General features: G+C 34.3%; 1 protein-coding gene across 1 annotated transcript; it reads right to left on the bottom strand.

Annotated features, from left to right (window-relative positions):
• Nucleotides 1-38,242: 38,242 nt before the first annotated feature.
• Nucleotides 38,243-38,754, bottom strand: LOC101901284 (shematrin-like protein 2). The gene has a single exon (XM_005192054.3). It carries the CDS (start codon nucleotides 38,633-38,635, stop codon nucleotides 38,333-38,335), a length of 303 nt encoding a protein of 100 aa, XP_005192111.1. The 5' UTR covers nucleotides 38,636-38,754; the 3' UTR covers nucleotides 38,243-38,332.
• Nucleotides 38,755-72,089: the final 33,335 nt, after the last annotated feature.

The following is a 72,089-nucleotide window of genomic DNA, read 5'->3' as shown; positions in this document are numbered from 1 at the left end:
CCTCGAAATACTCATGTCAGACCCAACAAAGTATATATATTCTTAATCAGCATAAAATTCTAAGACGATTTAGCCATGTCCGTCTGTCTGTCTGTTGTAATCACGATATCTTTCGAACAAATTAAGATAGAAGGCTAATATTTTGCACATATTTATATTTTGCCAGCAGGCAGGTTAAGTTCGTAAATGGGCCATGTAGGTCCAAGTTATCATATAGCCCCCATATAACGGTACCTCCCGATATTCGGTATTTTGATGATTTTAACGACATTATTCACCGGAATTGTTTCAAATTTGGCATTTGAAGTTCGTAATAGATACTACAGCCTAAGACAGAAAATTATCTGTCCAGGTCCACGTTTTCATATAGCCCCCATATAACAGTACCCCCCGATATTCGGTATTTTGATGATTTTAGCGGCATTATTTAACGGCATTATTAAACGGAATTTGGTATTTGAAGTTCATAATAGATACTTCAGCCCATGCCAGAAAATTGTCTGTGCAGGTCCAGGTCTTCGTACAGCCCCCATATGACACATTATAAACAGATTTTTCTTCAAATTTCGCATTTAAATATTGTAATAACTTATGACAAAACTTGCTTATGCAGGTCCATGTCGTCGTATAAGCATTCGGTATTTTTAAGATTTTAACAGAATTTTTAACGGATTGTTTTTTTTTTTTTTTTTTTTTTTGGAAATTGCCAAATTTGTACCAAGTGGTGGAGGGTATTAAAAGTTCGGCCCGGCCGAACTTACTGCTTTTTTACTTGTTTATTTTTTCATATTTTTTATCGCATGCGATTTTTTCAATTTGACTTATAATATTGAAGTGTATACTTTAAATTATTTTTTCTCATTACAACACAGGTTGGGGTTATTATTTATATACAATTTGCAATTATCGCTCGATCACGAAATTTTTCACAAGGGTAAGGTTAGGCTATTGTTTTCAAAGATGTCCGCAATATATTTAGGGGTTGAAATGGACCAGCAACTCAAAATGTGCCTGATTTTGCAGCCGTTATAAAGGTCACAAATAGAAACCAAAGGACACGAAAACTCGCATGAAGATAGAGTTTAGAACAGAACAGCGGGTAGAATGGACCACTACCTTTGTGTGAAAAAATACCAACATTACTTACAGGCGATATCCGAAATACACAGTAGGCGAACTTCTGGCTTTTTTAAGCTGATTTCATTGACGAATATAGTCAAATATCCTAGACAAGCAAATCATATAGATGAGTCTAAATTTGGAGACACAGATGGGCCTCTTGCTTTTGGAGATGATCGGAAAATATTTTGGAGTTCAAATGAACCAAAAACAGAAAAAAATTCCTGATCACACAATTGAAGCCATTCGACACGCCTGAGAAGATAGTTATGCACAAAGAAGAATTCTGACATTTTGGATGACCATAGGATTATATTTAGCCGTAAAATGGACCACAGAAACTAACAGCACGACGGAGTGCATAAATATTAGGGAAAATGTCCCTGGTCAAAATGCTAAGGGTAATTTCTGGGCAGTGCTCCGTGACATAATTTCAAAAGGGAAATTTTCCAACATGGATTTTTACATCAGGGGTTTCTAACATATTGTAGTGTTGTAGGGTATCACATGGTCGGGCCCGCACGACTATAGCCTTTGCTTACTTGTTTTTTGTATACTATTCGCAAAAAAATTAATATCTGATGAATACATAAATCCCCAAATATTGCCTCTTTTGGTTGTTATTTATCAACGAAAAAACCTATAACACAAATTTTTCATTGCAAATAAAACATAAATATTTTCAGTTTATTTTTGGTTGTGTGTCGAAATAAATAAAGCGAATCTGACTACAGGTTAACATTTTTTTTAGTTAGTAAAAACGAGTAAAATTAATTTGAAATCAAATAAAGATATATATGGGAGGTATATCCAAATCTGAACCGATCTCGATAAAATTTGGAAAAAAGATATTTCTGAGCTGTATTTGATATATTTCCCTGAATATCGTTGTTACGGAGGGCATATTACGGCTGTGGGTAACAAATAAAACAAATTGGATGAACAATATATATGGGAGCTATAGCTATATCTGAACCGATCTTAACCAAATTTGGCATACTAGCTTCTAGACTCAATTTGGTCGTATGTGCCAAATTCCATTCCATTTGGACAAATATTAGACTATTGGTGCACAATAAAATGTAAATCATACGATGTTATATATGGGAGCTTTATCCAAATCTGAACTGATCTCGATGAAATTTAGCAAAGGTATTTCTGAGCTGCATTTGATATATTTCTCCAAATATTGTTGTTACAGAGTGCATATTACGGCTGCGGAGGACAAAAATAACAAATCGGATGAACAATATATATTGGAGCTATAGCTATATCTGAACCGAGTTCGATCAAATTTGGCATACTTATTTTCAGGCAAAATTCCATACTATTCGGAGTGAAATTACGTTTGGTGCACAATAAAAGGCAAATCGGACGAAGATATATATGGGAGCTATATCTAAATTTTTACCGATTATCTCCAATTTCAATAGGGTTCGTCCTTGGGCCAAACAAATGATTTGTGCAAAATTTCATCTTAATCGGATAATAAATGCGACCTACATTTTGTTCACAAGAATACATGGACAGACGGACGGACGGACGCACAGACAGACTTATGTGCATAAATCAACTCAGAAACTGATTCTATGGAGATCCTCAAAAGTAACTATGGGTCTATCTCGCTTCCTTCTCCATGTTACAAACAAATGCACAAAGACATAATACCCTGACCACCTTGTGGTGTACTAAACGAGTGGTATGCATCATATCTGTTATTGGGTACATGTATGTATCCAAAATATAGTAAATCGTTGACTTACATAGAAATTGTTCTGCAACGTGAGAGGAGTCCATTACACAATACTAATACTGAATTTTGAGTAATTCCGTTTGAAAATACGGCTAAAATCGTCCAAATGGGTGCTGGGTGCTATTGAAAAACGTGGACATAATAATAATGATCTGCCACACGATGTAGAACCCGTTACAAAATCTAAATACCAAATAATTAATTATTTCATTAGAAAATGTATCTAAATTAAATTTTGCATAGATCAAATCAAGATGGACTATATTGTTCCACGATATCGTATAGTCCCTCTGAAATGAAGAGAACTGTCTAAATAGGTCCTCAGTATTGTATATTCCACCATATAACGGTATGTAGCATTTAAATGATTTTGACTACATATTTTAATGTAATTAACTGGAAATCGACGTGAAAAGTCCATCATAAGAACTCATCGCTCGGACAAAAATCAATTTAATTTAAATAGATTCACTATTGCACTTAGGCCATATAACGGTATATTCAGATGATTATAGTCTGAAATTGTAGGATCACGGTATAGCCCATTTCTAGATAATAGTACACCCTCGAATTAAATTTAGTCATATTTATACCCTACACCACAAAGTGGTCACGGTATTATGTCTTTGTGCATTTGTTTGTAACATGGAGAAGGATGCGAGATAGATCCATAGTTACTTTTGAGGATCTCCATGGAATCAGTTTGTGAGTTGATTTATGCATGTCAGTCTGTCCATGTATTCTTGTGAACAAAATCCAGGTCGCATTTATTATCCGATTAAGATGAAATTTTGCACAAATCATTTGTTTGGGCCAACCCTATTGAAATTTGAGATAATCGGTAAAAATTTAGATATAGCTCCCATATTGTGCACCAAACGTGTAATATCAGCCCGAATAGTATGGAATTTTGCACATACAACCAAATTAGGCCTGAAAATAAGTATGCCAAATTTGATCGAAATCGGTTCATATATGGCTATAGCTCCCATATATACTGTTCATCCGATTTGTTATTTTTGTCCTCCGCAGCCGTAATATGCACTCTGTAACAACAATATTTGGGGAAATATATCAAATGCAGCTCAGAAATACCTTTGCTAAATTTTATCGAGATCGGTTCAGATTTGGATATAGCTCCCATATATAACTTCGTCCGATTTTCCATTTATTGTGCACCAATAGTCTAATATTTGTCCAAATGGAATGGAATTTGGCACATACGACCAAATTGAGTCTAGAAGGTAGTATGCCAAATTTGGTGAAGATCGGTTCAGATATAGCTATAGCTCCCATATATATTGTTCATCCGATTTGTTGTATTTCTTACCCACAGCCATAATAGGCACTCCGTAACAACGATATTCAGGGAAATATATCAAATACAGCTCAGAAATATCTTTGCCAAATTTTATTGAGATCGGTTCAGATTTGGATATAGTTCCCATATATATTTTTATCCGATTTCAAATTAATTTCGCACCAAATGGGCAATACAAGTCCGAATTTAAAAGATACAAATGCTTCGGCACATTTAGCCCTTTGAACTTTAAATTATAATTATACTCATGGCGTGTATGATTAAATTCTCCCATAAAAAGTTTTAATTGTTATGTGGAGCTCTACTAAATTAGCAAAGTGATGTTGGGTATCATAAAGTATCAATTTTTAGATAATTCCTGAAAATAAGTGTGTCAAATTTGATCGAAATCGGTTCAGATATGGCTATAGCTCCCATATATATTGTCCATCCGATTTTTATTTTTGTCCTCCGCAGCCGTAATATACACTCTGTAACAACAATATATGTTGAAATATATTAAATGCAGATCAGAAATACCTTTGCCAAATTTTATCGTGATCGGTTCAGATTTGGATATAGCTCCTATATATAACTTCGTCGCATAACTTCGTTCACAAAATGTTAAATAGAATTTTCTGGAAATCCACGCAAAAAGTTCCACGATCTCGAATGCCTCCATAGATATTCGGTATATTGATGATTTTAGCGACAGTATTCACCTAATTTTTTCAAATTTCGTATTTGAAGCTCGTAATGGCTATGACGGAAATCTATGCTAATCTACTTCTTTGTACAACCTACACATAACAGTTTTCATTTGAGCGCCGTTTTTTTCAAGTTCCTTCTCAATGGCGGATGGTAAAAAAGTTCGGCCCGGCCGAACTTAGCCCCTTTTGTTCTCTTTCTGTTTTAAATGCCAACACTTACATTGAGTTTAAGGGTTCAATGATGTGGTCAAAAGTTCCATGCGAGATATGCTGTGCATTTGGAAGAATTGTTCTGGGAGGCATACTACATTTTTATACCCTACACCACAAGGTGGTCAGGGTATTATGTCTTTGTGCATTTGTTTGTAACAGGCAAAAGGAAACGAGATAGACCCATAGTTCCTTTTGATGATCTGCATAGAATCACTTTCTGAGTTGATTTATGCATGTCAGCCCGTCTGTCCGTCCGTCCGTCTGTCCATGTATTCTTGTGAACAAAATGCAGGTCGCATTTATTATCCGATTGAGATGAAATTTTGCAAACAACATTTGTTTGGCCCAAGTTTGTTTGGAGATAATCGGTAAAAATTTAGATATAGCTCCCATAAACATCTTCGTCCGATTTGCCTTTTATTGTGCCCCAAACGTGTAATATCAGCCCGAATAGTATGGAATTTTGCACATACAACCAAATTAGGCCTGAAAATTAGTATGCCAAATTTTATCGAAATCGGTTCAGATATAGCTATAGCTCCCATATATACTGTTCATCCGATTTGTTATTTTTGTCCTCCGCAGCCGTAATATGCACTTTGTAACAACAATATTTGGGGAAATATGTCAAATGCAGCTCAGAAATACCTTTGCTAAATTTTATCGAGATCGGTTCAGATTTGGATATAGTTCCCATATATATTTTTATCCGATTTCAAATTAATTTCGCACCAAATGGGCAATACAAGTCCGAATTTAAAAGATACAAATGCTTCGGCATATTTAGTCCTTTAAATTTTAAATTATAATTATAATCATAGCGTGTATGATTGAATTCTCCCATAAAAACTTTTAATTATTAAGTGGAGCTCAACTAAATTAGCAAAGTGGTGTAGGGTATCATAAAATCGGTCCCGCCCGACTTTAGGACTTTCTTTACTGGTTTATGATGCCAAAGGCCCCTTTGGTGATTCGCTTTATGGTTAAAATTGTCTTCCAAAGTAATCAGTGTATTGTTATTAGAAATATTGCGGAAGGCACTATATACCTTAAATACACGGAATTCAAAGAATCATTATCGTAAATATTTCAGAAAATATAGAAGATGGTTACTCCCTTTTCCATTGTATTTTTCTTGTAATTATTAAAATAAAATTTAATTTCTTAATAGTTTAAAATTTCTTGTTCATTGATAAGATCTTTATGACTTAATTTGTTGTGTGTTTCGGCATCAAATGCATTTTTGAAGCCCAATAATGAAAATCTGTTTGCTTTTAAAAAAATAAATTCAATGCGAAACTCATTTTATAATCTCATTTAATAGAAAAAAAATATAACATAAGAACACTTATACAAAAGAAAAAATATGTCTTCTTATTCTTCACTGGCAAAACTCATCGTAGCATATCCTCAACCATAGAGGACACGTGGATAGCCGTAATAATATGGAAAACCAAAACTCCATGTTTTATAGAATGTCGTGTAATAATTCGAATAGTAAGGATAGTAGCCATTATTATTGTACAGGTTGGGATCGTAATATGGATATGTGTAGAAAAATGAACGTGCCACACGACGTTTGCCGCCTTCCACTTCTGTCATCTCATCAGTCAGGCCATCTGGTCTGGCCATTAATGATGCTGGCGAAACGATGGCCTCAATACCATCAGCACCGGCACCTCCACTGCCAACTTTAGCTGCATTCGTCTCCTCTTCAATGGCAAATAAATCCGTTGGTTTGCTAGCTACGGCTGCTGCTACTCCACCATTACCAGACATTGTGGTTGGAGGTTCAGCGATGCCGCCAGTGGCCGTGATGGTAACGGTTTGTTTCTCGTCTGCCATTTGGATTGGCGATAAATCACTGGCACTTGCACTGATTCCTGAATGATGTGTTAAAGCGAAAATGCACACGAAGACAACACCGGCTGATATTTTATACATTTCTACTGCTGCTTCTGCTTGGCCAGACCTGCTCCTGCTATCACTGCTCTCTAGAATAAACGTTTTTCCAATAAAACACCAGAAACAACAAAATTGAAACTATCCTCCGACAAACGGTATTCACGAACAACACGACAACGTCGAATGACAGATTTACAGGTATTAGGTGGTTATTTGGTATGTCAATTTGATGGCTCGTCGGCTGTAGCTGTTATTCTGTCTCTCCGCCTGATTGTGGATAATTTTGGCAAAAACTCTAAATTGATACTGTTACCATCAGCATTGAAAATGTGTGTTATTTATACAGTTCCACTCGGTTGAAAATTTAGATTTGGAACAGAAATTTAATATTAAATTCTAACCCTAGGTGGATGCAGCAAAAAAACGTAATTAAATTGAGGTAGTTTATATATTTGTGGTAGTTGTACTTAAACAACAACATATATTTGATTGAAACATTACATTTAATAATTCACTTAGACATATGAGAATTTTTTTCTGCTATTTTTTGGATTGTTTTCGATAAAGATGTATACAATCATGTGTCTAAAAGAACAACAAGCTTTGGAATAATTAACGAAAATATAGTTTAGCACAGTGACAGAATAATGAATAATTGAATGAACTCTTAAGAGGCATATACCAGAGTTGCGTGGTCGGAAAATAAACATTTTGCTAGAATCGGAGTCTTCAGATAACTCTACTTTATTGGAAATAATATTGGTTAAACCAGAAAACCAGTCAATGTCTTAATAAAAAATCAGTTTTTTCTTTGTTTTTTAATAAAATTTAACACAAAAACAAAAAGTTGTTTTTGGAAAAATTGAAAATATTATTAACATATGCCCACTGTATTAATCAACAGTAAATATAACACAAAAATGAAATAAGTTAGACAACTTTGTTATCCAACTCTACGCTAATCACCTCAGAAATTACGTCAAATAAATGACCGAAAGTCATGATGGAGTGTCATTTAATTTTTTTGGTCAATTTATAATTTCAATATTTCGGAAATACCACTTACAGAGCGCTAATTTGATAATTATAAACAGAGAACATTCGATAAGGGTCACCCACAGCGGCTTTGAACTTTTGATGATAATTTTATCCGCAATGAAATGCTCGGTTTGAGAATTGTCTGTGGAACAATGACAATAACCTTAAGTTAGATCAAGGGGTAACATCACATGCGACTGGTATAAATTAAACATAGATCGACTATTTCGTTAAAATGTAGATAAGTGAACTATTTCAACAACATTTAAAAACTTTTTTAGGAAACTCTACATCGTCGATGTGCTAGACCGACACCCCTTGAAATTTATATGAAAATCCCTGCTAAATAATAAGTTTGGATTTCTAAAAACCTCCTGAACAAATGTTTAACGACTTTTAAAGGGAATTTTTAGCAGGCATCTTCAGGTCAAGCATCCTGGATTTTGATCACGAAACGTGATTTTTTAATAATATTTGGAGGGACACCCTTTAATATTTCTACGTTCCTCCTATAAATGAATCATGGCCATGAACATTCTTCGTTGATTTTATTAAATCATGGAAAACCTCACCAAGGATCGTGTATTTTAAAAATATGTTTCAAGGACATAATAATCAACATTAGATTTTTAATGATACAACACACAGACGGACAGACAATCAGACGGACAGACAATCAGACGGAACGACAAAGCTAATATACCCTCCATAGAATTGTGAAGGTTAAAAAAATCAACGACAACATATTTTGAAAGGACTTCCTGATCAATAATCGTGGGTTTTGTGTAATATTTTGAAAGAACCCCCTATCCAATAATCGTAGATTTTTAAAATGTTCTTTGAGTTCATACTGGCTATTGTTCGTCAGTGAATTTCCAAAAACATTTATGAGGACTTCTTGACAATAATCTTTGATTTACAAATATTTTTCAAGGACCAACTTTCCAACAGTCGTGGATTTTTAACAATATTTTTCAAAGGCATTCTGACCAACAGTCCTGCATTTTTAAAACTATTTTTAAGGGCATTGTGACCAACATAATTGGATTTTTAAACATATTTGTTCAAGAACCTACTGACCAACAGTCATGGATTTTTAAAAATATTTTTCAAGAACATACCGACCAACAGTCGTGAAATTATACAAATATTTTTCAAGGACATACAGAAACGAAACAATTTTTCAAGGAACTTCTGACCAAGAATAGTAGCTTAAAAAATACAGTTTTGAAGGATGTATATTGGAGACCTCCTTCCCAGAAACGATTTTTCAAGGAACTTCTAAACAAATGTTTCAAGGAAAAATATTGGACTTCTTAGAAAAAATTTTCAAAGACCTTGAACAAATACTTTGTCAAAAAAAAAAACACTGGCTAGGATTCGAATTCTTCTTAATTTTTTGTAATTTTAAAATAAATTTAAAGGATTTCCCGATATAGAACCAAGTATTATTTCAAATAGTTTTCTGACCAAAATATTTTTCAAGGAAACCGTAAACCGAATCGTGAATTTTTAGAAATTATTTTCAAAGGCATCCTGACCTATCGCCAATTTTTTAATGATTGAGGATTTTAAAAAATATTTACAAAAGGCTTCCTAAGAATAGTGGTTTTCTAAAAATATTTTCAAAGGTCCTCCTGACAAAGAATTGTAGGTCATCCGATCAAAAATTGCGGATCTTTAATAATTAATCTCAAGAACGTCAAGTTCAAAATTCGTGGTCTTTTAACCATATTTTTAATAATTAATCTCAAGAACGTCCAGTTCAAAAATCGCGATCTTTTAACCATATTTTTCAAATATTTTTTAGGAATCGCGGATTTTCAAAAATATTTTCAAGCACATTTCAAAGATCGACATTTTTACAAAAAAAAATCAAAAATAAGTTTTTTAAGGACCTCTTAAACCAGAATCGTAGAATCTATAATTAAAAAAAATAGTAAAATAATTTTCAAAAATTTCCTGGCAATAAATCATAAAGTGTATAAAACTCTCGGATGTTTTAAGCATATTGTTCAAATGAATTTATCAAAAATATTGTTCAGGCCAAAATAATGAATTTTTAAAGACATACCAATAAAAACAAGAATTTCGAGGTCCGAAAATTGAGTATTTTTCCCAGTAAACCATATATGGATCATCCTATCTCGCCAATCTGAGTCGATCTAGCTATGTATGTCCGTCCGTCCCTCTGTCCATGTTAATTTTGTAATCAAGCTACAGGTCGCAATTATGGTCCGATCTTCACGATATTGAAAATGGAGCTGGTGTTAAGGTCAGAATTTAAGCCTATTGTTTTTGGAGATGATCGCAAAATATTTAGGGCTTGAAATGAACCAAAAACAGAAACATTTCCTTGGTTAGGGTCAGAATTAAAGCCTATTATTTTTGAGGCTGTACATATAGAGTTTCAAATGGACAAACAAAAATTTAGAATTTTCCTTATTTTACAGTCGCTTTACAGGTCATAATTGAAAACCAATCGACACGGAATTGTGCATGAGGAGGGGTTAAGGACAGGGAAGACGTCGACCATTTTGGATGACCATTGGATTATATTTAGTTGTAATTTGGCCCACAACTTTCGCGTGAAATTGTTTTGAATACATGACGACACGATGTTTTGGTTAAATATTGGGCAAATACCCCCAATCAAAAGCCTAAGGATAGCATTTGGGCAGGGCCTTTGATATTATTTAAAAAACGAAATCTTTCAAAATGGATTTGGACATAAGCGGACTTCTAGCTTATTGCAATGTTGTAGGGTATCACATGGTCGGTTCCGCACGACTATAACCTTTGCTTACTTGTTATACCCTACAACACTATGTGTTGGGGGGTATTATAAATTTGATTGGGCCAGAATTTATGTAACACCTCGAAATATTGGTTTCCCATATAGGAAAGTATATATGGATCTGCCTAGCTCGCAGAGCTGAGTCGATCTAGCTATGTATGTCCGTCCGTCCGTCTGTCCGTCTGTCCATGTTAATTTGTAATCACGCTACAGGTCGCAATTATGGCCCGATCCTTACGAAATTTTGCACGAAGGTGGGGTTAGGGTCAGAATAGAAGCCTATTTCTTTTGGAGATGATCGCCAAATGTTTAGGGGTTGAAATGGACCAAATACTGAAAAAAATGTCGGATTTGGCAGTAGCTATACAGGTCGCAATTATAGACCAATCAACGCAGAATTTCGCTTGTAGCTAGAGTTTAGGGCAGGGAAGAAGCCTACCAATTTGGGTGGTCATCGGATAATATTTAGCGGGTAAAATAGACCATATCTTTTGTGTTAAAAAAGTCCAAGTTTTTCATTAAACCGCGAATATTTTAAATCCCGGCGAAGTCACAAAGCCATGACAAGGTTACTTCTGATCTTTACATTGATGTTAGCATCCAACAAATCGGATATATAGCAAAATATGTGCGATATATATGTCTATCAAAGAAGATATGCTTGAAAGATCTCTTATATGTCGAGAACGGCTGAACTGATTTCGACAGTTCTCATTAATTCAGAATGGCCTCTTGGCAAAAAATTGCATAAAAATATCTATCTAAAGATGAAAATATTGATTTTGTAAAATTTTCTCATATTTTTTCATATTTTTGGCATATTTTCATTTTGAATTAAACATTTGGTAATAATTCTACAGCTAACAAAACTAAGTAGTTAGGATATCAGGATATCATATACAGATCGCATTTATGGCCCGATCCTTACGAATATGGGGATAAGATGAGTGTCAGAATAGAAGCCTTTTTGGAGATGATCGCCATATATTTGGTTGAAATGGACCAAAAAAACTGCAAAATTTGAATGGGGGTTACCGGACATTGCAAAAGCTAAGCAGTTTTGGATGGCCATCCAAAATTATTCCATGTGTGAAACAGTTTGCCAACTTTTGTAGACAAAATACGAAAATGTCCATTCCAGTGATTTTTTGGAGAATTCACAAATACAGGAAAGACGCACTTCTGACTATTTCGTTAACGCTGATTTCGTTAAGGAATATAGTCAAATGTCTGTATCTCATATAGATGCGTTTCAGTCAAAAACCAATAATAAATATTAATATTTTGCCACTTCTGAAAGATTACAGGTCTTTGGGAAATATTGATTCCAGATCTAGGAAGACAATTTAATTACCAATAAATTGGAAATGAGCAAATTAGTTTAAGTTGCTATTATTTGAAAGTAAGAGAATGAAACCTGATGGTTTTCTTTTATTAATTGTCAAAATATCTTGTGGAATTCTTTCGAGTATCTCGCGTATATAAACTGTACCGTTTATTATAGTGTTGTAGGGTATTCAACGGTCGGTCCCGCTCGACTGTAGCCTTTGCTTACTTGTTTTCACATACATTTCTTCCGTAAAAACTAATGTTATTAAAGAATAATACATACTAGCCCGTGTTTTTATGATATCTAGGTTGGCCTAAAACAGGTCTGCCTAAATATTTTTGGATAGTAATAAGATGAAAGAAAACATATCATAAACATTATTGAAGAGACAGTGTGTGCATTTTCTTTGCCATTTCTCGAATGACCTCTTGGCAAGAACACACATACTCTAATATTATTTCATATATACTGAAATAATACCCATGCATTGAGGCATGAGTTCAATACACCTCTCAACAGTCCAAACAATGCAAAAATATGAATAAAAATCTTTGAAGTTAAAAATAATATAACCCCTATTTGTTCGTTGTGAGTTATATCAACATATGCCAGCTATTTTCGCAATCATCATCAAACCAAAAATGAATTTCATAGAAATGAGTTATTCGACTTCATTGCGAAGTAATTAGTACTTTGACTGAATTGTATACAATTTCAAATATATCTATATATATAAATGTAAGTTGTGTTAGTTACTACGCTTATAACTCAAGAACCGCTGATCTGATTTTAACGATTCATACAAATTCTGAATTGTCTCTTTTCCGAAAAGGATAATATTCAAAAAAATCGCGTAAAAATGTGATATATTAACATTTTCATTTTGACTTCTGAAATGTACAATCGTAATGTTTTATTTTATATGTTTTTTTTTCTATTTTGACTTACTTTTTTCGAATGTACATTTGTAGTGTTTTTTATAATATTTTTTTTTCTTTTTGATTCGAATATTAATACCAATTTATTTTGACTCGATTTCTTGAGAACTGAAATAGAAGCCGGGTTACATTGAAGTGTAGTACCAAATTATGTGGTGGCGAAACGAAATAGATGTTATCGAAATAATTTAACGCGGTCACACCAAATTTAAGTCAAAATTTCTAAAAATCTTGAAAAAAGAGATCTCATTGCAAAAATTCTCAAATCGGGGAAAAAATTACATAAGGTATAACTAAAGAACGGCTTGACAATTCATACAATTTTGGAATGGTATCCAATAAAAATATTAATAAAAAATTTCTTTTTGGTGTGATTTTTTTCAATTTGACATACTATATTGAAGTGAACATTTTTTATTGCCTTGAAATCTGAATGAATAATATTAAAAATAAAATGAGTGACCTACGTGGACCTACATCTTTCATATGGCAATAATCCGCCCAATGAGAACTAAAAATGCAATTCATTGGAACTGCAGTCAGTGAAATACCGAATATAAAGGGTGCAAAATGGTAGGGCGAATTGGACATTTAGGAAAAAAGAAAGAAATTCTTCCTAAACTTTCAAGATGTCTTAAATCGCTTTTGCAGGTCATGATATATGACCCCCGGATAAGGGTACAACCCTATTTCAAGTATTGTTTACATTTTAACCACTTTTTTCTCACACTCATTTTAATTTGATAAGATACCATCCTCGCATAATATGATCATGTTTTGGTATAACCATCATATAATTTAAGCCGTGTTCGGGGTCTTCGACATTTTTTTTCATTTTTAGGCCTTTATTTGGCATCTTTGTTTCTAAGGGTGTAAAAAACCTCTTCTCATAATATTTTCAATTTTCGGAGTAGAGTCCATCTTGGTCTTGACCACATTCATCAATTGATTTGGCTAAAAAATTGTATTTAGGCAACTCTGGGGTAGAGAATCGTCCCTCAGATAATTGTCCACATAGGCATTTATTCGAGTATAGTTCTCACATTAGTGTACCCACAAATCCGCTTTCCTAACCAATGTTTGGTCAGAAAAGAAAATTTGATATACTATTGAATTTGAAACTCCCAAGTGAATATTGGTTGGGAACGTAGATGTGGGATTAACATCTACATGCCATAAACTCCAAAATATCAAATTGTGGCAGAAACATGAAAAAATCACGAATATTAATTTTTTTGTTCGTTATTGAATTATACTATGATGAAAAATATGGACTTTATGTGTTCTCCAACTCACAATTTAACTGACAAAAATAAATTAATTAATATTTCACGGTAATGGGTGTAAAAAAGCAATTATCTTTGACTATTTTGAAATCATTCCGCCCTCAATTATGAGGTGGACAAAACTAAATACCACGCAGCACGGTATTCTTAACATTGGAAATTCAATACCAAAAATTTAGCTGAGTTTTCACATGGGGCTATTATAGAAGTTCTATATCATACAGGTTTTTAACACTCAATTATAGCCTTAGGCTGAAAGTAAGGGCCGGCAACGCGGACCGGGCCAGCTAGTTTGATATAATTAAAGTTTCCGCTGTTGACATCTTTGAGCATTGAATATTTCAAACCAACGATTTTTCCCTACATCATAAGTATTCCAACTCTGTTTTGGCATTAAAACTGAAGTGTAGAACTTTTCACATTTGCTAATCATTAACTGTTGCTATTCATTCATTCGCTTAACTTCGCTCAACTTTTCCGCACAACAGTTGACATGTCATTTGGCCTTGTTAGAAATTGTTAGTATTTCGAATTTTTATCTGAAGTGTTCGGCACATTTACCCACATAGCTTAAAAAGGATGGTAATATAATAAACCGGCTGTCGGAATAGAATACTAGTAAACCAGTAAGGAAATGACAAAAGTCGTGTGGGGCCGACAATAATTGTATATGGAAATCAAAGTAGGGAATTGTGCCTGAAAACGGGTACTTAAGGTTGAATGTTGAAAATGAGTATAGGTGTCGTTGTACGGTTGAGATGACAGTGGACATGCGGATTTTCGACAAGAAGGGGAAATTGAAAGATTTAGAAGCTGTAGGAAAGTTTTTAAAGAAGCAATATCTTCCATAGGTAAATGGGTCCATACCAAAATGGGAACATACATAGACAATTTTCTGTTGCAAGTCTTAAATACCAAATTTAAAACTATTTTTTGGTTAAAACCATCAACATAAAGAATATCGTTGGGTAGCATGGGCCAAGCATCAATGGATCAATTAAAGTAAGCTCCTCTGTACAGACATTAGCTTTAACTTTGATTCACTTAGTTTAGCCCCAAAATAGTCCAAATGCGTTAAATCACACGATCTAGGCGGCCAATTCACCCGTCTCGAACATGAAATAAAATGCTCACCGAACCCACATACCAATAGTTCCATTGTAACGCGTTCTGAGAGGCATCATAACGTTGGGCAAAAAAAATGGATATGCTTTCACGGTAGCACTCACAATTCACAGTTACGTTACGATGTGCAGAATAAATGTAAAAGAAGAAGAGGTCCAATAATGCCACAAGACCAAAATCCGTACCAAACTGCGGATTTTATACCCTACGGCACACTGTGGTCAGGGTATTATGTCTTTGTGCATTTGTTTGTAACATAGATGATCTGCATAGAAACACATTCTAAGTCGATTTATGCATGTCCGTCTGTCCGTCAGTCTGTCCATGTATTTTTGTAAACAAAGTTCAGTTCGCATTTATTGTTCGATCGAGGTGAAATTTTGCACAGAAAATCTGTTTGGTCCAAAGACGAACCCTATTCAAATTGGAGATAAAAGGTCAAAATTTAGATATGGCTCCCATATATATCTACACTCCGTAACAACGATATTCGGAGAAATATATAAAATACAACTCAGAAATACTTTTGCCAAATCTTATCGAGTTCGGTTCAGATTTGGGTATAGCTTCCATACATATCTTCAATCGATTTCAAGTTTATTGTGCACCAAAAGGTTAATATTAGCACATACGAACGAATTCCACATGGTAGAAATTACATCAAATTTAAAATTGATAATTGGAGGTCTTGTGACAATTTGGAGGTCCTATGACAATAATTTTATCTCCATATAACGGTACCTCCCTTTATTCGGTATACTGATAATATTAGAAACATTATTCACAGGAAGTGTTTCAAAGTTCATATTTAAATTCCCTCAAGGGTACTACGGCCCAGAAAAAAATTACATATGCAGACCCACGTCCTTGTTAAGCCCCCAATATTCGGTATTATTATGATATTAACAAAATTATACACTGGAAGTATTTCAAATTTCGTACTTAAAGATTATAATGGGTGTTATAGCTGTCATATATCGGTATTTTCATGATTTTAGCCACATTATTCACCAGAATTGCATCCAACCTTATATTTTAAATTCCTAATGGGTACTACAGAACCTATGATAGAAAATTGCATATGCAGGCTCAGGTCTTCGTATAGTCCCCATGTAACGATACAATATATTTGGTATATCAATGATTTTAGCGGCATTTTTCGCCGGAATTTTTTCCAATTTCGTATTAAAAGTTCCTAATGTATACTACCATCTGTAACAGAGACTTGCCTATGCAGGCTCACTTTTTCGTATAGCCCCCATATTCAGGTTTTCACTTAAGCCGAACTTAGCTCTATTTTACTTGTTACATTTTGTCCTTGATTCCATTTAATTTTGGCATTTTGAGAGATGTAAAAACGCTATTTAAAATTGTCAATGAAGGTTCATATTTTGATACAGCAAATATTTAATGATTCCTGACCCTGATTTTAGTTATTGTTAGGGACTTGGTTATATTTTCTAATCGGTTTGAGTGAAAATAGTATTTCAAAATTTTGCTTTTTCTTACTTCTATATGCATCGAAAATCTCTTCGTATTTTCTAATTTATTTATTGACTTGATTTGACAGGGACCTACGTTAGGTAGGTCGTTACGCAGTGTGATTACAGTAAATTATTTTGTTTTGCAAATTTTATACAAATAAATCATTGTTTTATTGCTTACAGGGAATGCAGAGGGTATCTAGTTATAGTTGTTTTTATTAAATTTACTGATAATGCATTGCGTATATGGTTCTCATTATTAAAATGCTAATATGTATTAGCGCATACCCCCACCAATTTTTTACTTGGGAAGATCTTTTTTTAATTAAAAAAAAACGGAAAAACGATGATTTGCAGATAATATAATTTAATGTCTATGGCAGTTGCACAGAGCATACTATGGGTGTGCAAACCAATGGATATACATTTTTATACCCTCCACCATAGTATGGAGGGTATATTAAGTTTGTCATCCCGTTTGTAACACCTCGAAATAAACATTTTAGACCCCATAAAGTATATTTATTCTTGATCAGCATAAAATTCTATGTCGATTTAGCGATGTCCGTCCGTCTGTGGAAATAACTCTAGCTTCCGAACGAATTGAAGTAGATTGATAAATTTTACTCAAATGTATATAATGTCTGCAGGACTTTTGGTATTGAAAATGGGCCATGTAGATCCACGTTTTGGTATAGCCCACATATAACGGTTCCTCCCGATATTGCATATTTTGATGATGTTAGCGACAATATTTATCGGAATTGTTTCAAATTTCGTATTTGAAGTTCGAAATTCATACTACAGCCTAAGACAGAAAATTGTCTGTGTTTTCGTATAGCCCCCATATAACGGTACCTCCCGATATTCGGTATTTTGATGATTTTAGCTACATTTTTCACCGATTTCTTTAAGTGTCGCATTTGAAGATTGCATTGGCTTATGACAAAATTTACTCATGCAGGTCCATGTCGTCGTATAGACCCTAATATAACAGCTACAGTCGGTATTTTTAAGATTTTAACAGACTTTTTAACGTATTTTATTGTTTTTGAGAATTACCAAATTCGTTCCAAATGGTGGAGGGTATTCAAAGTTCAGCCCGGCCGAACTTACAGCTTTATTACTTGTATTTAAATCCACTGTTTTATTTTTTCAACTGTTGGTGTTGAAATCACTCTCTTGTGTTTTTTATTGTACCACACACTGTACGCAGCTGAGAACATAATGGGCTGTCTTAAATCTTACATCTACAACTCATTCAATTTTAATTTGAACCAGGCGATGCAAATAAGAAATTTTGCTTTACAATCTTTTTAAGGAATAACCCATTATTTACAGCTTACAGATAATGCATAAGATAGTTTTTTTATTTTACCCTTCAATTTGGTTAGCCATTTTTTTTCTGGATATCAAACACATTGTGTTCAATTCCATCAATTTTCTTCAGCCTTGTTAAACTCCAAACTCATTTTCTAATATTATAGGTGAATCACCCTAATCGCAACCATAACTCAAACACAAAAATAGTAATTTTGTAATTAGCAACTTGAAAATGTCATGTAAAAATTGTAATTTTCTAATTAACGACTGCCATTGATGCCAACCAACAACCGCTGACAGCCACTTTCAAATAACCTATTATTTTGCGTTCACATGGCGTATATAATGGTGGCAAGGTCATAAATTAATACATCAACTGGTAAATTGATTTCAGTTTTTTTTTTTTTTTTTTTTTTTTTTTTTTTTTGTGTTGTGATGCTTTTTCTCGTCATTATTTATTTCGCAACTAAACTCATCGCCCCCAAACCCGTCCGCCGCGCACCATGGACACTAAATATGCGATAGACACCAAATCGCACTAAATTATTTAAAGTGGTAATTGTTTTTTAAATACTTCATGTTTACAGTGTTAGCTTTTCAATATGCCTTTTCCGTTTATCAACCTCCCACCAATCAGTTTGTCGCTCTCTCTCTCTATCTCACTCTTCGGCTGATTTGCCGTTTAGAAGTTAGGCGTTTTTTTTTTTGCACATTTCCGACAAATTGAAATAATCTGTTATTGACCTGAATTTGTATTTACATAAAATTTCGAATGGAATGTTGCAAATAAACAAAAACGTACTCAATTTCAACAACAACAACACAAAACACGTTGCAACAACAGCAGCAATAAGAACATTTCAATTTTTCAACAACAAACGAATGCTAATTTGAAATGCTAGGGAAAATCAAAAGGACGACAAAATTGAATATTCATCATCGATGTGAATAATAATTGATTTGATGGATGTTTTCACAACTGCATCGGCATCTGCCTCTGCAGTTGTATCTACAGGCAGATGGCATTTCAATGGCTGATAAAAAAGTTCATTTTTCTAATGTTTAATAAGTGGCTAAATATAAAATTTGTTCAAAAAGGGCTGTGATTTATTTCTAAAATTGTTAAATTTTTATAGGAAAATTTTAGTTTTGGAAGTATTTTAATGTTTAATTCAAACTTTTAAACCGGAAAATTGTTAAAATGCTATTGATAAATACTTGCTATTATTTGGATTGCAACTTATACGATTGGATATTAAGTGAATTGATGAATATGCCTAATATAAGATGGCATCGTTATTCGGAGACTACAATAATGGTACCACTAATGATAGTTTGTCTTTAAAGGAACTAGGAAAAATGTAAACCTGTACTATTATCTCAAAAGGCTTAACTTTTACACCAACAGGTAAAAAACGGATAAATTCGGCCGGGTAATGTCGCTAAAATCATCAAATTACCAAATATCGGGAGGTACTGTTATATGGGGGCTATATGAAGGCGTGGACCTGCACGAACAATTTTCTGGTATATGATGTAGTATCCATTACAAACTTCCAATAGAAAATTTGAAACATTTCCGGTGAGTAATTTTCAATACCAAAAGTCCTGCAAACATAATATACATTTGAGTAAAATTTTATCAACGTACTTTATTTCGTTCGGAAGCTAGAGTAATTTTCACTGACGGACAGACGGACGGACATCGCTAAATCGACGTAGAATTTTATGCTGATCAAGAATATATATACATTCTGGATTCTTGCATGTATATTTCGAGGTGTTACAAACGGAATGACAAACTTAATATACCCTCCATACTATGGTGGAGAGTATAAAAATATTTTCCGTTGGATAAATATTTTGGTATTTTTATACCCTCCACCTTGGAAAGGAGGGTATGTTAACTTTGTCTGTCTGGCTGTTGAAATCACGATATAGCCCACATTATTTGGCGTCAAAATTTAGCAGAGCAATTTGTATTGTGTCTATGATGGTTGGTATTGAAAATGAGATATATCGGTTCACGTTTTGATATAGCCCCCCTTATATAACGTTACCTCCCGTTATTAAGTATTTTGATAATTTTGCCACATTTTTTCATGGATTTGTTTAAAAATTGGTATTTGTAGGTCATACTGGTTTCTATCTCGTGTGACGAAATATTGTATGTATAGGTCCCCGTTTTGGTATAGCCCCTTTATAAAGGTACCGCCCGATATTCGGCATTTTTATGATATTTGCAAAAATTTTCACGGGTTTGTTAAAAAATTGGTATTTGTTGGTCATAATGGTTTCTAGCTCCAGTGGCGAAAAATGGTATGTATAGATCCAAAATTTGGTATATAACGGTACCTGCCGATATTCGATATATTTATGATTTTTGCCACATTTTTTCACGGATTTGTCTAAAAATTGGTATGTGTAGTTCATAATGGATTCTAGCCCGATGTCAGAACATTGAATATTTTGTTTCACGTTTCCCTATAGCGCACATATTACGATACCCACCGATATTCGGTATTTTAAAACCATAGTCACTTTCACGCACATAAACCAGTAAAGAAAGTCCTAAAGTCGGGCGGGGCCGATTTTATGATACCCTACACCACTTTGCTAATTTAGTTGAGCTCCACATAACAAGTAAAAGTTTTTATGGGAGAATTCAATCATACACCCTATGATTATAATTATAATTTAAAATTTAAAGGACTAAATACGCCGAAGCATTTGTATCTTTTAAATTCGGACTTGTATTGCCCATTTGGTGCAAAATTAATTCTAAATCAGATAAAGATATATATGGGAGCTAAATCCACATCTGAACCGATCTCGTTAAAATTTGGCGAAGATATTTCTGAGCTGTATTTGATATATTTCCCTGAATATCGTTGTTACGGAGTGCATATTACGGCTGTTGGTAACAAATACAACAAATCAGATGAACAATATATATGGGAGCTATAGCTATATCTGAACCGATCTTCACCAAATTTTGCATACTACCTTCTAGACTCAATTCGGTCGTATGTGCATCCCATTTGGGCAAATATTAGACGTTTGGTGCACAATAAAAGGTAAATCGGACGAAGTTATATATGGGAGCTATATCCAAATCTGAACCGATCTCGATAAAATTTAGCAAAGGTATTTCTGAGCTGCATTTGATATATTTCCCCAAATATTGTTGTTACAGAGTGCATATTACGGCTGCGGAGGACAAAAATAACAAATCGAATGAACAATATATATGGGAGCTATAGCTATATCTGAACCGATTTCGATCAAATTTGGCATGCTTATTTTCAGGCCTAATTTGGTTGTATGTGCAAAATTCCATACTATTCGGGCTGATATTAGACGTTTGGTGCACAATAAAAGGCAAATCGGCCGAAGATATATATGGGAGCTATATCTAAATTTTTACCGATTATCTCAAATTTCAATAGGGTTCGTCCTTGGGCCAAACAAATGTTGTTTGGAAAATTTCATCTCAATCGGATAATAAATGCAACCTGCATTTTGTTCACAAAAATACATGGACGGACGGACAGACAGACAGACGGACTGACATGCATAAATCAACTCAGAAAGTAATTCTATGCAGATCATCAAAAGGAACTATGGGTCTATCTCGTTTCCTTTTGCCTGTTACAAACAAATGCACAAAGACATAATACCCTGACCACCTTGTGGTGTAGGGTATAAAAATTGTCCATAGAGGTTCCCGTTTTGGTATGGCCCCATATAACGGCCTCATTTACTTTATGGTTTTTTCATAAGTTTAACTGCATTATCCAAGAAGTTTGGTATACGAAGTTTAAAGTGAAACACGCTTGAATTCAGATACTTTAATATAAAATTTTTTCCTGTAACCTGAGGAGGGTATTAAATGTTCGGCCGGCCGAACGTAATGTTTTTTTACTTGTGTACCCTTAACTTAATTTTTCACTTTACTAATATAATCCACATATGACCTACGCGAGTTGTATAAAACTCACCTCATGTTGAAATGTGCAAGTATTAAATCACCGACATGAACCATTCGTTTTGTATAGATCAATAACAACAAACGATAGATGGCGCTACTTGCAGCTAGATAGAAAGCTTGCAAAACTTACCTGCATATACTTCGCTTTGGTCAGCATAAATTAAGCCGTATAAACGATTACGTTTGAACAGACAACAGTGTAGTAAGGCTAGTCGAAAATACAATTCTTAAAAAATCTTAACATTTCACGGATTTTTCACACAACACACCAAACGAAATAAAATATTTAACGAAAGACCCATTATGACTATACAAAAATTAATGTTTTTTCTGATGGATTATTTATTATATTTTTTTATACATTTTTTATTAAACCTTTTTTTTAAGATAACACACGTTTTTCTATCAGACCATACATAGATCAAACTAATTTATTACCGGAAAACGAAGAACAATACATATTTATTTAATGAAAAGCTTAAAAACCGACAATGCATAGTCCTTCTCACTCACTCTCATACAGGTGACGTTAAACCATAGACAAATTAAGGTATAGACTAAAAAGTTGTCTCATCTGTTATCTTCGAAAAAAGTGCTTCAATAGATGTCGCTCATGCTGTAAGAGAGGTTCAGTAGACTCACTCAATTCTCTCACTATACAAAATATTGAATATTTTTATGATACTTTAATATTTATCAATTAAAAACGAAACAGTGACTTTGTTTACATTAACATTACCCAACTATGTCGTGAAATATAAAAATATAGAACTTAAATAGCAGAAAAATGAATAAATTGTTTTCGAAGTTGAGTGACTTCACTAGCCCTGAGTGGCTTTACTGGCCCAATATCAACCATAGTGACATCTGGCGGAAGGGGTAAATTTTAAAACTTTTTAGTCTATACCTTAATTTGTCTATGGTTAAACTGCCATCGGTTTTAGCATTAAGCTTTTTAACTTGAGAAGAATTCCTTTTGGACAAACTTAACAAAACTAAGGAAATAAATACACACACACGAATACATGATGACACAAAGAACAAAAATAAGCACGATTTGCAGGAATGCAATGACCAAACGATTTTTTAACAACAGACACGGATTGCAGAAATATATTTATATATTAACGATATTATTTAAATATTTAACAAAATACATTTGAGTTGCATTTTAAATTTTCATATGTTCATATTTTTATATGTTTTTTTAACATTTCTTTTATTGTAGCCACGACATTCGCGGATCACTTCGACGGACATATGCACTTAACGAACGCGGAGAAAAGACTGAATTAGGCCATGGTTCTCGCATTTCCTTCGACTTGAAGAAGTGAGAAGAGAGAGAGCGGTACTGACTCTTAAAAAATAGAAACAAATAAAAAATGAAATTATTAGAAAGGCGGAGATCAAATAATTCTCAAATTGTCTAATTCATAGCATGGATGAGTATGCAAAATAATGGAAGAGAAACTCCTAAGAGAATATTATGATAATTTTCTCTTTCTAATACTCACTCATTCAATTTGATCTTCTTCCCCTGTAAAAAGAGATAACAACTTTTTAAAAAGCGGTGATAGATGAAGAAGCGGATTCATAATTCATAGGGTAAGTGTACGGAAATAAGTAAGTGTTACCAATACGTGGACCTGTTTGCCAATTTTCTGGTACCCATTAAGAATTCCAAATATCAAAGTTGAAACAAATCTGTTGAAAATATGGCTACTAAGATTATATACATCAAAACTCCGTTTCAACACATTTTAGTCGCTCTAACAGAAGCCCACATATTTTTTAAAGTCTGCTCTAGAAAAGAAGCTCCAGAAATAGTTGTCTAAAAATATGTACTCTCAAAATATAGTAAATTTTCAAATATGATCAGATAAAAATGTAAGTGCACAGGTCAGATAAAAAACTGCAACAAAGTCAAACGTCATAATTTTAACATTTCTTTTTAGATTTTATTGAATGAAAGCAAAAAATTTCGGAAATAGCATCAAATTTTAGAATAATTTTAGATTTGTTCAAATAGGTCACCTTTAGTACGAATTATGGCCTTTAAACGTCCAATGAAACCGTCACACGCTCTGTGGTATTTTGGCCCATTCCCGGCGAAGCGCTTGCTTGAGGGGATCGACACTGTGGTATTTTTTAGTGCCAACCTTGCTTTCCAAAATATTCCAGACAAATAAATTGGCCAAAACGCCAATCTAAATTGCTGAGAATTATCAAAATCCGTCCAGTCTTTCTTGAGTTGTAAGTGGTCTAACTAACATCCCCTCTTGAGTACATAATATTGGAAGTTGGAATTTTGTTATATCTGTCGGAAGTGACCTTTTCATGCATTTGAGATTTGGCAAGGATTAAAAATATATGAAAATTTTTGTACTTTTTTATTTCCACCGTAAAATATTTTTCGATGACCATCCAAATTGTCAAGCTTCTGTTCAGCCGTTAACTCTAGCAAATACAAAATCAAGAATATTTTCTGCTTTTGGTCAATTTCAACACCTAAATATTTTTTTATTATCTTCCCCCAATAATAGACTTATATTCTGATTGGGATCGGGTCATAATTGCAAGCTGCAGCGTGAATGCAATTGAACATTGATATACAAATGGACATACACAGCTAGATCGACTCAGTTCGGCGAAATAAGAAGGATATGTATGGATAATTTCCTATGTCTTGGACCAATTTTTCGCGGTATTATATAATTTTTGGCCCAATCAAACTTATAATACTTCCAACACATAGTGTTGTAGCTTAGCATTTTGGATGGTCATCGGATAATACTTGTGTGAAAAACCACAAAATGAACGAAATCACAAATACATAAATCTGTTCTTTGGTTCCAAATCTTTGTTGAGTATTCAAAAAGAGAAGCAATCACGTTCAAAATTAGCTTTTATTAACTAATAGATATAGGGCTGTTTCTTAGGAGAATCTTCAGTCAAAAGGGTTTAATATCTGCAGAAATTTTACCAAGAATTGTTGTGTTCTAGGGTATCGAATGGCCGACCATTCGATCTTCTCATAGTTAGAAAACCGAATCGTACATGAATCAAAAATTGTATGTCAACGGTTTATAAAGCCCCCATAGCAGATCATCTCAATTATTTGTTTTGTTATTGGCTTACCATCATTTTTACAAGTGGGTATATAGGGTATATTAACTTTGTCATTCCGTTTGTAACATCCCTAAATATATTCATGATCAGCATAAAATGTCTTTGTGCATTTGTTTGTAACAGGCAAAAGGAATCGAGATAGACCCACAGTTCCTTTTGATGATCTGCATAGAATCTCATTCTGAGTCCGTCCGTCCGTCCGTCTGTCCATGTATTTTTGTAAACAAAGAAATTTTGCACAAATCATTTGTTTGGCCAAAGGACGAATCCTATTGAAATTGGAGATAATCGGTCAAAATTTATATATAGCTCCCATATATATCTTCGTCCGATTTGCTTTTTATGTGCACCAAACGTGTAATATCACTCCGAATATTATGGAATTTTGAACATACAACCAGATTAGGTCTGAAAATAAGAATGCCAAATTTTATCAGATATAGCTATAGCTCCCATATATATTGTTGATTCAATTTGTAATTTGTGTCCTCCGCAGCCGTAATATGCACTCTGTAACAACAATATATGGCGAAATATATCAAATACAGCTCAGAAATACATTTGCAAAATTTTATCGATATCGGTTCAGATTTGGATATAGCTCCCATATATAACTTCGTCCGACATACCTTTGATTGTGCACCAAACGTCTAATATTTGCCCAAATTGGATGAAATTTGGCACTTACGACCGAATTGAGTCTAGAAGCTAGTATGTCAAATTTGGTGAAAATCGGTTCAGATATAGCTATAGCTCCCATATATACTCTTCATCCGATTTGTCATATTTGTTACCCACAGCTGTAATATGCACTCGGTAACAACGATATTCAGGGAAATATATCAAATACAGCTCAGAAATATCTTTGCCAAATTTTATCGAGATCGGTTCCGATTTGGATATAGCTCCAATATTTATTTTTATCCGTTTTCAAATTAATTGTGCACCAAAGGGACAATACAAGTCCGAATTTAAAAGATACAAATGCTTTGGCATATTTAGTCCTTTGAACTTTAAATTGTAATTATAATCATAGCGTGTATGATTAAATTCTCCCATAAAAGCTTTTAATTGTTATGCGCAGCTCTACTAAATTAGCAATGTGGTGTAGGGTATCATAAAGTCGGCCCCGCCCGACTTTAAGACTTTCTTTACTGGTTTTAATACAAAAATTAGGCAACCCCATTCAAAACTACCACCCAATCATTTATCCTAACCCCAAGGAAACCCTCCCCTGCCCCCTTCTTTTATGCAGAAACAAATTGAAACAGATGAAGCTTTGGTAAGCCAACCTCAAATGAGCTCTGCTTCTCAAGACAAACAATAGGGGTGCAAGAGTGGTTAAAAACTTTGTCTTGCTCTTAACTTTATGCGAATTCACCACTAAAAGTCTTAATTAGACATTAGTATTTGAATGTCAGCTAATTTTCTTTTCAAAAATCCAACCAACCAACAACTGCCTAGAGGATGCAAACAAATGCCTGCTGATGATATGTTAGGCAATAATAAATAGTCTATAATAAAACATATGTAAATATGACCCACATAACCAACGAACCAACCAACCAAGCCTCAATTCCTCTTTCGCCAGACCCTCCATCAACCGAAAAATATGAATTATCTGCGAACAACGACAAAATGATGACGAAGTTCTTTGTTGAATCACAAGTTGAAGATTTATTCTAAAACTTTTTTAAGTTATTAGTATTTAGGGATCTGTATTTGTACTGTGGGAATTTCTGTGGTGGGGTGTTGTATGTGGCGTTCGGAGGTTTGGTATATCATAGATATTTTTTCACCCCCATCAAACTTTCATATATGCTTTCATCTTTACACTTGTAGGCTTCTGTGTATGTGTGTGCGTATGTATGTCATGCTGCGAAAGTTATTGCGAGTTGATATCTTTTTTAGTTTTGGTAATGATAATCATCACACCGTTACAATGTAATGCAATTTGTAACTTTTATATAACTTGATTTTGCTAAATTATATTCATTTTTACGCACACATATGTATGTGTGTGTTTCCGTTTCCTTTGAAAGAAATATCCCAACGAAATTTTTCAACAAAAATAGGGGAAGACTATACAACAAGACCCTTACAGTAACTAAAATGTAAATGTAAATAATCCACTACTATCCAAAAATGTCCAAAGCTTTATATTTAATGATGCGAAATATACCTCATACATATATTCAACCAGTAAATAAAGTCTTATAGTCGTACGGGGCCGTCTTTATGATACCCTACAACACTTTGCTAATTTAGTAGAGCTCCACCTAACAATTAAAAGTTTTTATGGGAGAATTCAATCATACACGCTATGATTATAATTAGAATTTAAAGTTCAAAAGACTAAATATGCCAAAGCATTTGTATCTTTTAAATTCGGACTTGTATTGCCCATTTGATATATATGGGAGCTATATATTAAAATCTGAACCGATCTCGATAAAATTTGGCAAAGATATTTCTGAGCTGTATTTGATATATTTCCCTGAATATCGTTGTTACGGAGTGAATATTACGGCTTGGGAGGACTAAAATAACAAATCGGATGAACAATATAAATTGGAACCGATTTCGATCAAATTTGCCATACTTATTTTCAGGCCTAATTTGGTTGTATGTGCAAAATTCCATACTATTCGGGCTGATATCACACGTTTGGTGCCCAATAAAAAGCAAATCGGACGAAGATGTATGGAAGCTATATCTAGCTATATTATCTCCATTTTCAATGGAGTTCGTTCATTTCATCTGGATCGGGTAATAAATGCGAACCGTACTTTGTTCACAAAAAAACATGGACAGACGGACGGACATGCATAAATAGACTCAGAATGTGATTCTCGATTCCTTTTGCCTGTTACAAACAAATGCACAAAGACATAATACCCTGACAACCTTGTGGTGTCGGGTATAAAAAGGTTCTCTTTATATGAGGCCAAAGCTGTACAAAGGACTTAAAACAGTTCGACCAAAATGATTTTGGGGTTTCGATCTACAAACCGAGTGATATCGAATCTACTTGGCATAACCCAAAATGCAGAATGGCCATTGGAAAGTGAAGATCTAAAAAAATTTCAGAGAATTCGGAAAAGTGCTAAATTTGTCAAATATAAAACTTTTAAACCACTTCACTTTTTTTTAATTTTGTGGGGAAAGTTTGGCACTTTTTGGACAGCGAATCGATAGAAATTTTTGAATTGAAATAAACACCTACTGCAAGAATGTTTGGTACCTACCTGTTTTAAGCGCTTTGAAGAGCATAACACATTTTGCAGCAGCTGCAACTTAATCTACAAACAAATAAGCTATAGTCATGCGGGGTCGACCCTGTGATACCCTGCATCACTACAATATGTTTAAAGCCCCTTATGTCCAAATCCATTTTGGAAGATTTCGTTTTTAAAATAATGTCATAGAGCCCTGCTCCGATGTTACCTTTACCTTTTTGTTAGGTATTCAAAACAATTTCACACGAAGGTTGTAGTCCATTTTCAGCTAAATACAATCAATGGTCATCCAAAATAGTAAACTTCATCCCTGTCCTTAACTCGATTCTCATACAAAATTCCGTGGCGATTGGTTTTCAATTATGACCTTTAATGATTTTCGCAAATTTTTTTCCACAGATTTGTCTAAAAATTAGTATTTGTAGTGCTTAATGAGTTCTGGCTCCTGTGGCGGAACATTGTATGTATAGGTCCACGTTTTTGTGTTGCCCCCATATAACGGTGCCTCTCGATATTCGGTATTTTTATTATTTTTGCCACATTTTCCCACGGATTTGTCTAAAAATTGGCATATGTAGGTCATAATGAGGTCTAATTCTGGTGGCCGATCATTGTATGTATAGGTCCATATTTTCGTATAGGCCCCATATAACGGTGCCTCCCGATATTCGGTATTTTTATGATTTTTGCAAAATTTTTCACCGGATTTGTTTAAATATTGGTATTTGTAGGTCATAATGGGTTCTAGCTCCGGTGGCGGAACATTGTATGTATAGGTCCATATTTTCACATAGCCCCCATATAACGGTATATAACGGGAACACGGTTGAATTAAGATACTTCTATATAAAAATGTTTACCTATTGCTGGCGGGTATTAAAAGTTCGGCCCGGTCGAACTTAATGTTTTTTATACCCTACACCACAAGGTGGTCAGGGTATTATGTGTTTGTGCATTTGTTTGTAACAGGCAAAAGGAAACGAGATAGACCCATAGTTCCTTTTGATGATCTGCATAGAATGACATTCTGAGTCGATTTATGCATGTCCGTCCATCCGTCTGCCCGTCCGTCCGTCCGTCTGTCCATGTATTTTTGTAAACAAAATACAGTTCGCATTTATTGCCCTATCGAGATGAAATTTTGCACAAATCATTTGTTTGGCCCAAGGACGAACCCTATTGAAATTGGAGATAATCGGTCAAAATTTAGATATAGCTCCCATATATATCTTCGTCCGATTTGCCTTTTATTGTGCACCAAACGTGTAATATCGCTCCGAATAGTATGGAATTTTGCACGTACGATCAGATTGCACCTGAAAATAAGTATGCCAAATTTGATCGAAATCGGTTCAGATATAGCTATAGCTCCCATATATATTGTACATCCGATTTTTTATTTTTGTCCTCCGCAGCCGTAATATGCACTCTGTAACAACAATATTTGGGGAAATATATCAGACACAGCTCAGAAATACATTTGCTAAATTTTATCGAGGTTGGTTCAGATTTGGATATAGCTCCCATATATAACTTCGTCCGATTTACCTTTGATTGTGCACCAAACGTGTAATATCCAAATTGGATGAAATTTGGCACTTATGACCGAATTGAGTCTAGAAGGTAGTATGTCCAATTTGGTGAAGATCGGTTCAGATATAGCTATAGCTCCCATATATACTGTTCATCCGATTTGTTATATTTGTTACCCACAGCCGTAATTTGCACTCCGTAACAACGATATTCAGGGAAATATATCAAATACAGCTCTTTGCCAAATTTTATCGAGATCGGTTCCGATTTGGATATAGCTCCCATATATATATTTATCCGATTTCAAATTAATTGTGCACCAAATGGGCAATACAAGTCCGAATTTAAAAGATACAAATGCTTCGGCATATTTAGTCTTTTGAACTTTAAATTATAATTATAATCATTGCGTGTATGATTGAATTCTCCCGTAAAAACTTCTAATTGTTATGCGGAGCTCTACTAAAGTAGCAAAGTGGTATAGGGTACCATGAGGTCGGCCCTCCCGACTTTAAGACTTTCTTTACTGGGTTTTTACTTGTTTTTAAGATAAATTATTTTCTGGTGTGCACCAGCCAGATGTACTGAAACTGATTTGATCCAAAGAGACGATGAGCCATAAGGTTCAGGGTATAATCAGAGTAATTTATGACGAATTTAGAGTATTTGAACCTTCCAACTCGATTTTTACTTTCATTGTGTGCTGGGCATTTCGTCAAACATAAGGATCCTGTCTTTTATTTCATAGCAAAGTAAAAACATTTTAAACCTCTCGAGTATAATGAATGAGCTATACACGTCATACAAACAGCTTACACATGCTTCAAAACTCAATGGCTGGTTGATAGTTTTCTTCTTGCCGCCTGCCTACTTTCCTAACAATCTTATCTCTATCTCTCTTTTATTTGCCATTATGTTGTCATTGGTTCAGCCACTTCTTCGTTTTACTCTTACCTTGAGCCCTCAAAATGGAGATTAAGTGATTTAATTATGTCATTAGGGACTTTATATAAGAGTTATCGTCTTCCTTGTGGTTGTTCTTTCGCTCATTCTGCAAGAGGTAGTTATATAATAAATGGCATTAAAAGAAAATCATAAAGTTTTTCTTACAGTTTTTTTTTTTTGGGATGTTATCCCACAAGGACATACCATTAGGAAAATATGCTGATATCATGATTTGTAACAATGCTCATATTTTTGAATGTTAATTTTGCTTTTTATTTTGTTCGGGCTATTATTACAGGATAGAATGATGTGTTATTTTTAATAGTGGTGCTCTAAGAGGTACGGTTTTTTACTTTAGGTAGGGGGACACAAAGGGTATTGAAGAAGTTAACATGTCTAAAGGACAAATGATGGTGGTCATTTATCTCTGGAAACATAAAAATGTCTTCCAAACAGTAGAAGTTCCCATTAAGAAATGTTATTAAATAAACGTCACCTTCAGAAGATTTTAAACTATAGGTGTCATTAAAATGGTCTTCTGTCTATATGAGAGCTTGAAAGCACCTTCTATCTAAAGAGGCTTTCTACCTATAGACGTCCTTCTAAGGTCTCTTGAGGAGTCGTTTAAAAGGTATTCTTCTTATATAGTGATACAAAAAGTTTTCCGTCTCCAGAAGACTCTACAAATGAATTATTTTTCCAGAAGAATTTCAGAGATTTTCAAAAAATGTTTACCTATACAAGTCCTTAGAAGGTCCACTTTGCTTGCAAAAGTCGTCCATTATTTGTGGGCCCTTAGACGACAGTGGTAAATCTATATATATATAAAAATCAATTGTTGTTTGTTGGTAACGGAATCAGTTGTGAACGACTGGACCGATTAGCAAATTTTTTTGTAAAAACGTTCGTCATACCCCGAGTTAGGTTTTTAAAGAAAAAATATTGACCACCCCCATTTTTTCGCCCACTATTTCGATTTATCTAAAATCCTTATATATACAAAATAATGAAGATATCGGGTTGAAAATTATTACACGAGATACTGTTGACTTCCCATCCAATCTAAGTATTTATTTGGGGTCTGATAAACTAACCACGCCTACTTTTTAATCTAAATATATCATCTATAAAGAAAGAAAATTGTGTTAATTACTACGCTTATAACCTAAGAACCGCTGAACTGATTTTAACGGTTCATACAAATTCGGAATTGTATCCTGGCCGAAAAGAATAAAATCCAAAAAAATCGTGTAAAAATGTGATATATTAACATTTTCATTTTGACTTTTGAAATGTACAATAGTAATGTTTTTTTGTATGATTTTTTTTTTTTTCATTTTGACTTACTTTTTCTAATGTACATTTGTAGTGTTTTTTTATATTTTATTTTTGAATTCGAATATTAAAACCAATTTATTTAATTGACTCGATTTCTTGAGAACAGAAATTGAAGGCGGGTTACATGGAATTGTAGTACCGAATTATGTGGTGGCGAAACGGAATAGATTATATCGAAATAATTTAACGCGGTCACACCAAAGTTAAAAGATAATTACTTTTTCAAAATCGCTAAAAAATCACGAAAAAAGAGATCTCATTGCCAAAATTCTCAAATAGGAAAAAAATCGAAAAAAACATTTCTATGGAATCTAATTCTATAATAATAGTACAAACTTCGCAAGGACCTTTAAACTTCGACTGTAAAAAATCATCGAACAAGGTGAAGATTTTTTTTCTTTTTTCAGTTTTCTTTTTTATCAGCTTTTTTCAGTTTTCTTTTTTATCAGTTTTGTATATTTTACAATTTTTTTAATTTGGCTTATCATATTAAATTCAGTAGATTTTTTGTAAACAAAATAAGGAATTATTTTCACAATATAAAAGAAAGTTATGTTAGGTACTACGCTTATAACTAAAGAACGGCTTGACGGATTTTGATAATTCATACAATTTTGGAACGTTATCCTGCCAAAAATCGCGGTAAAATATGCCAATATAAATGTGAATGAAAAACGAGAACTCAAAAAATGCAATTTATTGGGTCTGCAATCTGTAAATACGGTAGAGCGAATTGTGCATTTAGTAAAAAAGAATTTATATCCTTCCAGAAAATCTTCCTTAACTTTCATAATATTTTAAATCGCTTTTGCAGGTCATGATATATGACCTTCGGTTAAGGGTATAGCCCGATTTCGAGTATAGTTTACATTTTAACCATATTTTGAATACTCATTTCAGCAAAGGTTGGTAATTTGAGAAGGAACAATCCTCGCAAAAAATGATTACGTTTTGGTATAACCATCAATGATTTAATATTCGTCATAACTTTGATCGTCTTTGAATTATACTATCATGAAAAATATGAACTTTATGGGGTCTCCAATGCACAATTTAAATGACAAAAATAAGTAAATTCCATTCTTACGGTAATGGATGTAGAAGAGTAATTATCTTTGACTATTCTGAAATCATTCTGCCCCTAATTATGAGGTGGACTAAGGTGGAGGTGGACTAATTCCACACAGCACGGTATTCTAAACGTTGTAAATACAAATCCCAAATTACAGCTCATTTGAAGGGAACATTTCGCTAAGCTCTTTACAATACCAAAAATTAAGTTTCAACATGGGATTATTATAGATGTTCTATATCATATAGATTTTTAACACTCAATTAAAGCCTACGTCTGAATAATAAGATCAAGCTATTCAAACTATCTAAAACCGACGGTGGGTGATTATCTTTAATAATTTTTGCCATGAATGTTTATTTCTATTTAGAAATTACTATGGAGTTGTTTTACTTATAATAAAAATGGTCCCGCTCACATAAGTCTATGCTTTATTATGCATTAGAAAATATGCACTAAAGACTAAAAGTACTGGCCGGCAACGCGGACGGGGCCAGCTAGTCTCTTATAAAATAGTTCCTTATTTTCACATGGACATGTTATGGGAAGTAAGTGATCATCGTTCTATTCTGCTAGAATTGAATTTACAAATTGATAAATTTTCAAATATTTTTAGAGCATTAAACTTGAAAATCAGATTTTTCGTCGGTTGAGCTCCCGAAGTGGTTTCAAAGGTATTTCTGGCTACTTCGGTGCCCTACGTCACTATAACTTGAGGGTACGTTTTTGTTCATCTGAAACCATTGTGACCCTCAGAATATTGGAATACATAATTGTATTTCTTAAAACATAATTTCAAATATAGGCGATCATTCCACAATTTTTGATTGTTAGGGATTTTAAATGAAGTGTTAATTTCCAATTTAAAGGTCGGAAGTTCGACAATCCTCTGAAGTCTAAGCCAATATTTTCCTAGAAGATCGCTTCCATATTTCGTGGCAATTAACTTATATTTACGCTCTCTGACGTACACAGCATGATATTTAAAGAAGTAATTAAGGGCTATTGCTGGACAGGGCCGACCATGTAATACCTAACTCCGCTTATAATTTACGATATATGTTCGTAAATCTTATACCCGTTTGACCAGAATAAACAAACCCCTCTACATATTGAGATGAGATTCCATTTTAAGGTCATTGTTCTCATTAGTACGCTCCTTAGTTCGAACAATTCTAATAGATATAACGCCAATATATTTCAGAAAACAACTTTCGCAATAAACTAGAAAGCAAAGGCTTGCGGGACCGACCATGTGATAACCTACAGCACTATAATGTATATATATCTTAAAAAAGAGGAAAATGTTTGTATGATGGTTTGTTTGTAATTTATGGACTCGAAAACTGCTGAACAGTTTTCCCTGAAAATTACCAAGTGTAATAGAACATCGCCTGAAAGTAACATAGGTTATGAAAATGATTGAAATTCCACTTGGAACTGGAATTCGGAAGTACCTCCCAAAAATTTAGATCTTATGTGCACACATCTATTGATCGATCGCAGATACACTCTCCATTTGGATTTGAAACAAAAATAAATTAGCCAAATTATATTGAAATCGATTCAGATTTGGATATAACTACCATATATATTTTCGGCCAATTTCATGTATTTGATGCATTAAACACGCTGTATACGCCACATTTCAATGACATTTGGAATGTGTGATGGAATTTGTCTGAAAATGTGTTTGCCAAATTATATTAAAATCGGTTCAGATTTGGATATAGCTCAAATATATATTCTTTGCCGTTTCACATATTTGATGCACAAAACACGCTATATATTTGCATATATATTTTCGACCGATTTTACATATTTGATGCACCCAACGCGAAATGTACGTCCGATTCCAATAAAATGGGGACATGAGACGAAATTTGGTACCAATCCAAAGACGAAATGAAAGTCGGATTCCAATCAAATTCGAACAGAGAGACGAAATTTGGTACCAAAAAAAATTTGCCAAATTATATTGAAATTGGTTGAGGTTTAGGTATATATATATATATATATTTTGGCCGATCTCATGTATGTTATGCACCAAACTCGATATGTATATCCGATTCCAGTGCATTTGAATTGAACAAATTAATTTGAAATCGGTTGAGTTTGGATATAGCTCCCATATATATTCTCTGCCGATTTCACATATTTGATGCACCAAACACGTTATGTACCTCAAATTTCAATAAAATATGGAAGGTGTGACGGAATTTTGTGTAAAAGTAAATTTTGTCGAATTATATTGAAATCGTTTCAGATTGGGATATGATTTTATTAAAAAGCATTGAACCACAACGCGTTTGCAATGATATTAGGCTAACAGTAAACAAGTTAAAAAGCAGTAAGTTCGGGCCGAATTTTTAATACCCTCCACCATTTGCAACGAATTTGAAAATTTTCAAAAACTAAAATCCTTAAAAAATTCTGTTAAAATTTTAAAAATACCGAATATAGCCGTTATATTGGTGTCTATACGACGTGGACAGACATAGGCATTGTTTGTCATAAGCCATTACCATATTCAAATTCGAAACTTGAAATAAACGGTAGCTAAAATCATCAAAATATCGTATATAAGGAGGTGCCGTTAAATTGGAGCTGTGCGAAGACCTGGACCAGCATAGACAAATTTCTGTCACAGGCTGTAGCATCCATTACGAACTTCAAATACCACATCTCAAACAATTTCGGTGGGTATTGTACCAAAAATCGTCAAAATACCGAATATAGGGAGGTACTGATATATGGGGCCTATACGAAGACCTGGATCCGCACAGACAATTTTCTGTCACAGACTAAAGTTCCCATAAAGAACTTCAAATACCAATTTTGAAACAATTCCGGTGAATAATGTCGCTAAAATCATCAAAATACCGAATATAGAGAGGTACCGTTATATGGGGGCTATACGAAGACATGGATCTGCAGAGACAATTTTTTGTCTTAGGGTGTAGTATCTATTTTGAACTTCAAGTACCAAATTTGAAACAATTCCCGTGAATAATGTCGTTAAAATCATCAAAATACCGAATATCGGGAGGTACCGTTATATGGGGGCTATACGAAGACATGGACTTGGACAGACAATTTTCTATCTTAGACTGTAGTATTCATTACGAACTTCAAATACCAATTTTGAAACAATTCCGGTGAAAAATGTCGCTAAAATCAACAAAATACCGAATATAGGGAGGTACCGTTATATGGGGGCTATACAAAGACGTGGACCTGCACAGACAATTTTCTGTCTTTGAACTTCAAATACCAAATTTGAAACAATTCCCGTGAATAATGTCGCTAAAATCATCAAAATACCGAATATCGGGAGGTACCGTCATATGGGGGCTATACGAAGACGTGGACCTGCACAGACAATTTTCTGTCTTAGGGTGTAGTATCCATTTTGAATTTCAAATACCAAATGTTAAATTACTTCCAGGAAAAAGGTCGCTAAAATCATTAAAATACCGAATATCGGGAGGTACCGTTATATGGGGGCTATACGAAGACGTGGACCTACATTGCCTATTTACGAACTTAACCTGCCTACTGGAAAAATAAACATGTGTGCAAAATTTTAGCCATCTATCTCAATTCATTCGAAAGATAGCGTGATTACAAAAGACAGACGGACAGACAGACGGACATCACTAAATCGACTTAGAATTTTACGCTGATCAAGAATATACATACTTTGTTGGGTCTGACATGAGTATTTCGTGGAGTTACATACGGAATGACAAAGTTAATATACCCTCCATAGTATGGTGGAGGTTATAAAAACTACACAACAATTTAATTGAGGATACGATTATTACGGGGAAGTATGTTATACCTCGAATTAGATAATTGGAACAGAAATGCCACTCAACTTCAAAATATTGCAGTTTCCTGCACGCTTGGCAATTGCTTTGCAATTAATCAGTCCAAAGGCAGACCATTCGTCAGTCCAAAGGCAGCCATTTCTTTATTTACGCACTAGAGTATTACAATAATTACTTTTTTTAATTTTTGAATTCGTCGGAAACCCCTGAGAGTATGTATTCAAAGTCGATTTGACAATGACCTTCCCACAGTGCATTGTCTGTTAAATCTACAATAATGGTATGCAATTTGGCATAGGCGTTTATGGTACTCCTAAGATATTTAGTACGTTATAATGGGAAATGGTGCCTCCTGTATTTAAGTATTTTTATGGTTTCAATCGAATCGTCCCTGTTAGGTCTGTTCAATACAGATCCATTATTTGATATTCGATATTTCGAAGGATTCAGACTAATTGGCTGAAGTTTGACATTTTTGTTTTTATTGGATGTTGATCTTGGCATCATATACATCTTGGCCCCGTATATGAGCAATGAATGATTTGATATATTTTGATCCTGGTCAAAATACCAAAATTTGGCTTTTTGACACTCCCCGACAAACGAACTATTAAGGTAGATTTTAATTTAAAAACCTATAGAACTCTATATATGGTTTACTTTCTGGTACTTATATCTTCTATCTACTTTAACAATCTGCTGGATTTTTCCTGTAATTATTAAAAAAATTGAATTTTGTCGCACAGTTTAATATGTTTAAATACTGCGCCCACTTGTATCCTTTCCACCGCTGGTTGTCGTTAAAATACCGTTTGTAATAATTTACAAGAATTTTCTCACATTTCCATTTTTGTAACAACTTTTTTATTCGTAAAACTAATTATAAATATTAAATAACTTAGATAATCTACTGTTTCACAACACAATTCGTTTAGCCGTAGAAACCGCCATAGTATCCACCATAAGGACGGCCGTAGAAACCGCCATAGGGACGACCGTAAAAACCACCATAGGGACGACCATAGAAACCGCCATAGGGGCGTCCATAAAATCCGCCATAAGGACGTCCGAAGAATTGACGGACCTGTCTGGTATTTTCATCGGCACTGGCAACACCGGCATCTACATCCAATAAATCGGCAACGGCTTTGTCACTATCCACTTGTTCGATGACAGCAGACCAGGCGAGGGCCAAGAAGCAAGCCAAAACAGCCAATACTACGAAAGCGCGCATTTTGTTGTTGGTTTTTTTTTTACAAATAAAATATTAAAATATTTTTTGTTTGAAGTCGGATTTTAAGAAAGTGCGTTCTTAACACGAACCCTTAACGTTTGCGTTTGATGAGCTGCTCAGCATCGCGTGTTACTTTTATACCAGGCGAGGGAAATGTGAGAAATTCTATTCGGCGTTTTGTTTTCTTTTTTTTTTTTTTTTTCTTTAGCTTTTTTTGTTTCTTTTGTTTACGGCTGCAGCAGCCAGTGAGTGACCACAGCCACAGCACGATCTACAAAGTCAACACAAACAACAACAAAGACAACAAGATCAGTGCTGCTAATAACAAACAAATGAATATCTAATGCGGCTTAAACCATTTCAGCCAAAAAAAAGTAAACAAAAAAAACCAAACAACCAACGATTGATCTGTCGGTTGATAAATTAAATTTCAATTTTGAGTTCTACTAATGCCAATCAGCGAACCAGCCGGTGTCTGGATAGTGTAAAGAAATCTGGTTGTGGTTTTTTTTTTTTTGAACGCTTCATTAGAACCTATCTTAAAATCGACATTTCTTTTGACCGTAGGAGGTTAACGTTGGCAGATAAGTATTTTAAACACACAAAACTAAAAACTAAATTGGCCGTTTTAAATTAAAACAGGCATGTAATTAACATCATACAAATTTGGCAAAAAGTTTTGGTCGAAAAATACCGGTTCAATGTACGCTGAAAATTTGTTGAAGGGCAAAGTCCGTTTTAGTTGTGGAAATTCCGATATTAAAGAAATATTTGTTAGCAGTAAATTATGTTTTGTCGTCATTGTTTAAAGTAAAGATTTGTTTCAAACAACACCAGTTCTAAGCGTTTTACGCACGCTATAATTTTGGGATGTCCATTGTTCTGAAGAAAAAGAGCTAGATTTCAAGTTCTCTTAAACCGTTTCTGGAGGGAACGCCAAAAATATTAATACATTTTTAAACTCAACTACAAACGTAGTAAGTTAGCATACTCCGAACTTTTGATACCCTCCGGCATGAGGAAATGAAAACATTTACATTTTTGTACTATACATTTTTCTTTGGTAAAGCAATTAAATCTCAAAACGATTGTAACATGTCTCTAAATCCAAAAAAAAAATCGAATAGCTGGTTGTATCATACCGAGTGCTTTGGTGCCAGATTTCGTCTCTCTCGCTTTGGGTGCATCAAATATGTGAAATCGGCCGAGCATATATATGGGAGCTATAATCAAATCTGCGCGAATTTGAATATAATTCGTCAAATTAATTTTTGTACTAAATTTAGTCACTCATGCCGAATTTCATTGGAATCGGAAATACGTATCGTGTTTTGTGAATCAAATATGTGAAATCGGCGGAAAATATATATGGGAGCTATATCCAAATCTGAACCGATTTTAATATAATTTGACTAATTTATTTTCTAATCAAAATCCCGTCACACATTCCCAATTTCATTGGAATCGAACATACATATCGTGTTTGGTGCATCAAATAAACGAAATCGGTTGAAGATATATATTGGAGCTATATCCAAATGTGAACCGATTTCAATATAATTTGGGAAATCAGTTTTTTAGACAAAATCCATCACATGCTTCAAATTTCATTGAAATTTGGGATACATAGCGTGTTTGGTGCAAAAAATGCTTCAAATCGGCCGAAAATATATATGGGAGCTATATGCAAATCTGAATCGATTTCAATATAATTTGACAAATTTATTTTTGTTCCAAATTCCATTACGCATTCCAAATTTGGAGATTGTATCTGGAATCGATCAATAGATATGTACATACAAAATCTAAATTTTTGGGAGGTATCTCCGATTCTGATGCTATATCTCCACTTCCAAGTGGAATTTCAAAAATGTATGTAGCCTATGTTACTTTCAGGCGATGTTGCAGTATACATGTAAATTTTAAGGAAAATCAGTTCAGCGGCTTTCGCGTCCATAAATTACAAACAAGCAAACAAACAAACATTTTCCTCTTTTATAGATATAGATACATATGAGGAAATCGATATAGGACATTACAAATAAAAGTAGCTTAGAAAGGAACTTTCAATTATCTTTAAATACCAAAAATACTAAACAAATATTGCTTTCCAAACATACCCTATAGGTTCTAATTAATTATTATTCAAATGAGGTACAAAGGGAATGACAAACTAAATATGGGTTTAAAAACTAGTAAAAAAGCAGCTTAGAATACCCTTCACCATTTGGAAGGAACTTGAAAAATTTCAACAAATTCCGAAAAATACCGTTTAATTTATGAATTTTATATGGAGGCTATAGGAAGACGCCGTCCTGCATAAGAAATTTTGTCAAAGGCTGAAGTACCCACTAAGATCTTCAAATATACAATTTGAAACAATAATGTCGCTATAATCATCAATATGCCGAATATAGTGATGTGCCGTTATATGGGGGCTATACGAAGACGTGGTACCGTTTCAGAAGTTTATTACCATTTTCGAACATTTCGTAACCTTGAAGTTCGAATTCCAAAAACCCTTAGGTACATCTGTCCTGCACTCCATCAGTGACCCTCTCTCTCACTCTCTCTTGTTCCAAATGTCAGAATTCTACCTCATTCCATTTGTCCAATGCAAAGTAAAAAAAATAGTACATATTAGTACTTTTCTTAAACTTTTTATTACGAATTTCCAAAAACCCAGCCTTATCACAACTACGCACTAACACTGATCCTCCTGTAGCTTCAGCCGTTTCGTCTGGTCGTTAATTCTCAATAAATCAGTGAGATATTTCACTACCCTTTCATATACAGGGTGAGATAAAAAAACTGCAACCAACTTCAGAATGCTGTCATTTCTAAGCCACTCGTACGACAGCTGTTGAAATTATTCCAGCGACAGCTCATTATATTGTTTACAAACGTACAAAAGCATTTTGGTGAGAATTTTCCAGAAAAATAGTTATTCGCGATGGAATTCAAGCGTGATTGTGTGATTTCTTTATATTTGGCTGGAAAATCACAAGTGGACATCGTTAGAGCATTCCAACAGTTAAATGTGAATAAGTCTTTTGTGTCTCGTACCATCGCTCGTTACCGTGATACTGGTAGTTTAGCCCGACATCAGCAGAAATGGTTCGAAAAATAAAGAAGCGACTTGATCGCAGAGACTGAAAAATGGCTCGTGAGCTGAAAATATCGCAATACTCTATTCGGCAAAATTTGAAAAATGAGCTCGGGGTAAATCTATTGAAATTCCAAAAAGTGGAAGAACTTACACCGCAACAGAAAGAAAATAGACTCAAAAGAGCTTTCGCTTGGCCGAAAGTGGTGAACTGCCGAATTTGATTTTTTCCGATGAGAAAACATTCGTGGTGCAGCAGTTTGTAAACAAACTAACTGATCGTGTTTACTTGTCAAAGAGGTCAGCTGAAAATTTGCACCTTCAGTTGGCCACCAGAAATCAAGCGTCGACCATGATGATGGTGTTGGCCGCCATAACAGCCGATGTTCGCTTTTCGCTCGTATTAATTGACCGTGGCATCAGAAGAAATGCCGAATATGATCGCGAAAATATTCTGGAAGGTTTTTATATGCCCTAATTAAGCACGCAAACATTTTGGCCGCTGACCTTTGACATTCCAATAGGACTCAGCATCATCGCACTCAGCACGCGCCACCTAAGAATGGTTTCAAAATGAGGTTCTTCGCTTCATTTCCAGTGTACAATGCCCACCAAAATCTCCGGATACCAAACCGTTTGACTATTGTTTCTGGAGTATTTTGAAATGCAAGGTTGGCACTAAAAAATACCAAAGTGTCGATCACCTCAAGCAAGCAAGCACTTCTCACGGGCCAAAATAGAGCAACATTCGGGCAGCGTGTGACGGTTTCATTGGCCGTTTGTGGCAAAGGAGACCAATTTGAACAAATCTAAACTTATTCTAAAATGTGATGCTAATTCCGAGATTTTTTGCTTTCATTTAAGAAAATTTAAACAAAGTTTTTTCATCTTACCCTGTATTTAGAAAAAGGATATATACCATTATACGGGGGCTATTATATTTTAGCCTTCTATCTTAATTAGTTCGGTGGACCGCGTGATTACAATCGAAAGGCAATTAATACCTTGTAAGCCCTTCCGTGAATATGATGACATATATTGAAGTTAGAGGACGCTAATGATATAAAAGTTTTAGACATATTTCGTCCCCAATAACGATTTTATACCATAGTCTAATTAGAAAATCCATTTAGATCTAAAATAAGATGATGTTTGTTATTGTGATTGTAAGTCAAGAACGGCTGTATTGATTTTAACATTTCGCACCTAAGCGGAATGGTCTCTTGGCAAAAAAGAATGAAATTTCCGAATGTTGCAAACGAAATGCCAAAATTAATACAACGAATCGAAGCGAGGTGATTGATATAGTAATTAGATCGGAACCATAATTTAAAAGTGTTAAAATAAAAAAAAAGAATTATAAAAAACTTTCCCATGTGGGGTATAATTAGTCCATTATGTATCATCTTGTGGAATTTACCTAAACCTATACCTATACATTGGTACAGATGTACCTCGTTTACGCTATTTCCAGAACATTTTTATTGAATATATAACACCCAGACCCCTGCTTAATAACACATTTATTCATGAATGGAATTATGTCAACAATACGCAAAAACAAAAAAAAAAAAAAACAAAACAAAAATCGCTTTAGAAAAATTCCATATTAGCAATTCAACACAAACATCTATACTAGCAAATATACGTAAAAAAAAAAGAAAATCAAAAACTAAATCGTTTCTAACAATGTGTCACGAAAAAATAAACAAATAAAAACAAACATCTTTCATGAGAAAAAATCCCCTCGGTTGTCTGTGTTTAAGCTCAACATTCTTTACAAGCATTCTTAAAAATGCCAAATGTTTGAATATTAAGATGGGTCGCAAAAGTATGTTAAAACATTAAAGACCAACAAATTTAAAATCTCAGCAAGTGAAAATCGTATTGTAAGAGTCTTTTGCAAAATATTCCTATAAACATCATTGATTTTACTCATCGTGATAAAGCGATGACCGTCTGTCTGTTTGTCTGTCGATTCGATTTTAATATGGCACAGTGTAATGTTTATGCCCAACAACACTATGTTGTGAGGGTATTACATGTTATGTTGGGCCAAAATGTAACACCTCGTATGGACCAAATACATTGAATCTCTATACCCGACACCACACTGTGGTATTATAACTTCGTGCATTTGTTTGTAACATGCAGACATGTACAGGTTGAGATAAAAAAAAAACTGCAACCAACTTTAGACTGCTGTCACTACTAAGCCACTCGTCCGACGGCTGTCATTGGGTGAGAATTTTATTTAAATGTGAATAAATCGTGTCTCGTACCATCGCTCGTTACGGAAGTGGACGGAAGAAAACAGCAACATCAGCAGAAATGGTTCGAAAAGTAAAGAAGCGACTTGATCAAAATCCTCGTCGAAGTGGCCGAAAAATGGTTCGTGAGCTAAACATATCGCAATATTCCATTCGGCAAATATTAACCAGTAAAGAAAGTCTTAAAGTCTTAAAGACTTTATGATACCCTACACCACTTTGCTAATTTAGTAGAGCTCCGCATAAAAATTAAAAGTTCATACACGCTATGATTATAATTATAATTTAAAATTCAAAGGACAGAATATGCCGAAGCATTTGTATCTTTTAAATTCGGACTTGTATTGCCCATTTGGTGCGAAATTAATTTGAAATCGGATAAAAATATATATGTGAACTATATCCAAATCGGAACCGATCTCGATAAAATTTGACAAGGATATTTCTGAGCTGTATTTGATATATTTCCCTGAAAATCGTCGTTACGGAGTGCATATTACAGCAGTGGGAAACAAATATAACAAATCGGATGAAGAGTATATATGGGAGCTATAGCTACATCTGAACCGATCTTCACCAAATTTGATATACTAGCTTCTAGACTCAATTCGGTCGTAAGTGCCAAATTTCATCCCATTTGGGCAAATATTAGACGTTTGGTGCACAATAAAAGGTAACTCGGACGAAGTTCTATATGGGAGCTATATTCAAATCTGAACCGATCTCGATAAAATTTAGCAAATGTATTTCTGAGCTGTATTTGATATATTTCCCCAAATATTGTTGTTACAGAGTGCATATTACGGCTGCGGAGGACAAAAATAACAAATCGGATGAACAATATATATGGGAGCTATAGCTATATCTAAACCGATTTTGATAAAATTTGGCATACTTATTTTCAGGCCTAATTTGGTTGTATGTGCAAAATTTCATACTATTCGGGCTGATATTACACGTTTGGTGCACAATAAAAGGCAAATCGGACGAAGATGTATATGGGAGCAGTATCTAAATTTTTACCGATTATCTCCAATTTCAATAGGGTTCGTCCTTGGGCCAAACGAAAGATCTTTGCAAAATTTAATCTGGATCGGGCAATAAATGCGACCTGTACTTTGTTTACAAAAATACATGGACAGACGGACGGACGGACGGACAGACGGACGGACATGCATAAATCGACTCAGAATGTGATTCTATGCAGATCATCAAAAGGAACTATGGGTCTATCTCGTTTCCTTTCGCCAGTTACAAACAAATGCACAAAGATATAATACCCTGACCTTGTGGTGTAGGGTATAAAAACGCCCAACACATGTCTATCCCATTTAAAGAACATGAGGTCAATATATTCTCATTATATTTCAAATAACTACATATAATTCATAAAACGAGAAATAAATCATGTAGATTTATTAGAAATCCCCAAATTTTTAAAATGACCCAACTTAATGTAGCAAATTACACTTTCGTGCGCATTTTTTCTGTTTACTAGAATTAGATTTGCAGTTCGAAGTAAACAAAAAACACCGCATTGCATTTTAAGATGAATTATGACAATATTAAAATCAACAATGCTTCCGAATTTCTATGACTACTCTATGAGTGTATGTGAACCATTAAAAATAGATGTGTGAATTAACGTTAATTATCGAGATCATATCAAAAACCATCGCAAACCGGTATTCACCTTACAGGTGTTTAGTGTGCGATAGGTGGCTATGTAGAGTAATTCGCAACGCCATTGAATAAATAGTCACTCATCTGGAAATATTGTCATATTTGTTCATCATCTCGAACAAAGAGACGCAATAAGGTTAAGTTTTATACTCTGCTAGTGGAGCAGAAACTGTATAGAATGAATAACACGTAGTTGTTTTTCATAAAATTACATTTTCGAAAAAAAATTAATGCTATATATGAATAGAAATATATATATTTAGATAGTAGGTTCTCGAAAAGATCATCCCGAGATCTTCTTCTGTACTCAAAGAGGGTCAACATTTTGAATAACCAAAACGTGCATGCCATTACTTGACTAACACAAAATCTACTGTGAAAATGAAATATATCGGCGCACTCTTTCTGGTACCTCCCCCTCAAAGGGTCAAAATTTTGAATATCAATGAAGCTCCAAAAACGCGAAGTTAACATCCGATTCCATTCAGACTTGGCAACACAAGATCTGTTATAAAGATAGTAGAGATCGACTATTTCCTCTGGTACCTCGCCAGGAAAGGGTTAAAATTTTGAATAACCAAAACGATCTTAAAATCCGATAAACAGAGTGATATAAAAAAACTGCAACAAAGTCAAACGCCATAATTTTTACATTTTTTTTAATTTTATTGAACGAAAGCAAAAATGTCGGAAATAGCATCAAATTTTAGAATATTTTTAGATTTGTTCGAATTGGTCACCTTTGGCACGAATTATGGCCTTCAAACGGCCAATGAAACCATCACACTCTGCCCCAAAGTTTCTCTGCGGTATTTGGCCATTCCCGGCAAAGCACTAGTTCGAGGTGATCGACACTTTGGTATTTTTAGTGCCAACTGTGCTTTCCAAAATACTCCAGACACAATAGTCCAACGTAATGGTATCCAGAGATGTTTGTGGCCATTGTACCTGCAAATGAAGTGAGGAACCTCATTTTTTAACCATTCTTGGGTGGCGCGTGCTGAGTGCTATGGTGAGTGAGTCCTGTTGGAATGTCCAATGTCTGCGGCCAAAATGTTTGCGTGCCCAAGGCTTTAATACACCCTCCAGAATATTTTCACGATAATATTCAGCATTTATTCTGATGCAACGGTCGGTTAATTCGAGCGGATAGCGACCACCGGCTGTTAAGGCGTCCCACACCATCACCATGGCCGGAGCCTGAGTTCTAGTGGCCAACCGAAGGTGCAGATTTTCAGTTGACCTCTTTTGTAAGTAAACACGATCAGTTTGTTATTTACAAACTGCTAAACAAGAAATATTTTCTCGTCGGAGAAAACCAAATTCTGCAGTTCACCTTTTTCGGCCAAGCGATGCAACTCTTTAGCTCTTTTGAGTCTCTTTTCTTTATGTTGCGGTGTAAGTTATTGCACTTTTTGGAATTTCAACTGCTTTACCCCGAGCTCATTTTTCAATATTTGCCGAATGGAATATTGCGATATGTTCAGCTCATGAGCCACTTCTCGGTCATTGCGACGGGGATTTCGATCAAGTCGCTTCTTTACTTTTTGAACCATTTCTACTGATGTTGCTGTTTTCTTCCATACACTTCCTTGACGTCGGGCTACGCTACCAGTATCAGGATAAAGAGCGATGGTACGAGACACAAAAGATTTATTCACATTTTAATGCTGGAATGCTCTAACGATAGTCGCTTGTGGTTTTCCAGCCAAATATAAAAAAATCATACTATCACGCTTGAATTCCATCACGAATAACTTTTTTTCTGGAAATTTCTTACCAAAATGCTTTTCTGCGCTTGTAAAAAATATAATGAGCTGTCACTGAAATAATTTTAACAGCTGTCGGACAGGTGGCTTAGAAATGACTGCAGTCTGAAGTTGGTTGCAGTTTTTTCATCTCACCCTGTAAATGTACGATTTCATTTAAATTTTTTACATACCAATATTTATACCCTACAACACTATGTGTTGGGGGTATTATAAGTTTGATTGGGCCAATTATGTAACACCACGAAATATTGGTTTCCCACATAGGAAAGTATATATGGAACTTCCTATCTCGCCGAGCTGAGTCGATCTAGCTATGTATGTCCGTCCGTCCGTCTGTCCATGTTAATTTGTAATCACTCTACAGGTCGCAATTATGATCCGATCTTCACGAAATTTAGAATGGAGGTGGGGCTAGGGTCAGAATAGAACCCTATTTCTTTTGGAGATGATAGCATAATATTTAGGGGTTGAAATGGACCAAAAAACTGATAAAATTCCTGATTTTTAAGTTGCTCTACAGGTCGCAATTATAGACCAATCGACAAGAAATAAGCATAGGGCTAGAGCTTAGGGCTGGGCAGAAGCCTTCCAATTTTGATGGTCATCGGGTAATATTTAGTGGGTGAAATAGGCCACAACATATGTGTTAAATAAAAGTCAAATTTTGCATTAAACCGCGAATATTCTTAATCCCGGCGAAGTCACAAACAGACGAACAGGTCAATTCTGACCGTTGCGTAGATGCCGATAGTAAATATGTCGGTTATATATAGAGAAATATATACAATGTATATAAGTATAGAAGGAAGGGGATGTTAGCTAAAATGCTTATATCTCGAAAATGGCTAGACCGAATTCGGCAAATTTCGTCAATTCAGAATGCCCTCTTACCATAAAAGTATAAAATCTAAAAAAATCGCATAAAAATATGCCAATAAAGATGTTAATATAGATTTTGTAGTATTTTGTGACATTTTTTTATCTATATATATAAAAATCAATTATTGTTTGTTGGTAACGGAATCAGTTGAAAACGGCTGGACCGATTTGCATAATTTTTTGTACAAACGTTCGTCATACCCCGAGTTAGGTTTTTAAAGAAAAAAATATTGACCACGCCTCCTTTTACGCCCACTATTACGATTTATCTAGAGTCTTTATATTTTCCAAAATAGTGAAGATATCGGTTTGAGAATTATTACACGAGATGCTGTTGGCTTTCCATCCAACCCTAAGTACTTATTTAGGGGCTGAAGAACGCGCCTACTTTTAAATCTATCTCTCTATATGTAAAAGAAAGTTGTTTTAGTTACTACTCTTATAACATAAAGACCGCCGGTCTAATTTTAACGATTTAGGCAAATTCGGAATTGCCTCTTGGCAGAAAAGAATAAAATCCAAAAAAATCGCTTAAAAATGTGAAATATGAACATTTTCATTTTGACTTTTAAAATGTACAATAGTAATATTTTATATTGCATATTTTTTTCCATTTTGACTTACTATTTTCGAATGTACATTTGTAGTGTTTTTTTTTTTAATTCTAATATGATGTGTAGGTTTTTTTTTGGGTAGTATAAAGCCACAACGGATAAAACTGTTATTTATAGATTTTATGTATTTATTCGTAATACCCAATAAATACATAAAATCTATAAATAACAGTTTTATCCGTTGTCGCTTTATATGAAAATTCTAAAATCGGGAAATTGGAATCGAATTTCAAAATAATAGTACATTCTACCTACAAACTTCGTAAGGACCTTTAAAAATTTGCCGCAAAAAGATCAGCGAACCAGTTGAAGGATTTTTTTTTCTTTTTTCTATATTGAAGTGTACATTTTTTATTAGTTTGAATTCTGAATGAATAATATTAAAAATGAAATGAGGATGCAATACGATGTTAAATGCTTTCTACTCCAGGACCTACATCGTGCTTCAGCTGGAAGATGCGAACACATTTAAACAAACAATTGTCAAAATGAGAACACAAAAAGCAAAATACATTGGGACTGCAATCAGTCAAATGCCGACTTTAAAGAACGCTTTGGCAGGTCATGATATGGATCATAACCCCTGAACATTTTAACTATATTTTTCGTACTAATTTTAGCTTATGTTGATAATTTAAGAAGAAACCATTTTTGCAAAAAATTATCACGTTTCGGTATCACCATCATATGATTTAAGGTATTTTCGGGGTCTTGGCCACTTTTTTCATTTTTTGTCCCTTATTTGACATCTTTGTTTCTAAGGGGGAAGAAACCCTCTTCTTATAAAGTTTTATTTTTCGGAAAAGTGTGCATCTTAGTCTTGAGGCTACCTGGGGTAGAAAGTCATCTTACAGATAATTATCCTCATAGGAATTTATTTAAGTATAGTCCTCACATTAGTATACCCCCAAGTCCACTTTCCCAACCAATGTGTGGTCAGAAAAGAAAATTTGGTATTCTATTGAATTTGTAACCCCCAAAAGAATATTGGTTGGGAACGTAGATTTGGTATGTACGTCTATATGAAATAAACTCCGAAATGCCAATCTGGGACTCATTCAGTCGGAAATTGTGGCAAAAACATGAAAAAAATACGAAATTATAAAGTAACTTTATTGGATCTTCACCGCGCAATTTAAATGACAAACGATTAATGCCCATCTTACGGTAATCGGAGCAAAAGAGTAATTTTGTTGGCTATTCAGACAACATTCTGCCTTCAAGTTTAAGGTGGACAAAACTGAATACCACGCAGTACGGGATTTTAAACGTTGGAAATACAAATTTCAAATTATAGCTCATTTGAATGTTTTTTACAATATCAAAAATTGAGCTGAATTTTCACATGGGGCTATTATAGATGTTCTTTATCATATAGGTATTTAACACTCAAATTAAAGCCTATAGCTGAAAAATAAGATCAGACTATTCAAAATATCTTAAACCGACGGTAATTATAATTTTTTCCATGAATATTAATTTATATTTAGTCATGGAGTCATTACTCATAATCAAGTCATTACTTATAATCAAAATTGTGCCGCCTACATAAGTCAGATCTGTGATTTATTATGCTTTAAAGACTAAAAGTACGGGCCGGCAACGCGGACCGGGCCAGCTAGTTTTCTCATATTTTTTATCGCATGCAATTTTTTCAATTTGACTTATAATAATGAATTGTACATTTTGTAATATTTTTTCATTTTGGTTATTATATACAGATGCAATTATCCTCACGAATAAGGGTAGGGTAAGGATCAAAATGGCTAGGCCTATGGTTTTAAAGATGTCCGCAATATATTTAGGGGTTGAAATGGACCAACAACTAAAAATGTTCCTGATTTTGCAGCCGTTATAAAGTTAACAAATTGAATCCAAAGGAAATCTCGCATGAAGTTAGAGTTTAGGACAGCGGGTAGAATGGACCACTACTTTTGTGTGTAAAAATACCAACATTACATACAGGCGATATCCGAAATTCACAAAAGGAGAACTTCTGGCTTTTTATGCTGATTTCGTTGACGAATATAGCCAAATATAGTAGACGAGAAAGTATATAGATGAGTCTAAATTTGGAGATACAGAGGGGCCTCTTGGTTTTGGAGATAACCGCAAAATATTAGGGGTTCAAATGAACCAAAAACAGAAAAAAGTTCCTAATCACACAATTGAAGTCATTCGACACGCCTGGGAACAGCGTTATGGGAAGAATTCTAGCATTTTGGATGACCATTGAATTATATTTAGCTGTAAAATGGACCACAATAACTAACAGCACGAGGGAGTGCGTAAATATTGGGCAAATGTCCCTGGTCAAAATGGTAAGGGTAATACCTGGGCAGTGCACCGTGACATAATTTCAAAACCGAAAACTTCCAAAATGGATTTGGACATGTTGTAGTGTTGTAGGGTATCACATGGTCGGCCCCGCACGACTATAGCCTTTGCTTACTTGTTTTATATGTATCAGATGAAGTATGAAAATGGAATACTTCACGCATATTTCCACATTTTCCAAAAGATTTCATATATCTCGTATAAAGTATAGGAAGTAGGCGATATAGTCCAAATATCAGACTTAAGTCAGATACGAATTGCAAAATAGTATTGGCCAACTGCTTCGGAACCTCCCCCATAAAAGGTCAACATTTAGAATAATCATAACTCAACGCTGGGGGCATACATCTTTCGGCAAAACAAAAATGGTATATTGAGTTTACGAATTACTTTAATGCTTCAAATCATACTTGATCTTTTGATGTAATACTCTTATTAATTCGGGAAGTTGAATTACAAAAGATTAAAATACGTCTACCTCCCCACATAAGGCCAAAACTTATAGAGTACCCAAACTTCGTTCTCTATCTTTGTTTGAAAAGCAAAAAATAAAGACTAATATGTCTGGCAAATATTTTTAAGTAGATGTTTATGCTTTGTTGTTACTGGATCATAAACAATTTCGGATGGCGTTTTAAAATGAACCGCAAATAATAATAATTGTCAAATAGTGAAATTAAGTATTTCGGTAATATTATTAAGTTATTAGACATTACTCTGATAAAAGACAATTTAAAAGACTTTAGAAATGATATCATCCATGACGGCTCATTAGATATTGTTTACATTTCAAATCGAATGTAATTAGCGCAAAACACGAAAAAAAAATGATGGGAAATTTGACACAAGTCTCTGTCAAATGACGTATTTGGCTTTACGAATTGACTCGGTGGTCATTTACACCAAAGTTATTTTAGTAACAAACAATTGTTAAATATAATACAAACGTCAATATGTTACGTGCTGTAATGAATATATATTTGTGTATGTAGTAATAGCAAATTTCTCTTAACCTAATTTGGCAAATATCCAGAGAATATTGCCGGAGAGAGAGATAAAAAATCATCGATCTTCATTAAGTGTAAAGCTTAAATTTAAAGGGTCTTCCCCCCTTCAGCATTCATCAATAAGCGATCAAATAACAATCAGCCCAAGTGATTGGCCGTGAAGCCATTAAAAACGACGACAACAAATATTCCACATGGATATTTTGGTATTTTTGCCAAATATGTTTTTTTGTCTTTGCTTATTTGGTTTTCTTCCAGATCGAAATTCTAGAAATATCAGTAAACGAAAGTAAATTGAAATTAGCTAACACTCCGTAACGATTGGCATAATTAGCACATGCTCATTTGTGTTTTCGTTTGTATCTTTATAAATATTCAGTGTTTGTGTAACTTTCACAAATCAATTTTAAATTGATATTGATATTTTTTATAATTTGTAAAAAATAAAAAAAATACCATTGTTAAATGTGACCCTTTAGGTCACATGTAAATGTATGTAAGACAATCTGTATATATTTTGCGCAATAGGTAAACTTCCCAGTAAAACATCCCAATAAAACTTAAAATTGTCGAAGATTTGTCTAAGGTAAATAGCAACAAGTTAAAAAGCAGTAAGTTCGGCCGGGCCGAACTTTGAGTACCCTCCACCATTTGGAACTAATTTGGAAATTTAAAAAAAATAAAATCCTTAAAAAATTCTGTTAAATTTTAAAAATACCGAGTATTGCCGTTATATTGGGGTCTATACGACGTGGACCTACAAAGGCATTGTTTCCATTAGCCATTACCATATTCAAATTCGAAACTTGAAATAAACGGTCAATAATGTAGCTAAAATCATCAAAATATCGTATATAGGGAGGTACCGTTATATCGGAGCTGTGCGAAGATCTGGACCTGCATAGACAATTTTCTGTCGCAGGCTGTAGCATCCATTGCAAACTTCAAATAACACATCTCAAACAATTTCGGTGGGTATTGTACCTAAAATCGGCAAAATACCGAATATAGGGAGGTACTGATATATGGGGCCTATACCAAGACCTGGACCCGCACAGACAGTTTTCTGTCTTAGGATGTAGTATCCATTTCGAACTTTAAATACCAAATTTGAAACAATTCCGGTGAATAATGTCGCTAAAGTCATCAAAATACTGAATATAGGGAGGTACCGTTATATGGGGGCTATAGGAAGACGTGGACCTGCACAGACAATTTTCTATGTTTGGGTGAAGTATCCATTTGGAACTTCAAATACCAAATTTGAAACAATTCCGGTGAATAATGTCGCTAAAATCATCAAAATACCGAATATAGGGAGGTACCGTTATATGGGGCCTATACGAAGACCTGGACCTGCATAGACATTTTTCTGTCACAGACTGTAGTTCCCATTACGAACTCTAAATACGTAATTTGAAACAATTCGGGTGAATAATGGAGCTAAAATCATCAAAATACCGAATTTTGGGAGCTACCGTTATATAGGGGCTATACGAAGACGAGAACCTGCACAGACAATTTTCTGTCATAGGCTGTAGTATCTATCACGAATCTTAAATACCAAATTTGAAACAATTCCGGTGAATAATGCCGCAAGAATCATCAAAATACCGAATATAGGGAGGTACCGTTATATGGGGGTTATACGAAGACGTGGACCTGCCCAGATAATTTTCTGTCATAGGCTGTAGTATCCATTTCGAACTTGAAATACCAAAGTTGAAACAATTCCGGTGAATAATGTCGCTAAAATCATCAAAATACCGAATATCGGGAGGTACCGTTATATGGGCTATATGAAAACGTGGACCTACATGGTCCATTTACGAACTTAACCTGCCTACTGACAAAATATACATGTGAGCAAAATTTTAGCCTTCTATCTCAATTTGTTCGAAAGATAGTGTGATTACAACAGACAGACGGACAGAAAGACAGACAGACGGACATAGTTAAATCGACTTAGAATTTTACGCTGATCAAGAATATATATACTTTGTTGGGTCTGACATGAGTATTTCGAGGTGTTACAAACGGAATGACAAAGTTAATATACCCTCCATAGTATGGTGGAGGGCATAAAAAGACTTATGGAATAATAACTGTACCAAATTCGATTATGGCGAGACAATTCGATAGGTAAGAAAAAATAATCCAAGCCACCAAATACCGAATCTTGTAATCAGAAATACCAAATTAAAGACAATTATGCAAAAAATATGTTCGAACCCTTATTTGCATTACTTTCGAATATTCCAACATCAAGATGATTAGGTCAATACAACGCAGAAGTCGTTCCAACTTTTGTAACGATAATTTATCTGGGTCGATTTATGCATGTTCGTCTCTCTTCTGTCCGTATGTCTATGTATTTTTCAAATTAAAGTAAAGGTCACATTTATTGCCCAATCGAAATTTTGCACAAATCATTTGTTTGATCCAAAGACGAACCCTATTGAAATTTCAGAAAATCGGTCAAAATTTAGACACACCTCCCATATATATTTTCCGATATGTCCGATTTGTCTTTTATTGTTCACCAAATTCGTAATATTAGTCCATATAGAATATAATTTGGTACATATAACAAATTGAGCCTAAACCAAGTAAGCAAAGGCTATATTCGTGCGGGGCTAACTATATGATACCCTACAAAACTACAATATGTTGGAAGACCCCTTATGTCATAATCGAATTTGGAACATTTCGCTTTTGAAATGATGTCATAGAGCCCTGCCCAGATGTTACCCTTAGCTTTTTGATCGGGGCCATTTGTACATTTATATATTTGGGCATTCAATTATTTTTGAGTATTTGGCTATACAAAACAATTTCACACGAAAGTTGTGGTTCATTTTACAGCTAAATCCAATGCCAATGGGCATCCAAAATGCTCAGAATGCTGTAATTTCTAAGCCACTCGTCCGACGCCTGTTAAAATTATTCCAGTGACAGCCCATTATATTTTTTGGTGAGACAATAGTAATATTTTATATTGCATATTTTTTTCCATTTTGACTTACTATTTTCGAATGTACATTTGTAGTGTTTTTTTTTTAATTCTAATATGATGTGTAGGTTTTTTTTGGGTAGTATAAAGCCACAACGGATAAAACTGTTATTTATAGATTTTATGTATTTATTCGTAATACCCAATAAATACATAAAATCTATAAATAACAGTTTTATCCGTTGTCGCTTTATATGAAAATTCTAAAATCGGGAAATTGGAATCGAATTTCAAAATAATAGTACATTCTACCTACAAACTTCGTAAGGACCTTTAAAAATTTGCCGCAAAAAGATCAGCGAACCAGTTGAAGGATTTTTTTTTTTTCTTTTTTCTATATTGAAGTGTACATTTTTTATTAGTTTGAATTCTGAATGAATAATATTAAAAATGAAATGAGGATGCAATACGATGTTAAATGCTTTCTACTCCAGGACCTACATCGTGCTTCAGCTGGAAGATGCGAACACATTTAAACAAACAATTGTCAAAATGAGAACACAAAAAGCAAAATACATTGGGACTGCAATCAGTCAAATGCCGACTTTAAAGAACGCTTTGGCAGGTCATGATATGGATCATAACCCCTGAACATTTTAACTATATTTTTCGTACTAATTTTAGCTTATGTTGATAATTTAAGAAGAAACCATTTTTGCAAAAAATTATCACGTTTCGGTATCACCATCATATGATTTAAGGTATTTTCGGGGTCTTGGCCACTTTTTTCATTTTTTGTCCCTTATTTGACATCTTTGTTTCTAAGGGGGAAGAAACCCTCTTCTTATAAAGTTTTATTTTTCGGAAAAGTGTGCATCTTAGTCTTGAGGCTACCTGGGGTAGAAAGTCATCTTACAGATAATTATCCTCATAGGAATTTATTTAAGTATAGTCCTCACATTAGTATACCCCCAAGTCCACTTTCCCAACCAATGTGTGGTCAGAAAAGAAAATTTGGTATTCTATTGAATTTGTAACCCCCAAAAGAATATTGGTTGGGAACGTAGATTTGGTATGTACGTCTATATGAAATAAACTCCGAAATGCCAATCTGGGACTCATTCAGTCGGAAATTGTGGCAAAAACATGAAAAAAATACGAAATTATAAAGTAACTTTATTGGATCTTCACCGCGCAATTTAAATGACAAACGATTAATGCCCATCTTACGGTAATCGGAGCAAAAGAGTAATTTTGTTGGCTATTCAGACAACATTCTGCCTTCAAGTTTAAGGTGGACAAAACTGAATACCACGCAGTACGGGATTTTAAACGTTGGAAATACAAATTTCAAATTATAGCTCATTTGAATGTTTTTTACAATATCAAAAATTGAGCTGAATTTTCACATGGGGCTATTATAGATGTTCTTTATCATATAGGTATTTAACACTCAAATTAAAGCCTATAGCTGAAAAATAAGATCAGACTATTCAAAATATCTTAAACCGACGGTAATTATAATTTTTTCCATGAATATTAATTTATATTTAGTCATGGAGTCATTACTCATAATCAAGTCATTACTTATAATCAAAATTGTGCCGCCTACATAAGTCAGATCTGTGATTTATTATGCTTTAAAGACTAAAAGTACGGGCCGGCAACGCGGACCGGGCCAGCTAGTTTTCTCATATTTTTTATCGCATGCAATTTTTTCAATTTGACTTATAATAATGAATTGTACATTTTGTAATATTTTTTCATTTTGGTTATTATATACAGATGCAATTATCCTCACGAATAAGGGTAGGGTAAGGATCAAAATGGCTAGGCCTATGGTTTTAAAGATGTCCGCAATATATTTAGGGGTTGAAATGGACCAACAACTAAAAATGTTCCTGATTTTGCAGCCGTTATAAAGTTAACAAATTGAATCCAAAGGAAATCTCGCATGAAGTTAGAGTTTAGGACAGCGGGTAGAATGGACCACTACTTTTGTGTGTAAAAATACCAACATTACATACAGGCGATATCCGAAATTCACAAAAGGAGAACTTCTGGCTTTTTATGCTGATTTCGTTGACGAATATAGCCAAATATAGTAGACGAGAAAGTATATAGATGAGTCTAAATTTGGAGATACAGAGGGGCCTCTTGGTTTTGGAGATAACCGCAAAATATTAGGGGTTCAAATGAACCAAAAACAGAAAAAAGTTCCTAATCACACAATTGAAGTCATTCGACACGCCTGGGAACAGCGTTATGGGAAGAATTCTAGCATTTTGGATGACCATTGAATTATATTTAGCTGTAAAATGGACCACAATAACTAACAGCACGAGGGAGTGCGTAAATATTGGGCAAATGTCCCTGGTCAAAATGGTAAGGGTAATACCTGGGCAGTGCACCGTGACATAATTTCAAAACCGAAAACTTCCAAAATGGATTTGGACATGTTGTAGTGTTGTAGGGTATCACATGGTCGGCCCCGCACGACTATAGCCTTTGCTTACTTGTTTTATATGTATCAGATGAAGTATGAAAATGGAATACTTCACGCATATTTCCACATTTTCCAAAAGATTTCATATATCTCGTATAAAGTATAGGAAGTAGGCGATATAGTCCAAATATCAGACTTAAGTCAGATACGAATTGCAAAATAGTATTGGCCAACTGCTTCGGAACCTCCCCCATAAAAGGTCAACATTTAGAATAATCATAACTCAACGCTGGGGGCATACATCTTTCGGCAAAACAAAAATGGTATATTGAGTTTACGAATTACTTTAATGCTTCAAATCATACTTGATCTTTTGATGTAATACTCTTATTAATTCGGGAAGTTGAATTACAAAAGATTAAAATACGTCTACCTTCCCACATAAGGCCAAAACTTATAGAGTACCCAAACTTCGTTCTCTATCTTTGTTTGAAAAGCAAAAAATAAAGACTAATATGTCTGGCAAATATTTTTAAGTAGATGTTTATGCTTTGTTGTTACTGGATCATAAACAATTTCGGATGGCGTTTTAAAATGAACCGCAAATAATAATAATTGTCAAATAGTGAAATTAAGTATTTCGGTAATATTATTAAGTTATTAGACATTACTCTGATAAAAGACAATTTAAAAGACTTTAGAAATGATATCATCCATGACGGCTCATTAGATATTGTTTACATTTCAAATCGAATGTAATTAGCGCAAAACACGAAAAAAAAAATGATGGGAAATTTGACACAAGTCTCTGTCAAATGACGTATTTGGCTTTACGAATTGACTCGGTGGTCATTTACACCAAAGTTATTTTAGTAACAAACAATTGTTAAATATAATACAAACGTCAATATGTTACGTGCTGTAATGAATATATATTTGTGTATGTAGTAATAGCAAATTTCTCTTAACCTAATTTGGCAAATATCCAGAGAATATTGCCGGAGAGAGAGATAAAAAATCATCGATCTTCATTAAGTGTAAAGCTTAAATTTAAAGGGTCTTCCCCCCTTCAGCATTCATCAATAAGCGATCAAATAACAATCAGCCCAAGTGATTGGCCGTGAAGCCATTAAAAACGACGACAACAAATATTCCACATGGATATTTTGGTATTTTTGCCAAATATGTTTTTTTGTCTTTGCTTATTTGGTTTTCTTCCAGATCGAAATTCTAGAAATATCAGTAAACGAAAGTAAATTGAAATTAGCTAACACTCCGTAACGATTGGCATAATTAGCACATGCTCATTTGTGTTTTCGTTTGTATCTTTATAAATATTCAGTGTTTGTGTAACTTTCACAAATCAATTTTAAATTGATATTGATATTTTTTATAATTTGTAAAAAATAAAAAAAATACCATTGTTAAATGTGACCCTTTAGGTCACATGTAAATGTATGTAAGACAATCTGTATATATTTTGCGCAATAGGTAAACTTCCCAATAAAACTTAAAATTGTCGAAGATTTGTCTAAGGTAAATAGCAACAAGTTAAAAAGCAGTAAGTTCGGCCGGGCCGAACTTTGAGTACCCTCCACCATTTGGAACTAATTTGGAAATTTAAAAAAAATAAAATCCTTAAAAAATTCTGTTAAATTTTAAAAATACCGAGTATTGCCGTTATATTGGGGTCTATACGACGTGGACCTACAAAGGCATTGTTTCCATTAGCCATTACCATATTCAAATTCGAAACTTGAAATAAACGGTCAATAATGTAGCTAAAATCATCAAAATATCGTATATAGGGAGGTACCGTTATATCGGAGCTGTGCGAAGATCTGGACCTGCATAGACAATTTTCTGTCGCAGGCTGTAGCATCCATTGCAAACTTCAAATAACACATCTCAAACAATTTCGGTGGGTATTGTACCTAAAATCGGCAAAATACCGAATATAGGGAGGTACTGATATATGGGGCCTATACCAAGACCTGGACCCGCACAGACAGTTTTCTGTCTTAGGATGTAGTATCCATTTCGAACTTTAAATACCAAATTTGAAACAATTCCGGTGAATAATGTCGCTAAAGTCATCAAAATACTGAATATAGGGAGGTACCGTTATATGGGGGCTATAGGAAGACGTGGACCTGCACAGACAATTTTCTATGTTAGGGTGAAGTATCCATTTGGAACTTCAAATACCAAATTTGAAACAATTCCGGTGAATAATGTCGCTAAAATCATCAAAATACCGAATATAGGGAGGTACCGTTATATGGGGCCTATACGAAGACCTGGACCTGCATAGACATTTTTCTGTCACAGACTGTAGTTCCCATTACGAACTCTAAATACGTAATTTGAAACAATTCGGGTGAATAATGGAGCTAAAATCATCAAAATACCGAATTTTGGGAGCTACCGTTATATAGGGGCTATACGAAGACGAGAACCTGCACAGACAATTTTCTGTCATAGGCTGTAGTATCTATCACGAATCTTAAATACCAAATTTGAAACAATTCCGGTGAATAATGCCGCAAGAATCATCAAAATACCGAATATAGGGAGGTACCGTTATATGGGGGTTATACGAAGACGTGGACCTGCCCAGATAATTTTCTGTCATAGGCTGTAGTATCCATTTCGAACTTGAAATACCAAAGTTGAAACAATTCCGGTGAATAATGTCGCTAAAATCATCAAAATACCGAATATCGGGAGGTACCGTTATATGGGCTATATGAAAACGTGGACCTACATGGTCCATTTACGAACTTAACCTGCCTACTGACAAAATATACATGTGAGCAAAATTTTAGCCTTCTATCTCAATTTGTTCGAAAGATAGTGTGATTACAACAGACAGACGGACAGAAAGACAGACAGACGGACATAGTTAAATCGACTTAGAATTTTACGCTGATCAAGAATATATATACTTTGTTGGGTCTGACATGAGTATTTCGAGGTGTTACAAACGGAATGACAAAGTTAATATACCCTCCATAGTATGGTGGAGGGCATAAAAAGACTTATGGAATAATAACTGTACCAAATTCGATTATGGCGAGACAATTCGATAGGTAAGAAAAAATAATCCAAGCCACCAAATACCGAATCTTGTAATCAGAAATACCAAATTAAAGACAATTATGCAAAAAATATGTTCGAACCCTTATTTGCATTACTTTCGAATATTCCAACATCAAGATGATTAGGTCAATACAACGCAGAAGTCGTTCCAACTTTTGTAACGATAATTTATCTGGGTCGATTTATGCATGTTCGTCTCTCTTCTGTCCGTATGTCTATGTATTTTTCAAATTAAAGTAAAGGTCACATTTATTGCCCAATCGAAATTTTGCACAAATCATTTGTTTGATCCAAAGACGAACCCTATTGAAATTTCAGAAAATCGGTCAAAATTTAGACACACCTCCCATATATATTTTCCGATATGTCCGATTTGTCTTTTATTGTTCACCAAATTCGTAATATTAGTCCATATAGAATATAATTTGGTACATATAACAAATTGAGCCTAAACCAAGTAAGCAAAGGCTATATTCGTGCGGGGCTAACTATATGATACCCTACAAAACTACAATATGTTGGAAGACCCCTTATGTCATAATCGAATTTGGAACATTTCGCTTTTGAAATGATGTCATAGAGCCCTGCCCAGATGTTACCCTTAGCTTTTTGATCGGGGCCATTTGTACATTTATATATTTGGGCATTCAATTATTTTTGAGTATTTGGCTATACAAAACAATTTCACACGAAAGTTGTGGTTCATTTTACAGCTAAATCCAATGCCAATGGGCATCCAAAATGCTCAGAATGCTGTAATTTCTAAGCCACTCGTCCGACGCCTGTTAAAATTATTCCAGTGACAGCCCATTATATTTTTTGGTGAGAATTTTCCAGAAAAGAGTTATTTGTGATGGAATTCAAGCGTAATAGTGTAATTTCTTTATATTTGACCGGAAAACCACAAGCGACTATCGTTAGAGCACTCCAGCATTTAAATGTGAATAAATCTTTTGTGTCTCGTACCATTGATACTGGTAGCTCGTTACCGTGATACTGGTAGCGTGCCCCGACGTCAAGGAAGAAGCGACCTGATCGAACCCCGCGTCGCAATGGCCGAAAAATGGCTCGTGAGCTGAACATAGCGCAATATTCCTTTCGGAAAATATTGAAAAATGAGCTCGGGGAAATCCATTGAAATTCCAAAATGTGCAATTACTATAAAATTTACCATCTGATTCCAAAAAAAGTACACAAACAGTCTTTGATATTTTTTATTAACTAATTTAATTATATGCACTTAAAATATTGCTTAAAAATAAATACTTTTTCCTAAACCTAGCCGAAGAAACGACGTCTCCGGAAACGACGGCGACCAAAAAAGCCACGTCTATAGAAGCGTGGATAGAAACCACCAAAGAATTGGCGTGCTTGACGAACATGTGGTTCTGTGGAACTCGACGCCTCAGCTTCGGCATTTTTCAATACATCAAGGTTATCTCTTTCCGTTTCAGCTTCGGCTACGGGAACGGCTTCGTCTGCTAAATTTTCACTTGCAGCGCCTTCCAACGTTTTAACTTCGTTACACTGAATCACATTACAACGCAGGCCTAATATTAGACCGAATACTATCAATAATACGAATTTCTTCATTCTATATTCTTTCTCCAACAACGTCAAACCCTTTCGTCGGACAAGATATTACTATTCGCAATTTATGAAAAGGCCTTGAATTTATAGAAATTCTTGAAGCCATTTCTTTTTGTTGGCTATGGGCTTTCAATAATTATACCCATTTTTTTTTATTTCATATTCATCAAAATAATGTTCTAATTTCTTTGTTGAGTATTAGTTGTAAACAACATATATATCTATATATGTAGGTGTGTATGGGTACCTTTTGTAAACAAATATGATTACGTCAAAAACTGGATTTAATGGTGCTGATGACAATTTTCGATCGTACGTTACTCACTTAAATTTGTTTTTCTTGAATTTAATTAGAAGTGGAAGTTTTAGTGCGCCAAGTCCATGATCAACCCATTGTCACCACATGACATTCGACGATAGAAACAAATAAAAAGTTGTAATTCTCGGTCGTGCGTATTATGGCTTTCGATATTATTTGAAAGAAACTTATATGTGCGAGGTATTTTCTACTATGAATCGATTTCGATTTGAAGGAGACATTTGCACTTATAAACCTGAAATCGGATAAAGATATGCCATGTTCAAATTTAAGCTATGTTTAAATTTTACGGCTGTGGTGGACTTCAGTTTCAAATAGGATAAAACAAATATATGGGAGGTAAAGCTACATTCGATCCGATTTGCATTAAATTTGATACATACATTTGATACATTAAAGTATAACGCTATGAAATGAATAATTATTTTCTATTTATTTGTGGCAGCTCTAAATTAAATCTCTGCAACCGAAATACTGACAATTTTACTTGTTTACATACGAAGCTGGCGGTTATCCTCCGTATGGAATTTTCGCATACATTTTGCCACATTAACATTATTTTCAAAGTAGTTATTTCCAGGAAAATTTTAATTTTTTGATCCATTTGAATAATAAAACAAGTAAGCAAAGGCTATAGTCGTGCGGGGCCGACCATGTGATACCCTACAACACTACAATATGTTAGAAGCCCCCTTACCCTAAGCATTTTGAAAAAGGGACACTTGCCCAATATTTGCGCACTCCGTCGTGCTGTTAGTTGTTCTGGTCCATTTTACAGCTAAATATAATCCAATGGTCATTCATAATGTTAGAATTCCCTGTCCTTAACTCTCTTCTCAGGCGTGTCGATTGGCTTCAATTGTGTGATCAGGAAGTTTTTTCTTTTTTTGGTCCATTTCAACCCCTAAATATATTGCGGACATCTTTGAAAACAATAAGCTCTTCTGAGCCTAACCGTACCCTTCTGAAAAATTTCGTGAGGATCGGACGATAATTGCAATCTGTATATAATGACCCCAACCTGTGTTGTAAGGTGAAAAATATTTCAAAATGTACACTTCAATATTCTAAGTCAAATTGAAAAAATCGCATGCGATAAAAAATATGAAAAAATAAAAATATCTCACAAAATACTACAAAATCTCTATTAACATCATTATTGTCGTCTTTTTATGCGATTTTTTTAAATTTTATACTTTTATGCCAAGAGGACATTCTGAATTGACAACATTTGTCAAAATCGGTCTAACCATTCTTGAGATATAAGCATTCTAGCTAACATCCCCTTCCTTTGCATATACACATTGTATATATTTCGCAATATGTATCCGATATATTTGCTATCGACATCTGTGTAACGGTCAGAATTGACCTGTTCGTCCATTTACGATTTCGCCGAGATTAAAAATGTTCGCGGTTTAATGGAAAATTTAATTTTTATTTAACACAAATGTTATGGTCTATTTCACCCACTAAATATTACCCGATGACCTTCAAAATTGGAAAACTTCTGCCCAGCCCTAAGCTCTAGCCCCATGCTAACTTCCGTTTCGATTGGTCCATAATTGCGACCTGTAGAGCAACTGCAAACCTCTAAATGTCATGCGATCATCTCCAAAAGCAATAGGGTTCTATTCTGGCTTTAGCCCCACCTCCATTTTCAATTTCGTGAGAATTGGGCCGAAATTGCGACCTGTAGAGCGATTACATATTAACATGGACAGACGGACAGACGGACGGACGGACATACATAGCTAGATCGACTCAGCTCGGCGAGATAGGAAGATCCATATATACTTTCCTATGTGGGAAACCAATATTTCGAGGTGTTACATAATTTTTGGCCCAATCAAACTTATAATACCCCCAACACATAGTGTTGTAGGGTACAATTAAAATTTGAATTTGCCAAATAAAATCATTTGTGAAATATTTAATCTCAATCGGAAAATTAATGCATTCCGTGCTTTCTTCACAAAACTACATGGACAGACAGACGGACATTTATGCATAAATCGGCTCTGTACACTGAAAAATAGAGAGCATGTCCTCTTTAATTTTTTTTTTTTGAGATTTTATGATTAAGATTCCTTGAAGTCCATGCGTTTTAGGTATACGGTGTCAGCCATATTACTGATATACAAGAATGTTGCCTGTTTTACTACCCAAAATGCACAACTTTTTCAGTTTTACAATTTTTTTCAAAACTTTTATTCAAAACTGCATACATCTTACTTTACTTTCAGATTTTAATGGGATAAGGATATTATTAAAACCATTGCACAATGGTCCCACATCCACTTTTTCGGTCCAAAACTATTTCAAGTTCTCCATACATAAACAATAGAGACTAACAGTAACCTCAATATAAAATTTCGGGATTCCACCTCTATAGATTTACCCAATACCAAGTGAAGTAACACGTTGTACTTTTCGTACAAATATTGGTCACATTTCCAAATCACTGTCAAAATGTCAAACAAAGATACCATCAGTAATCTAAATACAAAATTTCAGAATTGTATATCTACCCTTTCATCCCATACCAAATTTAGTACCACTTAATACTTTTTGACAAAATTATAGTACATATTTCCAAAACCACTCCCACAGTAATCTAAATTCAAAATTTTTGGGATCGGTTTTCCCAAATTTCAGGATTCCAACTGTATAGGTTCACTCAAATCCAAATTATACCAAATTTAGTACATTAAGTACAAATTTCCAAAATCATTTCCGTATCCCAATACCATACTCTGACAGTAATCCTATTTATCAAATTTCAAGATACCAGCTCTTTTGGTTTACCCAAATCCAAATTGTACCAAATTTAGTACCATTTAGTACACATAAGTACAAATTTCCATAACTGCCTGCATCATACAATCCAATAGAAATCTTCTATTCCAATTTCAGAATTCCAACTCTACCGGTTCTCCCGAAATTTAAATTGTACGAAATTTCGTGCCAATTAGTACATATAAGTACGAATTTCAAAAACCAACTACATGCCACCGTTCTACAATGCAATAGTAATCTTATTTTTAGATTTCCTGCATATCCTAATCCAACACTCCGCTAGTAATATTAATTTCAAATTTCAGGATTCCAGCTCCATCCGATCCTTCAAATTCAAATTGTAATAAATTTAATACCGTTTAGTACTTTTCATATACATGAGTACACCCTTACGAAACTACCTCCGTACATCGACCCTACTCCCTAATATCAGTTAGGGGTACCTTTCTATGGTACCATAGGAATATGTAGATATATTTTGATAGAAGCACAGCTTATCCTAAATTGTAAACAATTTCTTTGAAAAGTGCGACAAAAATCAATGAAAACAAGTTAAAAGCACTAAGTTCGGCCGGGCCGAACTTTGAATACCCTCCAATATTTGCAACGAATTTGGAAATTTTTAAAAAATAAAATCCTTAAAAAATTCTGTTAAAATTTTAAAAATACCGAATATAGGCGTCATATTGGAGTCTATACGACGTGGACATACATAGGCATTGTTTGTCATAAGCCATTACCATATTCAAATTGGAAACTTGAAATAAACGGTAAATAATGTAGCTAAAATCATCAAAATATCGTATATAAGGTGGTGCCGTTAAATTGGAGCTGTGCAAAGACCTGGACCAGCATAGACAGTTTTCTGTCACAGGCTGTAGCATACATTACGAACTTCAAATACCACATTTTTAACAATTTCGGTGGGTATTGTACCTAAAATCGTCAAATACCGAATATGGGGAGGTACTGATATATGGGGCCTATACGAAGACCTGGACCCGCACAGACAATTTTCTGTCACAGACTGTAGTATTCATTACGAACTTCAAATACCAATTTTCAAACAATTCCGGTGATTAATGTCGCTAAAATCATCAAAATACCGAATATAGGGAGGTACCGTTATAGGGGGGCTATACGAAGACGTAGACCTGCACAGACAATTTTCTGTCTTAGGGTGTAGTATCCATTTTGAGCTTCAAGTACCAAATTTGAAACAATTCCCGTGAATAATGTCGTTAAAATCACCAAAATACCGAATATCAGGAGGTATCGTTATATGGGGGCTATACGAAGAAATGGACTTGTACAGACAATTTTCTATCTTAGGCTGTAGTATTCATTACGAACTTCAAATACCAATTTTCAAACAATTCCGGTGAATAATGTCTCTAAAATCATGAAAGTACCGAATATAGGGAGGTATTGATATATGGGGCCTATACGAAGACCTGGACCCGCACAGAAAATTTTCTGTCACAGACTGTAGTTCCTATAACGAACTTCAAATACCAAATTTGAAACAATTCTGGTGAATAATGTCGTTAAAATCATCAAAATACCGAATATCGGGAGGTACCGTTGTATGGGGGTTATACGAAGACATGGACTTGCACAGACAATTTTCTATCTTAGACTGTAGTATTCATTACGAACTTCAAATACCAAATTTGAAACAGTTCCGGTGAATAATGTCGCTAAAATCATCAAAATACCAAATATAGGGAGGTACTGATATACGGGGCCTATACGAAGACCTGGACTCGCACAGACAATTTTCTGTCACAGACTGTAGTTCCTATAACGAACTTCAAATACCAAATTTGAAACAATTCCCGTGAATAATGTCGTTAAAATCATCAAAATACCGAATATAGGGAGGTACCGTTATATGGGGGCTATATGAAAACGTGGACCTACATGGCCCATTTACGAACTTAAACTGCCTACTGGAAAAATAAACATGTGTGCAAAATTTTAGCCATCTATCTCAATTCATTCGAAAGATAGTGTGATTACAACAGACGGACAGACAGAGAGACAGACGGACATCGCTAAATCGACTTAGAAGTTTACGCTGATCAAGAATATATATACTTTGTTGGGTCTGACATGAGTATTTCGAGGAGTTACAAACGGAATGACAAAGTTAATATACCCTCCATAGCATGGTGGAGGGTATAAAAAATAAATGCCTACAGGTACCGTTACACGGGCGCTAAAGGATACTGTTCAATTCTTTTACAACAGAAGGTAGAACCTCGAATTTGAAGCAATTCTGTTAGAAAATTTGACCCTAACCGAAATATCCAACATCGGGAGATACTGTTAATTCGGAGCCATGCGAAAATATGGACATGGCTCAATTAATTCAGCTGTATGTTGCAAAAATACACATATGTATATTAGCTTCTATCTCAATTCGTTGGAAAGATAACCACTCATGTCATATATCGGCCAAATAATAAGCATATATATCTTCCAACAAATCGACAGATATTTTCTTACCTGTTTTATGTGCATTCAAAATTTAAAAAAAAAACAAGTAAGCAAAGCCTATAGTCGTGCGGGGCCGACCATGTGATACCCTACAAAACTACAATATATTAGAAGCTCCCTTATGTCCAAATCCATTTTGGAAGATTTCGCTTCTGAAATTATGTCTCGGAGCACTCATAGCATTTTGACCAGGAATATTGGCCCAATATTTACGCACTTCATCGTGCTGTTAGTTGTTGTGGTCCATTTTACAGCTAAATGTAATTCAATGGTCATCCAAAATGCTACCCTTCTTCCTCTAACTCTCTTCTCAGGCGTGTTTATTAGCTTCAATTGTTTGATCAGGAAATTTTTTTCTATTTTTGGTTCATTTGAACTACTAAATATTTTGCGATCATCTCCAAAAGTAAGAGTCCTCTCTGTATTCCAAATTTACACTTATCTATTTGATTTGATTGTCTACGATATTTGGCTATATTCGTCAACGAAATCAGCATAAAAAAGCCAGAAGATCGCATTTTGTGTACTTCGGATATCGCCTGTAAAAAATTGTGGTCCATTCCACCCAACCTAAACTCTAACTTCATGCGATATTTCGTGTCCTTTGGTTTCCATTTGTGACCTTTATAACGGATGCAAAATCAGGAACATTTGTAGTTGTTGGTCCATTTCAACCCCTAAATATATTGCGGGCATCATTAAAAACAATAGCCCAAGCCCTTCTGAGCCTTACCCTACCCTTGTGAAAAATTTCGTGATAGTCGGACTATAATTGCAATCTGTATATAATAGCCCCAACTTGTGTTGTAAGGTGAAAAAATATTATAAAATGTACACCTCAATATTAAAAGTCAAATTGAAAAATTCGCATGCGATAAAAAATATGAAAAAATAAAAAAATGTCAGAAAATACTACAAAATCAATATTGTTATCATTATTGGAATTTTTAATGCGATTTTTTAGATTTTATTATTTTATGCCAGGAGGGCATTCAGAATTGACAAAATTTGTCAAAATAGGTCCAACCATTCTTGAGATATAAGCATTTTAGCCAACATCCCCTTCCCTTGTTTATATATTTCGCTATATATATGCGATATATTTACTATCGGGATCTACGTAACGGTCAGAATTGACCTGTTCGTCTATTTGTGATTTCGCCGGGACTAAAAATATTCGCGGTTTAATGGAAAATTTGACTTTTATTTAATACAAATGTTATAGTCTATTTTACCCACTAAATATTACCCGATGACCATCAAAATTGGAAGGCTTCTGCCCAGCCTTTAGCTCTAACCCCATGCTAATTTCCGCGTCGTTTGGTACATAATTGCGACCTATAGAGCCTATAGAACTACAAAATCAGGAATTTTTTCAGTTTTTTGTCCATTTCGACCCCTAAATATTATGCGATCATCTCTAAAAGAAATAGGGTTCTTTTCTGACCTTAAACCCACCCCCATTCTGAATTTCGTGAAGATCGGGCCATTATTGCGACCTGTAGACTGATTACAAGTTACCATGGACAGACAGACGGACGGACATACATAGCTAGATCGACTTACACTGCCAACAGATTTTAATGTCGTTCGAATTCATCCCCCAAATATTAAAAACGAGGTTGTTCATATTTTTCGTTTAATTGAATACCTGAAATCTATTGCTTACAAATAAATATTTTTCTCTTAAACCTAGTCAAATTTTAGCCAAAGAAACGACGTCTCCGGAAACCACCAAAACGACGACCGTAAAATCCACGTCTATAAAATCCTCCACCATAGAAGCGTGGATAGAAACCTCCGAAGAATTGGCGTGCTTGACGAACATGTGGTTCTGTGGAACTCGACGAATCATCTTCGGCATTTTTCAATACATCAAGGTTATCCTTTTCCGTTTCAACTACGACTACTGGAACAGCTTCATCCGCCCTATTTTCACTTGCAGCGCCTTCCAACGTTTTAACTTCATTACACTGAATCACATTACAAAATAGGCCTAATATTAGACCGAATACTAACAATAATACGAACTTATTCATTCTATGTTCTTTCTCTAACACCATCAAATTCATTCACTGGACAAGATATTACTACTCGCAATTTATGAAAAGGCCTTGAATTTATAGAAATTTTGAAAGCTATTTCTTTGTGTTTTGATCCGAAAGCAATTTTGCAAATAGAGAATGGCAGGCTATCGACTTTCAAACGTTCGATCATTCAAATTTTGTTTATTTCCAATTCTAACTTTGTTGTTGAAAATATGTACATACATGTGGTATATGTAAATTTCTGTAAACAAACGTAATGACGTCTAAGACTGGATTTCACACACACTCATACATTCAATATTTAAAGAGGCCTAAATTGAATAGTTCTCGTTTGTTTATCATATTACATTGTATATTTTTAATTTCGCGAATTAATCAGCAAAGACCCAATAAAATATTTTTTTATGATCAGCGTAAAATTCCATCTGTCCGTTCGTTATGCCAGCTTCAGAATGATTTGGCAAAAAAAAAAAATATACAACTTTCTAAGAGGTGTTTTGCAGTACAAGAAAAAATCTGCAGATTTGCTTTTTTATAATTTTTAGTTGAAATTAGTTTCTGTACCCAAAAAAGGATTGTAAAAGCTTTCATGAAAGGAAGCAATTGCCTTAACTGTTATATATTTGCCGAGAAATAACACCCAAGTATAAAACCATTATGTGTGGCAAGTTAAATCAAATCTCAAAATATTCAGTCTCGAGAAAACGCATTGTATCTTATGGAATATATATATTAACTATTATATAAAAAGCAATACATCAAGATAAATAATAATTTGCAAAGATTTCACCAGTTTGACAGATCTTTTTATACCTCCCACCATACATAATATGGAGGGTTTATTGAGTTCATCATTATTCATCTTAGTCTGTTTGGACTGTAGCGTAATTACAACAGTCGGACAGGGCTAAATATTACGCTGATCAAGAATATATATATATATATATATATATATATATATATATATATATATATATATATATATATATATATATATATATATATATATATATATATATATATATATATATATATATTCTTGATCAGCGTAATATTTAGCCCTGTCCGACTGTTGTAATTACGCTACAGTCCAAACAGACTAAGATAGGAAGCAACAATTTTGCACACATTTGTATTTTGTCTGCAGGCATGAAATTGTCGGACACAAGGAGATCCTTTGGAGTATATAACCCCCTGGATAAGAGTATATTCCCAATATACCGGCTATATTATTTTTGAAAACTTCCGAATTTTTTCCAAATGGTGGAGGATATTGAATTGATTTTGACCTCCTTATAAAAATTCAGAATTTAATCTCTTTTCCTAAATTTTATACCAAATACATATGAGAAATCAAACTGCAACCTGTTGCAATATGAAGACGAAACGAAATAGTAGAGCGAATTGGAAATTTAGTAAAAAATAAATTATATCCTCCCGAAACTTTCAAGGCACATATTACGGGTATCAGTATACGGCGGACTATCCACAATAGTGAGTAATTACAATGTCAATCTGGTGGTTGGGAATTCTAAGTGGTCAGTAGATCAAAATACCAAATTGGGTTTGGGTTCTCAGGACAAACTTTCATCGCAAAATTTAAGATAAAGCTTTTAAAATTGATACATAAGAGTATACCCCGATTTCAAGTATTTTTTATATGTTAGACATATTTTCCACACTTATTTCGGCTAATTTTGATATTTTGAGTTTTTAGTTAGAAAAAAACCTTCCTTGCCAAAAAAAAAAATAATAATAATATCAATGTACAATAATTTCAAAAGGTTGCCTAAACAGGTCCACGTCGTCGTATAGACCCTAGTATAACGTCTACATTCAGTATTTTTAAGATTGTTACAGAATTTTAAACGGATTTTAAATTTTTTGAAAATTGCCAAATTCGTTCCAAATGGTGGAGGGTATTCAAAGGTCGGCCCGGCCGAACTTACAGCTTTTTTACTTGTTTTTTTTTTCACTATTCTTCTAAAATTTCTTGGGGAGATATTATGAAGACTGAAGGACACAAA

This window comes from Musca domestica, unplaced genomic scaffold (assembly GCF_030504385.1).
Source record: "Musca domestica strain aabys unplaced genomic scaffold, Musca_domestica.polishedcontigs.V.1.1 89, whole genome shotgun sequence".
Lineage (NCBI taxonomy): Eukaryota > Metazoa > Arthropoda > Insecta > Diptera > Muscidae > Musca > Musca domestica.
The sequence above is the reverse complement of the archived record's forward strand: the minus strand, read 5'-3'. Positions and strand labels throughout refer to the sequence as shown.

Excerpts from the sequence above, each read along its gene's own strand:
- LOC101901284 (XM_005192054.3), bottom strand. The coding sequence starts at position 38,635 with ATGCGCGCTTTCGTAGTATTGGCTGTTTTGGCTTGCTTCTTGGCCCTC.